The 72089-nt window shown below is 36.6% G+C and overlaps 6 protein-coding genes and 1 pseudogene across 8 annotated transcripts in view; 5 read left to right on the top strand and 2 right to left on the bottom strand.

Annotated features, from left to right (window-relative positions):
• Positions 1-2347: 2347 nt before the first annotated feature.
• Positions 2348-14229, bottom strand: scp2b (sterol carrier protein 2b). Its single transcript, XM_059527096.1, has 5 exons — positions 14083-14229; positions 12503-12602; positions 10078-10207; positions 6918-6997; positions 2348-3099 (listed from the first exon to the last, which is right to left on the bottom strand). Exons 1-5 carry the CDS (start codon positions 14103-14105, stop codon positions 3004-3006), a joined length of 429 nt encoding a protein of 142 aa, XP_059383079.1. The 5' UTR covers positions 14106-14229; the 3' UTR covers positions 2348-3003.
• Positions 14230-19648: 5419 nt separating this feature from the next.
• LOC132117789 (NLR family CARD domain-containing protein 3-like) lies at positions 19649-20827 on the top strand (annotated as a pseudogene).
• Positions 20828-20837: 10 nt separating this feature from the next.
• Positions 20838-24389, top strand: LOC132117790 (NLR family CARD domain-containing protein 3-like). The gene is made up of 2 exons (XM_059527098.1): positions 20838-21302; positions 24243-24389. The coding sequence occupies exons 1-2, from the start codon at positions 20842-20844 to the stop codon at positions 24349-24351; spliced, it is 570 nt and encodes a 189-aa protein (XP_059383081.1). The 5' UTR covers positions 20838-20841; the 3' UTR covers positions 24352-24389.
• Positions 24390-34392: 10003 nt separating this feature from the next.
• Positions 34393-35868, top strand: LOC132118533 (dolichyl-diphosphooligosaccharide--protein glycosyltransferase subunit DAD1-like). Its single transcript, XM_059528429.1, has 3 exons — positions 34393-34677; positions 35067-35222; positions 35489-35868. The coding sequence occupies exons 1-2, from the start codon at positions 34467-34469 to the stop codon at positions 35195-35197; spliced, it is 342 nt and encodes a 113-aa protein (XP_059384412.1). The 5' UTR covers positions 34393-34466; the 3' UTR covers positions 35198-35222; positions 35489-35868.
• A 3172-nt stretch (positions 35869-39040) lies between these two features.
• On the top strand, positions 39041-47782 carry gmeb2 (glucocorticoid modulatory element binding protein 2). The gene is made up of 10 exons (XM_059528428.1): positions 39041-39176; positions 39874-40045; positions 40136-40215; positions 41151-41275; positions 42144-42247; positions 42991-43148; positions 44485-44556; positions 44639-44776; positions 46213-46335; positions 46439-47782. The coding sequence occupies exons 2-10, from the start codon at positions 39909-39911 to the stop codon at positions 47023-47025; spliced, it is 1524 nt and encodes a 507-aa protein (XP_059384411.1). The 5' UTR covers positions 39041-39176; positions 39874-39908; the 3' UTR covers positions 47026-47782.
• Positions 47783-48841: 1059 nt separating this feature from the next.
• Positions 48842-50834, bottom strand: pdyn (prodynorphin). Of its 3 annotated transcripts, none has more exons than XM_059527099.1 (3): positions 50688-50834; positions 50344-50481; positions 48842-49603 (listed from the first exon to the last, which is right to left on the bottom strand). In XM_059527099.1, exons 2-3 carry the CDS (start codon positions 50467-50469, stop codon positions 48974-48976), a joined length of 756 nt encoding a protein of 251 aa, XP_059383082.1. In that variant the 5' UTR covers positions 50470-50481; positions 50688-50834; the 3' UTR covers positions 48842-48973. The 3 variants fall into 3 exon arrangements, with proteins under 3 accessions (XP_059383082.1, XP_059383083.1, XP_059383084.1); XM_059527100.1 differs by having other exon boundaries at positions 50697-50818; XM_059527101.1 differs by having other exon boundaries at positions 50701-50811.
• A 17271-nt stretch (positions 50835-68105) lies between these two features.
• Positions 68106-72089, top strand: part of stk35 (serine/threonine kinase 35) — a 13043-nt gene continuing 9059 nt past the window's right edge. The window contains exons 1-2 of the mRNA XM_059528452.1: positions 68106-68792; positions 71904-72089. The exon at positions 71904-72089 is cut by the window's right edge and continues 573 nt beyond it. Of these exons, the coding sequence (XP_059384435.1) occupies positions 68273-68792; positions 71904-72089 (706 nt within the window). The 5' untranslated portion in view covers positions 68106-68272. The remainder of the gene's footprint in view (positions 68793-71903) is intronic.

Genomic DNA, 72089 nt, shown 5'->3' on the forward strand with positions numbered 1-72089 from the left:
AGTCCAAACAGCTGATAAAAACATCACAATAATCCACACATCACTCCAGTCCATCTTCAGAAGAGAAAAACTGCATGGTTTTAATAAAAAAAATCCATCATTAAGAGATTTTTACCCTCAACCCAATGTGTCTAGCTAAAATGAGAGTCATCAATCCATAATATGGATTTTTTTTATGGAATATAGAAGTTGTTGGTCAAAATCAGGAGAGATATTTACACAGATCGAGCACCGTTTACAAGTGAAACCAGTTCTAAACTAATATGTTTGTGAACTTTTAATAAGAGAGCAACAGGAATTATGTTTGTTTTTTCACTGGAGGAAGTGTTATTAAGGATTTAGGACTCATGTTTTGGCCAGAAGCAATGGTTTTAAGCGAGAGAGAAAAAAAAAACATCTTAATGATGGATTTGTTTCTTACAAACATGCAGATTTTTGCTTCACAAGATGTTAACTGATGGACTGAAGTGGTGTGGATTATAGTGATGTTTTTATCAGCTGTTTAGACTCTCATTCTGACGGCACCCATTCACTGCAGATGAAGAAACATACTCATCTACATATTGGATGGCCTGAAAGTGAGCAATTTTTCATTTCTATGTTTTTAAACGAGGATAGAGCAGGGGTCACCACACTCAATCATGGAGGGCTAGCGTCCTGCAGAGTTTAGCTCCAACTTGTTCAAGTATACCAAGCAAGAACTTGATTAGCTGCTTCAGGTGTGTTTGATTAGGGTTGGGGCTAAACTCTGCAGGAACAAGATTGTTGACCCCTGGAACAGAGTATTTCAACACAGAAGGAAAACAACACGCTTCAGGTGGCCAACACCTGCTCAGAGCCGCAGTTTAATAAAATTCACTTTCCTTTTTATCCCTCTGCTGTGTCTGGTGGCTGTTATGTCGGACATGAGGAAACAGACAATATAATTGAAGGCCTAGAAATGTATTGCCTCAAAACTCTTCCTGGAGAAGCGCAACGCTCCGTCAGTCTGACGGCGAACACTCCCCAAGGTCAGACAACAGATGAGACCTACAGCACACGCTGGCAACCCGCTCTCAAACTCAATTTCCCTTCTTTTTAGCTTATCTCTCCTCTGAAATTTTGAAAACAGGACACGATTTAAATACCAATATGAGTTCATGAGAGGTGCTTGGAGTTCAGCTCTCAGGAGAAGTGAAGGTCGATGAGAAACATGGGATACAATACAATGCTCATAGAAAACCACAGGACTTTTAACAGTCATTTCACTCTGAAAAGCTCTAGGAGGCTTTCATGAGAACGAAAATCAACTGCTGCTTTACTAGAAAATGTTTATTTCTATACAGCATTGCTTTCTCAGTTTTCTCTGAAACCAGTGAAAAACAACATTAACTGTAAATGTAAGAATCTGAATCATGTTCTTCATTCCACTCGTTTTACTCTACTGCTCATCCACGTTTATTGTACGTTGGTTGTTGAAGTTTCAAAGCCGTGTGCAAAACTCAAGGACTTTAGCGACTTGTAATTATATCAATGCGAGAGCACTAGAAAGAGCAGCGAATTATATGAAGCTACTTAGTAAAGCAAACAACAACTCTAGTGTTTTTACCATTGTAAGAGCTGTTATAGGCATCATACAAAGAAAAACAATCTTAACCATGGTTAAGTGGAGACTCAAGACGATTACTGGAATAAATCAAAGATATGAAAATACTAAGATTATTAATCATATACAACGGTTTACTTAGTTAATATGCAACATGATATTTTGATATGAATCTCAACTGATGTGCATTATATGATAATTTCATAATAATGTGACTAATACGATAATAAGCATTGAGAACTGTAATTAATAATGCATATGACACTGAAGAAATCAAGGTTTCAAATGCAGGACAGAGAGAGAGTCTGAGCTGAGGAATGTAGGTCAGAGCTTGTTAACAATCTCAGGGATTTAGTGTTTCAGCTCAAGTTTTCAAAGGAAAAACAAAAGCGTGGCAGGCTGGACATCGGCCAGTAGCTTTGGGTGGAAACGTCTGAGCTTTCCATGAGTGCTGGAACGCACACATACACTGGAGCATCTCGTGAGAAGAGCAAGAAATCATATTCATCCAAACGAGCTTCAACACGATCTGAACACTCAGCAAAAAGAAAAGTGTTATGCTGGTTTATGTAGGAGTTGTTTCAATGTTAAAGCATTGGCCTCCACATTTGTTATTTAACAGGCCTGTATGCAAATTGACTTTATTTTGTAGGCCCATTTTTTTTCAATTGTTTTGGATTGAGGAAAGTAAGCTTGTGATTTATACACACTTTGTTTGTGATAATCAAATTAAATTGATCAATTAAAAACAGACACTTCACATTTAAATGAGAAAGATTAGGTTTATTTAGTACAAAAGTAGTTTAGCATTTGATGGGGAAACACTCAAAAAACATAGACGTGATGCTACAATTATACCTGCTCCCAATAACCTAGAATAACTATAAAGATCACAATGCTGTTGTACATTTAAACCAGACATCTGTTCATCAAAGCCCGGTGTGTAAGTTTAGAGTTCGCAGGCACTTTACCAGGCTTCACTTCCAATAAACCCCTTCAGACCAAACGATCAATCCACACACAAATACAATTTAAACCCGTTATTGGTGCTAATCAAATGGAGAAAAAAATATATTTTTAAACATTATTAATACAGTAGATTTGTAACCATCTATCAGTCTCCTGTGATTCATTTAAATAATTCACCCAAAAATGAGACTTCTGGCATTATTCACTCACAAACCCACACTCAAAGCATTTAAAGTTTACTTTCAGAAAAAGATGAAGAACAGTCAATGGTTTACATTATGAAACAATGACCAAATGTTTTATTTTTGGGTGAACTATCATGTACCTTGTTAGAAAGAGGCTCAAACTACAGCACAGAAACTCATTTGGTGTCTGACTCCTGCAGCTACTCTAACAGAGTGAACTGGGTGGGAGGGGCTACTGGAGGCTCTTATTGGAGGCTCCGCCTCTCACAGCTTGGCTTTGCCCGGCTGCAGCTGCAGGTTTTGAAGCTTCATTGCCATGCCCATGTTTCCGGTGATCTTCAGTTTGCCCTGGAAGAACGCCTGCATGAACGAGAGAGCACAAGAGAGTGATTAACATTGAGTTTTTAGAAAACATACCCCCTGAGAGGATAAGCTTTTCATTTGGGTCCCAGAAATGTATTTGTGTCTTGGCAGGAAACATTTGTTTTTGTGAAGTATTTTTCTGTGACCTTACATGCTGCACTTCAGCGTCTCAAAAACCACATGCAGCGCTATTCAGATACTAAATGGGGGTTGGGCCATGAAAACATCCTCTGCCTGGTTTTTTTAAACAAATGAACAAAAACAGTGATTGGCATTCAGATTGATTCTTGTAAAAGCCTCTCAGAAAAATTACACTTTATAAAGCAGAAAATAATTTTCTTTTTCAAATAAATAAATTCAATTTATTCATTCATTCATTCATTTATTTATTATAAATAACACTTTGGGCATCAAAATGACATCAGGAATAAGCATATAAAATAAAAATAAATAATCAAATGTTATATTAAGAGTATATTATGACATAGATTAATATAAATATTAGACTATGTATGGTTTTACTGAATGGAATAACACATTCTGTAAAGAGTAAGGAATTGAACATTATATTAAAAAAGGGTTTTTGTATGTTAAATGGAAGTAAACATTTATGTGAAAATGTGGAAAAACTAATATATATATATATATATATATATATATATATATATATATATATACAAAAAACAATCAACAAATAAATGCATAACTCTGTAAAATATTAAATATGTACATTAACATAATAAATAAAATAATCTATAAAATATTAAACATTTACATTAATGTATTTTATATATTTATATATATATATATATATATAAAAAACACAATAAGTCAAAGTAAATATTAAGCAAATATTTTGGCAATACCTTTCATAAACTAGTTCATTGCTATGTGGAAAGTTTGGTTTGTATATTAAATTGAAGTTAACATTAATGTTAAATAACACAGCTGAACATGAAAACACTAAATGACTGAATGAAGGAAGGAAGGAATGAACGAATGAATAATAAATAAATGAGTCATACATCACACGTGACTGTATATCAATATAAAAATAATCAAAACCTCAAAATCTTAGAATTAATTTATGATTTTCTGAAAGAAAAACTATTCACACTCAAGGTACAACAAACCTCGAAAATATAATTTACCTTCATTCACTGAATTCTCTCATAAACTGCTCTCTAGTTGTGACATGATTGTGCAAAATCAACAGCAGGCTTTAAAGAGTGCTTTTTAAATGGGCAGAAATGCTCCTGGCAGAAGGGATGAACCCTGAAGCCATTTCAATGAGTGCCTCATTAAAGCTTTGTTTGTAAGCGGTGCACACACGCACGCCTCCATCCCTGCTAACAGGACGCACTAAAACACAGCCACCAGCAAACGCGCTTAATGACTTCATGTCACTCTGTTCCTAAACATTACAGAATACAAAAATGATTTAAGGTCAGGTAAATATAGCCAGATTTCCGGCTGATGGACGTTACTAAGAAGTGAGTGAGGAAACCACCTCACTACTGATCCCAGCGTGTGAAACTCTCTTTTCCCACTCAGTTTATGAAGGAGTGAGAGGATCTGAATTCAATTGCATTAAGATCTGAAGAATATTGATGTAGATGAAAAAAAATGTAGATGAGTTTTTTTGCTTCATCAGATTTGGAGAAATGCAGCATTGCATCACTTGCTCACCAGTGGATGCTCTGCAGTGAATGGGTGCCGTCAGAATGAGAGTCCAAACAGCTGATAAATACATCACAATAATCCACACCAGTACATCAGTTAACATCCTGTGATGCCAAAAGTTGCATGTTTGAAAGAAATTAATCCATCATTAAAGTGTTTTAACTTTAAATTTCACATGAACTCATATTTTTATCACTTCTGGCCAAAATGTAATTCCATAATCCATTATAACGTTTCCTCTACTGAAAAGGTCCATCTCCTGTTGTCCTCTCATATTGAAATCCACTGACATATTTGTTTAGAGCTGTTTTTGTGCTTGATCTGTGCATATTTCTCTCCTGATTCAGAGAAGACAACTTTTTCAGTGGAGAAAGCAATATTATGATTAGAGGATTCATATTTTAGCCAGAAGCAATAGTCTGAAGATAAAAATGTCTTAATGATGAATTAGTTTCTTACAAACACACAGCTTTTTGCTTCACAAGATGTGAACTGATGGACTGGAGTGATGTGTGGATTATTGTGATGTTTTTATCAGATGTTTGGACTCTCATTCTGACGGCACCCATTCACTGCAAGTAATGTAATGCTACATTTCTTCAAATCTAATGATGAAACAAACTCATCTACATCTCAGATGGCCTGAGATGTAGATGACCACATGTAAAATGTGTCTCAAGCTTAAAAAATATATATATTTTTTTCCTTGGTCTCACTAGAGCTTGTTGATTAGTCAGGGGTTAAAAACATATTTTGCTCCATCGTGGCTTTTCTATTAATGGTGGTGAGGTGTAGAAATTTGAAAGAAACTCTCTCTGTTCCAGATGGGATGCCTATATTTCTCAATGTGGGCCATAAGCATTTTGTTTTTGAGCATCTGTGCAGAAACTGTTCATGGAAAACAGGACGTGGATTGAGACAATGCACAAAAAGGAGGGTGGGAGCTCCTCTACAGAGAAAGCTTGAAATAGAAAATGTCTTTGCATTTCCTTCATTCAATAGTGAATCACAGACTGATATAAAAAGGCCCTCTCCTAGCTAAAAACAATACCGCTTTGAATTCACCACCACATGCAGATCTTAATGCATCCAAAAAACTACACAGGACAGTGTAAAGGAAAGAGAAACATCTGGGTTCATGTGGGATGAGTCTCTGTGGTACGTCCAAACAGGAAAACTGAGACTAATCAGCCAAAATCATAACTATAACCATACAAACCACTTGGAAATGTCAGGGATCTGCTTTTTCAGACATTCTAGGGTTTAATGCTTTTTTTTTTTTTTTTTTTAAGTATTATGTTATGCAACCTATGTTTAAAAGTCAGCATGAAATGACATTTCAACCCATTTTAATTGTATAATTTGACACACACTATTGTTTGGGGTAGGTCAGATGTTTTTATTATTATGAAAGAAGTCTCTTCTGCTCACCATGGATTCATTTATTTGACAAAAAAAGTCAGTAAAATTGTGAAATATAATTACAACTGAAAATTACTTTTTTCTACATGAATATCTGTTAAACTGTAATTTATTCCTGTGAATAAAGCTGGACTTTCAGCATCATTCCTCCAGTCTTCAGTGTCACATGATCTTCAGAAATAATTCTAATACACTGATTTGCTGTTCTAGAAAGATTTATTATTATGCTTAATATGTTAAAAAAAAATCTTTAGAAATGTTAAAGTATTTACTGTCACTTTGATCAGCTTAATGCATGCTTTCTGAATAAAAGTAAGAATTCATGTAAAAACAAACAAAAAAAAACCTTACAGACTCCAAACTTTGACATGCTAGTGTACTTTCAAATGAAACGTTTCAGTAAAAAAGACCTTAAAAAAACATCACTTGAAATATCTAAAAAATTCCTAAAACTAAGAAACTTTCAAAGAATATGCCTTGAATTAATTACATTTTCCTTGATCCACTAGCAAGTTGTTTCTTATTTAAAAACTAAGACAATACTAGCTTGTTTTATAGATGCTATTATATTTTTAATGGGTGGAAAACAAACTATATCTGGCTGCATTCGTTCTTTGCAGTCTAGTTTGTAACTGAATAGTATTATAGATGGTTCATATTAGAAGGGAGGGATTTTTGGTGATTAGTCTGTCTGCTTCATCAGCACTTACGGTCTGTGGATTCATCTTTCCAGTCATGAGGTCCAGCAGGTCTGAGTCGGCCATGGCAATGGTGCAGTCTGCTTTCTTTTCTGAGAGAAGAAGAAGCCAAAACATTTATGAGGAATGGGAACCAGGCCGACGCAACAGCTCAAAACTCATTCGTTTGGTGTGTTTTGTTCTTGTTACAGAACGATTGAGAATCTGGCACGTGGGAGCAGCTTTGATTCTGGTCATAAGGCCACACACACACACACACACACATTCACACACACTCTCGCTTTCTCATTTCCTCTCATCCTCCACACAAATCTCCTGGACTCACACACCTGTGAATATCTGTGATGTCACATACCCACACATCATTAAGAAGGTGAGAAAGAGCACAAGAGCTTGCACTACTGGAGAAACAGCGCCAAATGTCTCCAGACACATTCTCAGATGAGGTTTCACTTCATATATCAGAGATGATTTGAGGAATCAAATCAAGTGGCTTGTTGGGAAGATGTACTGGCACAAAAAAAATTATGTATTGCCTGAATGCACTGTAATTGCTTTGGATAAAAGAGCATGCTAAATGCATAAATGTACATGTAAGGGTAAAGAGGTGTGCCGTGATTTTCTGATCTAACAGAACAGATTTATGCCAACATACTGTTTGAATTGTATACCCTCTGTGTCTTGATCTGAAAAGGACATTTATTTAAAGTAACACTTGAAAACACTCAAATGCAATGACTCACTGTGTCATTGAAAACGTCAGTCTGCTTTTACTACTTGAATTCTTGAAAGAAAATATTTCAAAAGCTGTTATTCTATAAGTACTGCTGAAGGGGTTAGTTCACCCAAAAATCTCATGAATTATTCACCTTCATGTCGTTCCAAACCAACACCTTTGTTTACAGTAAGACAGCAGCCTGCTCTCGATAATGGCTGCAGATGGTGTGCGGGAATTTAAAAAAAAAAAAGTCGTTATTTTTGTTTTCTTTGTGCACAAAAACTATTCTCATAGTTTCATAAAATTACAGTTGAACCCATAGACTGTATAAAAACATGGACGTAGTGTCCGTGACGTCACCCGTAGACTCCTGAAGAGAGTTTTTGAAGCCTAAAGTGTAAAGAGCGAGCCGTCGCCATCTTGGCAGCGCGTCACCGCGCGACTCCCCGGACAATCGAAAATGGGCAAAAGGGCGGGAGCTGGTTGCTGAAGCCACGCCCACCTAGCGCGACGGCAGTGTCAGCAGCGGCAATCCACCTGTCACTCAAGTGGCCACGCCCTTAATTATGCAGAACTTTAAGGCTTAATATAATTTAAACGAATTAGTTACAAAAAAATTCACCCCCCTCATAGTTGTCATGAAGGGCGAAATTAGCTATATAGACCAAAATAATTTTTTGAACCAGGCTGTAAACATGTTTTTTTCTGCTGTAAAGTTGGGCATTTTAACATGGGGAGTCTATGGGATTGACTCTCTTTTGCAGCCAACCTCAAGCGGCCAGTTGATGAATTGCAGTTTTAGTCACTTCCTTATTGGCCTCACAAGAGAGAGCGGGAGGTTGCCGCTCGGTTGAACCACTAATGTCACCTGAACTAATTTAGCTATGTCCTTAATATGTTTTTGGGTCAGAAAAATTTCAGCTGCATTGCTGTCTGTGGAAGGGTCAGAAAGCTCTCGGATTTCATCAAAAATATCATATTTGTGTTCCAAAGAGGAAAAACATGTCTTGCAGGTTCAGAACAGCATAAGAGTGAATAAATCTAGGACGGAATTTCCATTGTTTGGATGAAATATCCCTTTAATTACGTATCATTTGAATTGATTTAATAAAAGTTCTGTTATTTTAATAGCATTGCTAATTATGTACAATTTCTATTTAATAGTCTTTAACATTTTAAAAGTGAATTTAATAGAATTGTTAATTTGGTATAATTTGCATTCATTTAATACATTTTTCTTGGGGTTTCTATTTAAAAAAAAATAATCAACATCGTTTTTACACTATGGGGGAGCCATTATTTTATGTGCACAGTATATTCTGCGTTGATGATGTCAAATGGTTGCACTCGGCGAGCTCCTGGCGCTTTTTACCGTGACACAACTCAAAATACACAACTGAAGAAAATAAGATACTGATATGACACCGCATTGTGTGGCTTTGGTTTGTAATTTTTCATTCAGAGGTTAACAAGAGAAGCAATATAAGACTTCACTGATTTCCTAGCGATAAGAAGAGGAGAAAAGAATGGGAAGATGCATGTGGACGAATAAAACTTCATAAAGACATGCTTTTTTTTTATCTCCACTTCAGCCCTGATGCCTTTGAGATTTTTAGTGGACCACAGCTACTAAAACACCTTACAAACGGCTGAGATAAGAAACGCTATACCATCCTGTTAGGATTTAAACATGCAGAAGCTAACCATGATGCTGCGGCCGCTGGCGGAGTTTCTCAGTGGGGATTTGGTTTAAGCATTTACTTATATCCATCACCACATGTAAGCTCTTTCAGTAGCTGTAGTCATCATAGGAGTATTTTATTTTCAGAATTGTCTATTCCGAGTTGTTGCGGTAAAAACAGCAACCGGTAGCGGCAGTAGCTCACCGAGTGCAACCATTTTTCGTCATCAGAATAATGGCGGCCCCCATAGTCCAAAATATCTATAAAACTATGTGATTTTTTTAAAATAACAAATCTTTAATGGGTTTTCCACTACATACTTTAAGTTAGGACATAATTTACGTTATATAAAGCTATATAAGTCTTCATACCCAGGGATCCCTTTAATTTAAAACATTTTATTACTGTTTTAGTATTATAAATGGTCTTGAAATTATAAATAATTTATTACAAATCCCATTTATATATTTGTTTGTTACTTCATTTCAGTTTGTTTATTGATTTACACTGTGTGTGTGTGTATGTGTGTGTGTCAAAGCAGTAGTTGTTCTGATAACCATTTGCAGTTTTCAGAAGCACACAGGAAAATGTCAAACTCTGGGCACAATAACAGATCTCTCCTTCAACCCATGACCCGAAAGACAATTTGTACAGCCTTTTTCCAAGTAAAATAACTACACCTGGTCAGGATGGGTCCAGTCTGACATACTGATGAGCTGGAAAATGTCATCTGTTCAGAGATCAATACTGTCTGCATTTAGAACAGACTCACCAGCATCATTGTCAACGGAGCCTTTTCCGTTCTTAACATCAACGATCCAGATGGCTTCCTTTCCTCCCGGCCCATCCTTCACCTTGAAGGCAAACACACCTCCGATCTTCTTCACAAACTGCTCTCCTTCCTGCACACACACACACACACACACACACAAATGTCAAAGAGTACATCAGTTTCACAACCGCCATAAACTCTGTGAACCACAGCTAAACTTAAATGATGGTGAAAAGATAACTTTTGTTCCCCTCAAACAGAGGGGGTGTTTTTCATGCACACACACACTTATACATTTTATAACATAACATAACAGTGTTAATTCAGGATAATTGGGCCATTTTTCCCAGTCATCTTATTAACAAAAAGTGAACCAACTGACCTTAATTTCATCCTAATATAAAAAAACATGATACATTTATAATAAAATCTAAGGAGGAGCAGAACCAGAAAATGTTGCGAGCCTTTAGTTTTACTAACTTTTTAGTTTTTATTAGCATGCCTATCATTAACATATCGGCTGTTTATAAAGCAGATATTTCTCTATGACCATATTCTACATCCCTAATCCTGCTCATTACCTAAATTTAACTACAAATAAGCAGCAAATTAGGAGTCTATTGAGGCAAAAGTAGTAGTTTATGGTTGGTTAAGAATTGGCGCTTAAAATAAAGTGTGACTGATTTAAATGTCCAATAGCCACAAGGACACATCGGAAAATTGGTTGAAGTCAATGAAGAAGAAAAAGAAAAAGTAGCATTACACTTGACTTTAGCCTTGGAAAGAGACGATAAAATGCAACCAAACAGCGAAGGTGCACAAAAACAACATCCTAGCTTTTCACACAAAGCAGAAGCATCATAAACAGCTGCAAAACAGCACTAAAATGCAGGCCATTAACATGAAGCACCTCGCTCAGCCTTCCAGCCTGTGAGAGCGAAGCGTTAAATTTTCCTGTAAAATTATACACTGCATTTCTGAACGTAATGGAGCACAACTGACTCTGGTTTTTCCCAGAGTCCATCTGGTTGTGTAACAGGCCTTTTTTTGAGTCATTGCTTGGCAGAAGCTGAAGAAATGTGGCCAATGTTGGGAGATTATCAGCATCTCGGCCGTGTGGAGCTAAACGGAGTAAATCTCGAGAGGGTGCGAGTGTCACAGCTGAACAATAACAAACACACATCATCCAACATAACCACAACTGAACTAGAGGTTACAGATATAAACAGAGGCATGGATGTATAAATGAGGGTAAGTTCATTCTGCTGTTCATTCACCATCATGTCATCCCAAACCCTTCTGAAAGGATCCAACACAAAACAAAACATCTTGCAAATAAACTAATGGAGCTGATACTTTCCATTCGATCCAAGTGGATGGCCATTTTTATATTAATCTCCAGAAAGGACCAATAAATAAATTTAAAAAAAAAACATAAAAGTAGACAAAATGACTAATTATTCCAAAATGACAAAATATTCCAAGTCTTCTGAAGTCATATACAAAAATAGCATTATTCTATGCTGTTGACAGCAGGATTTTTAAAGAAAAAAAAAAATAATAATTGAATGAAAAAATATTAAATATAAGTAACTGTTCATTTCAATTTGCTTTATTATTTAAAAGTCAATTATTTATTTTATTTTAATTTAAAACAAAATGGAAATATTAAATAATATTACATAATAGTTTTCTCACATAGTACAAATTAAAAAGGCATAGCTGCTTTTACATTTTAGGATAACTCCTAATATTTACTCCTTGCTTTTTATAGCTCAATATATACCCACTACATTTTGGAAAATAGTCTCTTATATACGTACACCAAGACTGCATTTATTTGCTCTAAAATACATTAAAAACAAAAGAATTGTGATATATTTTTAACAGTTTAATATCATTTTTCTATGCAAATATATTGTGAAAATTTTTTGTCACATGATCCTTCAAATATCCTTCTAATATGTTGATTTGCAGCTCAAGAAACATTCCCTACTGTAATAATTGTTTTTTTTATGTTGTAGTGAAGAATTTAAACCTTACGAGTTTGGTACAAAACGAGGTGATCTATTCAATGAACCTGGATGACAAGGCTCTCTCATGGATCCATTTATAATAATAACCAGGTTATGAAAGAGCAGTTTGGGGAAGGGGACGGACACATGTCACCAAACACCTTAAAAGACAATGTGGAACATGTGACAAGCACCTAATTCTAACTCTCAGCACCTAATAACTGTAGTCTGAATAAAACCCTTTCACAGCAGCCAGCAGCCTGACAGAGGATCAATGCTGACATGATTAAAGCTGGGTAATAACACAGATTCAGACTGATCTTGCTGTAGCCTTGGGCAGAGATGTTGAGGTGCTTTAACACTGCAGCCCATGAATTGAGATAAATTAACTTAACAGGGCCCTCTCGTACCTCATGCAGCTTTTTACTGATCTCCTGGAAAACAGCGTGAGCTTTGAAGTCCTCTAGACCTGAAGATGAGCTGGTCAACACCGCCTGGATCTGCGGAGAGCTACGAAAGACAGAAATATACACACTCAGAAAACATGCTTGACAGTAGAGATCGACCGATATATCGACTTACCGATATTTTCCCCGATATTTAAGCATTTTACCATAATCGGGTATCGGTTTTGTAATTTTGGATTCACCGATAAATGCTGAATTTAATTCTCTCTCTGTTATAAATTTGCTCACCATTAGTCTTGTGAAGCCGCTTTCATATTGCCATTCACTCAGCGTGTTGATGAGGTTAATGCTCAGGAAATGCTCCAGCACGGCCACCGCATGTAACTTTTAACAAGATTAACTTGTTTAAAACACCCTAAGTTGTATTAACATTTACTATATAACCTTTTTTTTGCTAATAAACATCTAAATAAATACAACTCTATGGAAATTATTTATTTTGCCATGAGAGATCGCAGTTTGAGTATAGTTCTGTGTAACTGCGCAGTCAGCAGGCATTTCATAATCTAGAAGGACAAAAATTTATTAATAATTTTGATGTAACATTCCAGTTGAGAAATGCAATAAAATTCGACATTTTGTTATATTCCAATATTCCAGAGAATATTATTCAGTGAATTAACATTATCCAGTTAATTATTCTTGACTGTAGCTATTAAACAGCTTATAAACCTACTAAAACAGTAGTTTAAAATGAAGTTGATATGACTCCTGTCCTTTATTTATTTTCTCCATTTGAAAACATTAGACATTCTACATTTATTTTGCTTATTGTTAATATTAGTGGCGTTTCTCTTGATTCTTTTTTAAATAAAATGTTTTTTTTTATTATTGTTGTTGTGATATAAAGATTAAATTTAACATAAAAAACAATTTTTTTAACACTTCAAAAAAAGATGACTGAAAAGAGGAAAAAACTAAGTGAAGTATGTTCTTTCTTCACTCAGTCATTTATTTACTTTATAACAATTAATAAAAATCGGTTCTGCATATCGATTATCTGGCACATAAACATGCAAATAATTGGTACTGGTATCGGTAATTGGTAAAAAAAAATCGATAATGTTCGACCACTACTATAGATTAGTTCACCCAATAGTTCTTCTGTCTTTCAGGTTTGAAACCAGCAGTGTGAGTTCATACATTTAGGGTGAACTCTCCCTTTAAGTAGATCTGCACAGTGAGGAAAACGATGAAAGAATCGCAGAATCCAGTCACATTAAATTAACTTATTTATAATGCGGAATGACACGCAATTAGGCAAATATGACATTTATATCTTAAATGCTGAATTTGTCTAATTCCTGAGAATTAAGCTCCAGTAAATTAAATCCACTGCCATCATTCAAAACACAATTAAAAAGAGAAATCCTGTAATAAATGGCACACAAGCATGTAAATGACCTCCATATGCTGCTGTCACACTCTCAGTTCTCCAGAACCATTAACACATTCTTTGTGATTATTATAAGCACATGATGACTGAACTCAGGTCTGGTCATCCTCATCGTCATCTTCCTCACCTTGACACCTGTGGGACTCGCATTGTTGCTGAATATGAATTGCAGACAGACAGAAAGATGATCAGGAGGCCGCTGGCACTCGGACAATCAGCGATACATTAGTATCTGAAGGCTACTTCCGGGTTCTGTGGCCATGAGGCAGACCTGAATAATCACACACTGATAGACAGGATACAGAACCGTGACTGTTTTATTCACAAAGTATGAATATGCATTTAGAAAGGATGCTTTAAAACTCTCCAAATAAATATTCACTTTAATTCATGGGCATATACTTTAGTTATTTAAAAAAAAAAATTACATTTTATGTAATCTAAATAAATAAGAACAGAGTTAAAGATCAAATAAATAATGTAATAAAGAAAAGAAGATGACGTGTTTATAAATTTTGGCACTAACACATTCTAATCATTTATTTGTAAATATTTGTAAATGTTGTCCAAAAAGACTAGGTTACTTTTTGGGTTTACAGTTTTATCAATCTTTGTGCTGCTAAGTGTGTCTGGACACAATTGGACAGAACATCAAACAAGAAACATCCAGAATCCCATATTTAAAAGGTCAGGTCTAAGTTTTAATAGGCCTACATAACACAACATGCAGCCTCAGTAATTGGTGGCGATAAAATGTTGTACCTTGGATGTTAATCTACTTGCAGAGAAATAAATAAGAGATCAACAGAGCAATAAATAAAACGAAATAATATCAAAGTGGAAAGAATGTGCAAAAGTCAAAACAAAAGGTCAACATTTGCATTTTTATGCAAACCTATTTTTATAAATGTAAGAATATACAATGTTTACTTTGGGTTTTTTATTTTCGTATAAGTAAAATGTTCCCCTAATCTCCAAAATCACAATGCAGCCACCCGCCCCCTCCTCTTTTTTCAGGCAAATTACAAAACTAAAACTATCTGGATTTGTCATTTTCCAAACAATAGTTTCCAGTGTACATTTTATCTGTGTACTCACTAATTCAAAAGAGATTCAGGCTCCAAACACGTCAGCTTTACAAACAAATAAACAAACTAAATAAATGCATGTCTTGGACTAAAATAAGTAAATCATGTATCATGTATTACACTTAATAAACGTCTTGTTCTCATTATTATTTTCTAATAATATTTATAATATCTATTATAGGCCTATTGCAATAAAAATATTAGATAATGTATTAAATAGCATCGTCAAGTGAATGTGAACATCACTTTGATGCTTAATAATATAAAGTAGTTTTTGCAAAGCTACACTGTTGCGTGGCAAGGATATTTATGTAAATAGTTTTCTTCTTTATTTATGGTCTGTTTGGATACCTATAGGCAATACAAAATAATCTAAGCAAATTTGGATTTGTTGTGAAGCACCCCAGAATGGTCCTCTGCTGCAATCTGCTGGACAGAGCTGGTTAATCCACCTTCTATTCAAACACAGAAATCATATTACATGACGAGTTGCTACATGCACCTTCTTCATTATTAGCCTCTCATTGTTCATCGTCACCATTCATGCTTATTTTATGGACAATATTTTATTTTCTCTTTTTTTTTGAGCAAAAACTATTAAGTAGCCTAATGTTAATGCTTATCTGTTTACATTGCATTTGATTGCAAGGAATTAGGTGAAACTGTCATTCACTTAGTACAGGGTTATTATAGTTAACAAAAAACTTTTTTTTTTTATTCTTCTTACTTTTGTTATATGAAATAATATTAGCTTTAAAATAAAAGCAAAATACAAAAAAATATATGTTTTATTTATTTATTTAAACAATAATATATTTGCACATTTATTTAATATGTAAGGGCATTAAATAGCAATCACAATTTTTTTTTTATATAGTAAATTTGGTTGCACTTTATTTTACAGTACATGCACTTATACTTACAGTGTACCTACCAAAGAAAGTACTGTAACATAAGGTAACTACATGAGGTAGAGTTAGGTTTAGGGATAGGTTCAGGGTTAGTACCTGATTATTACTAGTTATTGTAATTACTATAAAAAGTACATAGTATGTACATAAGGAACAGGACTGTAAAATAAAGTACTGTAAATTTAGTAATTGGTATGAGCCACTGCAGTCATTTAAAAATATACAAAATATCACAAATTTAACATAAAGGGACCTTTTGGTGGAAACGGAAACAACAGTAACCATATAAAGTAAATACAACAAACTGTAGCTCCACTGTAGCTTCTAGACTTTGAGACTAGCTGAGGTGTTTTATTAAATCTGTAAAATAAAAAAGGACCTTCTTGCTGAACGGCTTGTGATTACTGTATCTTTGAGCTTTTTAAATTGTTTTAAATCTGAAAATTCTAAAAGTTCTGAATGCTTTAGTTTTTTGATGTAGAAAATAACCCCATGGCTATGTTTTATTTTCTAAAAATACACAAATAAATTCTACATTTATCTTCGCACTGGAATAAATGTATATGAGGTCTTTTGTTTAAGAATAAATTCATTTGTTTTGAAACTGTACACAGATCTGATGTTGGTTATCAAATGTTGTGACCAGATCAGATTTTTTCTTTTTCTTTGCTAACTGGCTTAACTGGCTTAAGGTTTTAACATACAGGTTTTATAGCCTATGCCTGAACTGATGAAACTAAGCTCACTGTTCCTTTTGTGTCCTGAACCAAGCTGTGTGTTTCATGAAAAATGCAATGGAAAGTCCATCTTGCTTTAGTTCTGAAGACCTTTGTGCTGATGTCAGGTATTTACAGTCTTTACACATTTAAAACAATAATTGCATGCATATTTACTGAATGAAACCCATTGCTTGTTTTCTTACTATCTTTGCAGTGATGATTTCATAAATGGTTTCAGTTTTTCTCTGGAATGTGACACGTTGTCACGAGATATGATTCATTTCATAGCATTTTTGCTTTCGACTACCATTTGTACGGTGAAAAGTTTCTATTCTCCCATAAACTGCCAAAAGACATGTCTTCCCTGTCATCCCTGTCTTCTTTTGACCCAGATTATGATGATTTGTGCACATGTATGAAGGATTCTCAATACATTATTTTACACCTAATCTTTAACATTCCATATCTTTTTCCACTCCTTTGCAGATTGTAGGTTAAATAATACATTCTTTTTTAATGCTCTCAGGTGCACAGTTAAAACATATACATGTATATAGTTTGACAACTCTTATATCTTATGTTAAGTCTTTACATGATGGAAAAAATTCTGGATCATCAAATTAAATACAGTAATATAATATTAATTATTTTTGCTAAACTGAATTTCTTTTTCATAGTGCAGGGCTATGTAATCTGTTGTAACAAATTTAGCGGAAACTGTAATCCGAAGCAACATAGGTATGAGGAACACTCTTAAAAATAAAGGTGCTTAAAAAGGTTCTTCACAGCGATGCCATAGAAGAACCATTTTTGTTCCACAAAGAACCATTCAGTCAAAGATTCTTTCAAAGAACCATCTCTTTCTTACCTTCTTTCACCACAAAAAACTTTTGTAAAACAGAAAGGTTCTTCAGATGTTAAAGGTTCTTTATGGAACCATTTAGAAGAAAAATATATATATTCTATGCAGTGTTGGGGGTAATGCATTACAAGTAACGCGAGTTACGTAATCAGATTACTTTTTTCAAGTAACTAGTAAAGTAACGCATTACTTTTTAATTTACAAGAAAATATCTGAGTTACTTTTTCAAAAAAGTAACGCCAGTTACTTTGTATTCCCATTTTTTGACTGACAAGCCTAAAAATGACTTTAGATAAACTAACAATTGTGCTTCATTGTTTTTTTTTTATTGCTGAAGAGTGTTGAACCTTCTTCTCCTGTGTTCTACTGTACAGACGTGAATTTACTTTTCCTTCAGCCTGAGGTTTATTCATTACACTTTTTGGTGTGAAAGGGCTTTTACATTTGCTATAAATAGAACTTCTTATATTAAAAACAATATGTAACACATATAAAAATGTAACACATTACTTTCCATAAAAAGTAACTAAGTAACGTATTTAGTTACTTTTTTAGGGAGTAACGCAATATTGTAAGGCATTACTTTTAAAAGTAACTTTCCCCAACACTGATTCTATGGCATCTTGAAGCACCTTTATTTTTAAGAGTGAATAAAATGATTCATGCTAGTATGCTAATGCCCCTGCTACAAATTCTTCATACAATGTAACACCCAAGGAACCTCTTCCGTGCCATTTGGATCATAAATTTCTGCTGTTTTTAGTCTGTCTGAGGAAGAATCTCCAGGACCCAGCTGTGTGTCCATGAAGACTGATGCATCAATGGATTGTCCATTTAAATTCAGTTCAGGAGACCCTTCTGCTAATGTGAGGTGAGGACAGTCTAAAGTTTAGGAAACCTAATTCTTACTAAATGGTATAATTCTAGTCATGTAATCATTACAAATTTTCATATGATGGTGGTTGCTGATGGTGCTGTTAAAGTGATTTATAGCCAGACTCTGATTTTGTACTTGTTTTATATGTTTAAGGGAATGCTGAATTATCTGAGTGATTTTTGTTCCTTTCTAACAAAAGATTTGACCTTTTTAAGATAATGAGAGTGCCAAATATATCTCAGATTGTTACTGTGTTTTAGGCTGACTGAGGGTGATCCTCCTGAACCCAGCTGTGTGTCCATGAAGACTGATGCATCCATGGATTGTCCATTTAAATTTAGTTCAGGAAACCCTTCTGCTAATGTGAGGTGAGGACAGTCTTGTGGTTAAAGACATAAATTGGTTAATAACTATGTGTTCTTTGAACTGGATGAGCAGTGGGAACAGTGATTTGGTATGTGCTATACTTTATGTATTTGAATTTTTTACAATAAACTAATTTACTGTACATGTACAGTATGTTAAATACTGTATGTATTTAATATCTGAATAGATATTTACCATAAATCTAAATGTTCTGACTATCCACAGTAACAAACGAGATGGGTCAGTGTCTACAATTGGAAAGAAGCAGCTGGGCTCCATTTTTAAGGTAAGGGTGTTTTTTTTAATATTGCTTTACGGACATCCACAAAGATGATAAAAAAGATGATTAAGGAAATCAAATTAATTCCAATATTTGCCTATATTTATGTTTTCTAAGAAAAAAATATTTTAAAACTTGGCTAACGCTGTGTTGTTTGGGGTGGCTGCGTTTTGTGAGGGATGCTCGTCTCAAATTGTGTAAGGAAATGTTCTTCGGAATTAATAAACTTCGGTCATTAGACCATTATCCTTTTTTTTATATAGTCTTTTACTTTTTCTGGCTAATATGGAACTTTTTTACATCTCGTCACAACTGCACCAACTGTCTCACAGTGGCTGGGTTCATATCTCTCAGACAGGCAGCAGTTCATTAGCATTGATACATTCAAATCTCATTCTGTCACTTTTTCTTGTGGAGTGCTATTTTTTTTTTTTTTTTTTTTTTGCTCAGGCTTCAAATACAAACAGCAACTTAATGTGATTCATTCTGGTGCTGACACTGCTTGTAACATTACATTAATTCAGCCTTACTGTAGATTAATTGCTCAAATATTCTCTGGTTTCAGAAGTTTGAGGACACAGTCATTCTATATTGAAGAAAGAGCTGATGAGGTTCAAGGCAATACTGAGCTCAGATTACCCAGTGTCCTCTGAGATAGAGGAAGAACATCAGCTCAAAGAGGAGTTTCTGAAGATCACACTTGACGCCCTGAGAAAGAACCAGACAGACCTCGCTAAAACACTACAGACCAGTAAGAGCTCATGTGACTATTATATCTCCTTCATTTCAAAGGAAAGACAGTAGTTGCATTACGTTTTTGTAAAGTTGTTAACACTCTTTTTTACTTCCACGTGAAAGAGAATATGCAACAAGCAAAAAAATTTACATTGAGATTTGATTTGAATAAGATTTTGCATCCCTTAATTTAGGAACAATGTAAGAAAATTAACAGAAACTGATATTTCTCTTCATCTGTTTATCAGAGCTGGCCCCTTTGTATGTGAAAAAGCACAAATCCAGACTAAAGGATGCCTTTCAACTAATAAACGAAGGAATATCAAAGCAAGGAGACTCGCTTCTGAATCTACACAGAGCTTTACATCACAGAGGGAGGGAGTGGAGAGGTCAACAATGAGCATGAAGTGAGACAGATTGAGAAAACATCAAGAAGACCAGAAATGCCAATCAAATGCAATGACATCTTCAAAACCTTACCAGAACAAGACAAACCCATCAACTGTGCTGACTAAAGGAGTGGCTGGAATTGGAAAAACCATCTCTGTGCATAAGTTTATCTTGGACTGGGCTGAAGGGAAAGAGAATCAGGATATTCACTTCATGTTTCCACTTCCATTCAGAGAGCTGAATTTGATGAAGGAAAAAATATAAGTCTGATGGGGCTTCTGTATCAGTTTTTTACAGATACAGAAGGGCTGAGATTAAAAGACTTTCATGACTATAATGTCCTATTCGTCTTTGATGGTCTTGATGAGTGTCGACTTCCTCTAAATTTCCGAAACAATCAGAGGTTGTGTGATGTAACAGAATCAGCCTCAGTGGACGTACTGCTGACCAACCTCATCATGGGGAATCTGCTTCCTTCTGCTCTCCTCTGTATCACCACTCGACCTGCCGCAGCCAGTCAGATTCCTCCTGAGTGTTTCGACCAAATCACAGAGGTTCGAGGCTTCAATGACCCTCAGAAGGATGAGTATTTCAGGAAGAAGATACATAATGACACTATGGCCAATAAAATCATCACACACATCAAATCAAGTAAAAAATGCAGGAGTTTCTAAAGATTGAAGTGGACAGGGCCTTACAGAGTGCAAATGGACACCTGGACCTTTTCCTTCGTTTCCTTCTGGGTCTATCACTGGAGTCTAATCAAACAGTCTTTCGAAGCCTTCTGAAACAGCGAGGACACCGCTTTCAAAGTGGACAGGTCATTGTTAAGTACATTAAGAGGAAGATTAGGCAAAATCCCTCTTCAGAGAAATCAATCAATCTGTTCTACTGTCTAAATGAATTAAATGATCATTCTCTGGAGCAGGAAGTACAAATATTCCTGAAGAGAGGTAGAAGTGGTATTTCCAACCTCTCTCCTGCTCAGTGGTCAGCTCTAGTTTTTATGTTGCTTAACTCAGAAAAGGAAATGAATGAGTTTAAACTGAGTGAATATTATCCATCTGAAGAATGTTTACTGAGGCTGCTGCCAGTGGTAACAGCATCCAGGATAGCCGAGTAAGTCATTTTATATTAATTCTAATTTCTCTTTCATTAGTGAAATACCAGATGTATATTGGTCTGCAGTAAGAAAATATCATGACAGCAGCCATAACACTGTAAAATCTTATTACAATTCACACATGAGGAAACTTCATCCATCACATCTTAATTAACCAACAGCAGCTTTCTCCTAACTACTTTTGAATGAATAGCTTTTGTAGTTTTAAAAATAAGCTTAATTCATTCAGTGAAGACTATGCAGAATTTTAATTTCACATTTGGTGAATTAATTCAATTCCACTAGTATTTCTTACTTGCATACTACTGTTAGATAGACCTACCTAAAAAAACATTTAAATTGTATATTTGTTTTATTGCATTTATTTGTCCTGTAATTTGCTGATTAGTTTTTTTTTTTTTACTGACTGTCTACTTGTCTTCATTCAGGTTCATTTAACCTAGTAGGCTATTAGCTTTTGCTGTGATATTTAGAATTGAGGATTGTTGAGTTCCCTTTTGATACTACACTCATACTGTGTCATAAGCCATTTAGGCTAAGTAAGTATGGGAAAAACTAATTGTTTTCAGATTTCCGAAGCCTTTTTCAATCAGGCATTGAAACTTTCCAGCCATTGGTTCGTGGAGTTGAATAAAACAAACCAATGATGGTGCGGCACAGCCACGAGAGCCTATTGTGAGCAAACTCACCCAAGCCCACCAAAAAGGGCTGGGGAACAGGCTTTAGCACAGCCAGATCAGCTCGCCGCACTGCACAGCCAAATCAGCTTGCCTCTTCTCTGCTCACCGATCTCTACAGTCGCCGCTCTCTAGCAGACCGTCGATCTCAAGCAGAGATCTAGTGTGCGCGATATCTGGAGAAATCCCACACTGAAGCCGCACTCACTGAAATTATCTGTTCTCATTGCGAGAGCATGAGTCTGGCCTCTCTGCGCTTGTGGATAGCTTTCTTTTCAGAGAGCAACTCCGCCCCTCGCGCCCTCCCATTTCTTTCCTCCTAGGAGCCTGCGAGGAAAAAAAAGTTTGTTACCACCCAATCACCTTTGAGTGGTAACAAAATGAGCTAATGGTACACAGTGTACCTTGGTCTGCTGGATTTGCATCACGAGCTCCGCCCTGCTTTGTGGGTATATAAGGAGCAGCCATAAGGGGGCCATGCCTTTGTGGAATATGCTTCTTCAGGGACCAAGGGTAACATATGCAACCTAGACATTCCCTTTCAGTCAGTCACTTTCAACGTAATGTCAGAAAGAGAATGACGAATGGAGTACCTTTCAAAACACCACATGGCTGTCTTACAGTGACCCGTGTGAGTGATAGAACCCTATCGTGAGGCCAGCACAAGTGAGGGCCTATACCTGAAACAGAATGCACTGGGTAGCATATTCCAGCTAGACATATGCTAGCAGGCTGCCTGCTCATAGGAGGACTTACAAAGGCAGGTTTCAACCGTGTGGTGGTGATACACATGAAACTCTGAGGTACCCAGCCCACAGGGTGGAAGTTTCAAAGACACAGCTGCCAAGGTGCTTGCCGAGGGAAAGACACGCTACCAAGAGACTTACTGTGGAAAGACACACATGGGATTGCCCAGAAAAAGGGGAATCACAACACATGGAGGCACTTAGTCCAACACTGGGCTGATCGATGGGGCATACACGCAAGTGCTGGACATCAACAGTGCTGGAGGAACCCAGGGTTCTGAACTAAGGAACTCACCTGAGGGGAATAGCGCATGCATCCAATCCATGGAGTGGAATGGCGCAGCAAACAGCTTGACACCAAGCAGGTCCTTACTGGCCCAAATGGTCTCAAGCCTGCTTTGTGATGTGGCGATCAACATCTGGTCTTCCTCCTGAGCCCCAAATGAGATGTCAGGAACCTAAGAGGGTCCAGCAAACTCATCCGGAAACTCAACCAGCTGTGGCGTTTGTGAGGGGGAAGTTGCCCCGAGGAGGCTGGCTCATTGGGGAAGCCCACACGGTAACCCTCAGATCACCCTGGCCACCTGCGAAAGTAGCCCTCTTACGAGAAGAGGAGCTAGACCGGGGTGTGGCAGAGGGGACTCTATACCTTTTAGGGTAATCAAGACTCGATCTTAACGCAGAGATGGTCATGTCTCTGCAATGAGAACATGAGTCATCCACGAACACAGTCTCAGCGTGCTGAAAGCCCAGACACGTGACACAGTGATCATGGCCGTCACGAGGAGCCATATATCGAGAGCACCCAGAAACACACGGGCTGAATGACATCTTTAAAAAGATGCAAACACAACCTGAAACTCTTTTAGAAGATCTTTCAGTGGTGCTGAAGTGCTCAGGGAAACGCGGGAGCTGAAGGCAGGTAGCTCTTGACAAACTGCTGAATCACGCCTTCACACCAACACCAGCAGGAGATGTGCTTGGCTCCGAAGTGAAAACTTGAATGCAAGTTGTTTGCGCTGCTCCTTATATACCCACACAGCGGGGCGGAGCTCGTGATGCAAATCCCATAGACCAAGGTACACTGTGTACCATTGGCTCATTTTGTTACCACTTGAAGGTGATTGGGCTCTCGGGCGAGACCCCATTCATCAATCTCTTTCTGACGTAACGTCGAACGTGACCGACTGAAAGGGAACCAAGGTTACGTTAGTAACTGAGTACGTTAGTAACTGTCACTGGTAAAAAAAAAAAAAAGAACTTATATTGTGATATATCATTAACTGAAAATTCAATTACTGAAATGAATGTGATTTATGATTTTTGTGATATCGCCACCACTAGCTTGTAAATATAGATTGAGATCAAGCATTTCTTGAACTGGGGTCTGGCAAAAATGAGAATCAATAGAAAATATGTGAATTGATAAAAATAATAATAATAATAATAATTTTCCCATTGATTTCCTGTTGAATAAAACACTTTAATTTCTGATATCAATTCTTTCCTATAGTCTGAGTAAATGTCATCTCAAAGATGAAAGTTGTTCAGCTCTGGCCAAAGGTCTAAGCTCATACTCCTCAAGTCTGAGAGAACTGAACCTGAGTAACAAAGTGGAGTGAGGGTGCTCAGTGCTGGACTGGGAAGTTCAACCTGTCATGTGGAGACATTAAAGTAAGATATTATAAAAACATACATATATATATTATTGTAGTACTACAGTGATATCTCTTCAGCGCACAGCGCGAGCAGGTCAAACTACAATGCAGAATATTAATAACTATGACTGGACTGTCACATCCATACCATAATAATGAGCATACCATTATAATAAAACGCTGTGAATCTTTAGAGTTTAGCTGCTGTGTTGAGAAGAACGCATCCACAAACACATCCACTTTTTGCAGATGGCCTATAAGTTTTAATATTAATGTTATGTTGTCTAAATAACAAAGCGTATTCTACATTAAATTATGAGTTTAATCCCATTGATTAAAAACGTGCCATCAAATGCTCACTCTACTGGTCATCTCCAGCGTGCGCAGCTCAAAACAGAAATGCAGAACATTAATAACTACTGTCATATAGGCTAACTTTATAATGAGAGCACTATTGTAAAAATAGTGAATTGTTAGGGTTTCGCTGACGTTTAGTGTTAACTATCTTTTAATCAAAACATAAAAACATTATTTACCCCGTTTTTGGCATTTGTTACACATTTTCCCTGTTTGTTAACATCAGTAATTATGGCTGTCGGATGTCTGACTTGACTCAATGTATTTTACCCCACCCCCAAACATATGATTCGACTATCAGTCGAATATCAGCAAGATTCGAAAATTCCGATTCAACTATGAAAATCCTTAGTCGGGGACACCCCTAATAAATATATATATATATATATATATATATATAGAGAGAGAGAGAGAGAGAGAGAGAGAGAGAGAGAGAGCTTTTCTCTGCTGTCCTCACGTGCTGTCAGAAAATTTCCTATTTCCAACTTATATGGTCATGATTATGAGCTTGTTGCCCATTATTTTGTCTGTGAATAAAAGACTTCATAATAATAAAAAACTTTGTTAGAATAACACCTAGACCTTATATATATATAGGATCTCTGATTGGTTGTTTGACATGTCGGTTAAACGGCCTCATGGGTGGGTCTTGCCCAATGAAAGCTGTCATAGATTCCAGACCCTCAGCCGTCAGTCTGCAGGTCTGGCTATGTGAGACATATATATAACTGAACCACACTCTTGCCCACCTCTTCCAACCGAGCCAGGGACTTCTAAACGGAACGATCACACTAGTCAAACGAACCAGGCATTGGGGGTCAAGCACGCTCCAGCACGGTTAAGAGTGCCTAGTGTGAGCACCCTAATTATTCTCCCGCAACCTGCACACACGAGTCTTTACCCACCCATCAAGTGTTGTCCCACGCCGCACTCTGCTGCGATGGGTCCCACGATCATGCAGGTCTATTATAGGAAGGTGCCTTTTTATAATGTTATGATTGAGGCTCTGGTCTCTGAGCGTAACTTATTTTTCTATAACAAACTATAAAATATGTCTAAATAATGTCCTGGCAGTGACAAAGGACTTGTTTCATATTTAATTTAATTATATTAATGTTATAAGTTGAGATTTTGGCTACAATAAATATGAACTATGCTACTGTTTTTTTGTTTTGTTTTGTTTTTGCTTTATTGACACACTATTTTCCTTTTTTTTAATGCTGTTCACTTGCTTTGACACAATCTATATTGTTAAAAGTGCTATATAAATAAAGGTGACTTGACTTTACTATGTAAAAGGAACACAGCTGTTAAAAGTACCTTATTTGTTTAAAGTGTTTGCAAACCAAATGTTATTACAATATTGTTCATATAGCAGTAGGCCTACTTTTAAATAAAAAAGGTGCACAATACACTACTTTTAAATGTATTATTAGTTTTGTGTCTATAACAATGTGATTAATTGCGATTAATTGCAGACAATAATGTGATTAATCACAATTTAAATTTATTTTTTGTCATGAGTCGGGTTTGAGTTTCTCCCTTTTTTTTCTTTCTCACCTATCATTACTACCACTTTAGCTCAGCTGCTCGCTATTGCAATCAGCGCTCGCACTGATCATCTACACACCTGTTCCTTCTCTACTCTAATTCTTGCTGCTATTTCCCTCTGCTTTCTGACAGATTCTGGAGAATCTTTCCGCCCAGGTCACCGACTTGAATAGTTGAGTTTATTATCTCCATCGTGGACAGCAGAGATCACCTACCGTAAGCTATCCTGTGGAGCCCAGAGTCAACAATCCCCCTTGTTATTCGGGGAACCCGCTGAGTGTCGGACCTTTTTGACTCAGTGTGAGGTGGTATTCTCCCTCCAGCCCTCCACCTACGCTGAGGACCGTGCGAAGGTGGCGTTCATTATCTCTCTGCTGTCTGGGCAGGCGCATGACTGGGCCACGGCCGTCTGGGAGTCTGAGTCTTCTCTTCAAGGAGGAGATGGCCAAGGTCTTTGATCGTTCTGTTTATGGACGGTCCTGACTTCACCTCCTATCTCCTATGAGGTTTCTCCATTTCCTGAGTCTATGCAGGTGAGCAGGATACGGATCTCCCCTGCAGAACAAATCGGCGCAAAAAAGCGGGGAACACTGGCGAGTGCCACATTCATTTCCCCCTCTGGGCAGACATGCACCACATTCCCTGTGATACTGCGCTGGCCTGGTTTATCTGTTTCCTGTTCAGCTCTCATTGACTCTGGTGCTGAAGGCAACTTTATTGAAGAGACTTGGGCGCAGGAGAGGAACTTTCCGTTAATTGATCTCAAGGACTCCTCCACTATTATGGCGCTAAATGGCAGTGATCTGTCAAGAGTTCATCGAGCCACCATTCCGGTGAGTCTCACCATCTCGGTCAATCATCAAGAAACTATTTATTTTCTTGTTTTCCACTCTCCTGTAACGCCAATTGTTTTAGGCCATCCCTGGCTTGTGCAGCATAATCCTCAGATTAATTGGGCTGTGGAAACCATTTTGTCTTGGAATTTATCTTGTCATGTTAAGTGTCTGGTCTCTGCTGTCCCTGTTGTCTCTTCTTTATCTGTGTTTCAGGAGGAACCTGGCGATTTGTCAGGAGTTCTTGAGGAGTACCACGATTTGCGGGCTGTTTTCAGTCATTCCGGGGCAGCTTCTCTCACTCCTCATTGACGTTATGACTGCAGCATTAAGCTTCTTCTCGGCCTGGTCAGAGGGGCGTTCAATTACCTTAAGAGATTATTTACCTCTGCGCCCATTCTTATCACACCGGACCCCGAGAGACAGTTTATGGTGGAGGTGGATGCCTCCGATCTGGCAGTTGGGGTGATGATTTCGCAATGTTCGCCGCTCGATCAAAAGGTGCATCTGTGCGCATTCTTCTCTCACCGCCTCTCACCGGCCAAATGTAATTATGACATAGGTAACCGTGAACTTCTAGCTATTCACTTAGCCCTTGGTGAGTGGCGTCAATGGCTGGAGGGGGCCAGTGAGCCTTTCGTTGTCTGGACCAATCATAGAAATCTCGAATTCATTCGCTCTGCTAAGAGACTAAATGCTCGTCAGGCTCGTTGGGCTCTTTTCTTCTGGCGTTTTAACTTTTCGATTTCTTTTAGACCCGGTTCTAAGAACATGAAGCCTGACGCTCTCTCTCGACAGTTTGGCTCTTCTGAGAATGCCACAACCACAGTGACAATATTGCCTAGCAACCGCATTATCGGGCCATTATCTGGAATATCGAGAGGCAAGTAAAGGCTGCGCTCTCTCTCATATCACGATACCTTGGTTATGCCCTGAGGGCTAGTTTTTCATACCTGAATCCGTGCGTCCCACTGTCCTCTGCTGGGGATATGCCTCCAAATCGGTAGCCCACCCCAGGGTGAGGGATACCCTGGCTGCTATAAGTCAAAGATTCTGGTGGTCCACGAGGGCTCGCGACATTCGCCGTTTCGCTGCATCATGTCCTATTTGCGCTCAGACCAAGTCAAGTAATTCTCCGCCCGCTGGTCTCCTCAGACCGCTGCCCATTCCGTCTCATCCTTTGTGTCATATTGCTTTGGATTTTGTAACTGGTCTCCTGATGTCTGCAGGTAACATGGTAATTCTGACTATTGTCAACCGCTTTTCTAAGGCCTCTAATTTTGTCCAGCTTCCTAAGCTCACCTCCGCCAAGGAAAAAACATGCGTAATGTTCGATTACGTTTTCAAGCTTTACCGGCTCCCCTCTAATGTCATCTCCAATGGAGGACCCCAGTTTGCCTCTCAGTTTTGGAGGGAGTTCTTCCGGCAGATTGGGGCCACCACCAGTCTGTTGTCAGGCTTCCATCCACAGACTAATGGGCAGGCTGAACACACTAACCAGATTCTCTGTCGTATGCTTCGCAAACTGGCTTTACGTAACCCCGCGTCTTGGAGCGAACGACTGCTGTGGGCGGAATACACCCATAACTCCCATAATGTCCCATCCCGTCCCACCCCTTGCCCAGTTCTTGTCGAAGGTTCCCTTGTCTACAGGGTCAGGAGACTGTCGGATGTGCGACCTCGAAGGCGTAGTCATCGGTATCTGGACGATTGGGAGGGATACGGTCCTGAGGAGAGAAGATGGATTCCAGCCCGGGACGTCCTGGACCGCTCGCTCATCGAGGAATTCCTTCTCTCACGCCAGTCCTCTACCTCAGGAGTGCCAGGAGGCGCTCGTCGGGAGAGGCGTACTGTCATGAGTCAGGTTTGAGTTTCTCCCTTTTTCTCTCTGTCTCCTGTCATTACTTCCACTGCTTGCTATTGCAATCAGCGCTTGTGCTGATCATCTACACACCTGTTCTTTCTCTACTCTAATTCTTGCTGCTATTTCCCCTCTGCCGTTCCCTCTGCTTTCTGCCAGATTATTGCAAACTTATGGGTTACTCAGGGTCTCATCCTGAATGTTCCTTTCATATTTATCGTTAGATTCGTCTCGGGTAAAGTCTCGTTTGTAGTATATTGTCCGTGCTCTTCTTACCTGTTCTCTGTCTAGTCCACTTAATGCCAGAGCTCGCCTGGTTACCTGCCATCTGTGGTGCTGAGTCTGCTGGTGTGGATCTGGGCCACCTGCTTGCCGTAAGCCCTCTGACAAGCCCTGGACTCATTCTCCCTTTGTGATCTACCAGCTGCTACACCCTCAATAGCCAGTGCTCGGTAGTCTGCCTTTGTTCATTACGTTTTCTGCAGCTCTAATAAACTGTGTGTTTTTCGGTTATTCGCCTCTGGGTCCTCTGTCTCACCCCTGAAAAATGTTGCCCAGCACTTCTAAATTGTGCATTTTTACATATGATTTCTTGGCAAATATACATCATTCTTAGTTGTGCATGGTAGACTGTAACTAAAGAAGGTGAGATTTCATAAAAAATGTTGTTTAAACTTTGCGAGTTATTCTAGGTGTAAACTAAAATCTCTGCTCTGGGTCCAATTTGCATTTTGTACATCTTTTTCTATCTCTAAATAATTTATATGTTAATTTCATTTTCAGGTTATCTAATTGCTCTATTGGAGATGTAGGTTGTGCTGCTCTGGCTACAGCTCTGAGATCAAACCCCTCACACCTGAGAGAACTTAATCTGAACAGAAACACACTGGGAGATTCTGGAGCAAAGTTGCTTTCTGCTCTACTTGAGGATCCACAGTGTAAACTGGAGAAACTACAGTGAGTGATAATGGTTTTATGTATTATTATTATTATTATTATTATTATTATCATAAAAGTTACTTTTATTATATTTCATTCTCTGCTTCATGTGGTTGCATCACATGCTGAACATACAGTACACAAACACACACACACACACACACACACACACACACACACACACACAAAAACCAGATCCAAATGTGTGCAAATATCATAAAGAAAGAAGTCATAAACAACTCTGTTTATTGCATTTGCATTTAAACTATGCAACTCAGGTTGCTGTTTGTGAACTATAAACTTTCCACAAATAAAATAAATAAAATGCCTAATACAGAACCATATCTCTTAACAAACTTTCTTTATATGTTTCGCAGGTTATCTAATTGCTATGTTAGAGATGGAGGTTGTGCTGCTCTGGCTTCAGCCCTGAAATCAAACCCTGCACACCTGAGAGAACTCCATCTCAATAATAATGAATTAGGAGATTCAGGACTGAAACTACTCTCTGGTCTACTGGAGGATCCACAATATAAACTAGAGGAGCTACAGTGAGTTATTGATTTCCTTAGGAATTATACAGCCTATGTGAACATATGAACATTAAACTGTGTGCTTGTTTGTGCGCGCGTGTGTGTGTGCGTGTGTGTGTGCGTGTGTGTGTGTGTGTGTGTGTGTGTGTGTGTGATTTTTCCCTTTTGATAATGATTATGATACAGGCTGTATTAAAGTTTGTCCTTTTTCTTCAATGTTTTACAGTATCTGTCCTGTACTGTAAATGCAAAACAAACAACTGTCTTCTGTCATGAAGAACAAACAGCTGATTGCTGCCACTTGGACAAACACTTTGTCTGTAAAGGTTATGAACTCACATGTAGTACTAACTGAAATATTTCTTTAAATACATTTACAAACAAGCAGTGATAAAAGATTTGATTCAGCATAACTCTCTTTCTTTTTGGCTATGAAAAGATCTGTTGATGTTGTACTACTTGCAGCAATACAGTAAAGCCAGAGACATATTTTCTATGCATTCCACAAAATGTTTGATAAACTGCTGTTGTGCATTTTTGTTCTTTAATGTGTACTTCTTTAAGTGTCCAGAATGCTAGAGATATGATGATTCAGACTCATTAACATTTAAAATAATGAATAGGTGTGATCAAATCCTGCAGGAGTGAAGTTGTCAGTGTGTTACATGTATATAATTTGGTGGTAAAGAAACTGATATTTGATCAAGCTTTGGCCATGCACACGTCCTTTTGAATGAAATATTGAATTAGTACTAACAGTTTTTCTTTTTTATCTACTTAAACTTTTTTTATTCTTTTATTGCAGTTTTATAACTAAGAACATATAAATAACATAAAAACAAATACCTAATAAAAGAAATTAAAGAAAATGAAGAAAGCTATAAGAAAATCAAAATTGTACAATTATTCATAGAGTAGATTTAAGGCTTTAAAATAATTTACAGGATTGTTTTTTTGTGCTTTGTTCTAAAAAAAAAAGGGGGGAAACGTATTCAGTTTTGGAAAGACATAAAGGTGATTAACATTTTATAGCCTTTATATATATATATATATAATGCTATTCTGACTCATGCTTGTCACGTGATGTTACTTCTCATTGCTTGAACATTGTCATTTCTAATTATTGGATGCTGCATTTAAAAATGGTCAAATAGCAAGCCTTTGCATATTAAAGGGGTCATACAATGTTGCTAAAAAGAACATTACTTGGTGTAATGAAATGGGTTTATGTTTAAAAAAAGCACATGATTTTCTACATACTGTACAATATAGTTTCTCCTCTAAGCACCGGCTTTCTGAAACACATTGATTTTTACAAAGCTCATCGTTCTGAAAAGCGAGGTGTGCTCTGATTGGCCAGCTATCCAGTGTGTTGTAATTGGCCGAATACCTCAAGCATGTGATAAAAATGTTACTCCCCTTACTATACTGTGATGTAGTGTGTCCCAAAGCGCCGAGACTAAAACGTTAAACCCCATAAAAAAGACATTTGTTGCATCCAGTGGGGAAATAATTACAAATTATAATGACAATACCAACGGTCCTCAATTCCAGTCCTCGCACCCCCCAGCTCTGCATATTTTGCATCTCTCTCTTTGTTTATAAACCAGATTCAGATAATCAGCTCGTTAGAAGTTAGCTCCGTGCATGAACTGTGTTCCCATTGATATGGTGTTCATTGCTTCCTATTCCCTGAGCAAGGGGAATTCTGTTGAAGTTTACTTCACTTCAGAACATTCATTCATGGATTGTCGCTGCGCAACCTATGTAAATAATTACAATTTAAACTCACGTCTCGCACACTTCAATGCAATTTGAATGGAACATATACATTTGATTTGAACTGGAATCATGGCAGAATTACACTTAGCAGGGCACTTGCATTTGAAAAAAAGACACAAAAAAAAACATCTGAAGCCATTAGAGAAACATACAAAATGTGCAGAGTGTAACGGGGTTGGCGAGTCATGAGATGTGCCGATCCATGTGCGAGATTTTATTAGACAGAGATGTGGTCATAACAGGCATGGGTCCAACACTGGAAAACAGGTGTATATAGGGCAAGACAAAGAATATTCATAGGGCAAGCGTGGGTCTTTGATGAGCGAACAATATCCAGAGGGCTAAGCAAGAGGGGTAATCCATTATCCAGAGCAAAAGGGTCAAAACACGAGTAACACTGCAATGCAAGAAAAACTAGAAACAGAGACGAGACTATGAAAACAAGTAACTGAAACAAGACTATAAAAACTAGAAACTAACACGGAAAGGCCTACGTATCGCCGCTATCGCTAGGAGAGGAATATGTGCAGAACAATACTCGGCAGTTTAAAAATTATCTAAATTAGTGTTATATAGTGAATGTGTGATGGGTTACAGCTTTGTGCAATCAGTGCATTCAGCTGTGTGTGTGTAATTAGTGCAATGGATGATGGGAACTGTAGTCCGGGGTAATCTGCAACAGTTAGTTTGGTGCAAGAGTCCATGTAGTGAACGGGTGACCTCTGGTTGTGAGTGAATGAAATTTCATAGACCAGATAATGACAAAGAGCAGGGGGAAGCGAGGACTGGAATTGAGAAATGCTGACTTACACTGTCATTTTGTGCATTGTGTTGCATCGTGCCACATAATCATAAAACCATGTCTGCATTTGTGATTGGAGAACTGACAAACAACAAGCACTACTCTACACTGTTAAAATCTTGTGTTTGAATCTTCAGTGGCAAATCCTTTAAATATTAAACGTGCTTACAGACTGTGAGTCAGAACAGCTGGCGTTGTAGTCTATCCTCTCAGGATCAGGAAGCAGTCCTCCATAAAATGCACTGCACAATTCTGAATATTTGGGTTGTAAATACAACTTGTAAATATAACTTAACCACTGATTTATGGTTGTGTTCTCTTTTGGAAGGCCAAACAAAGTAGTTCCGCTTTCACAACGAAACACACAGCGTCACACATGGCAGGCTTGAGAACAGCTCGGCCAGAGGGCTTGTGGCAACCACATGTGACGACCCAGGGCTCAACTCTGCTTCGTTCACAGTGAAAGCCGATCCAGCGATCCACAGCGCAAAGTTGATGTATTTCCTCAGTGACCAGCACGGATCAGCTCTAAGCATGACGAAGCAGATCATCCTCTTTTGGAAGGCCAAAAAAAGTACAGCGGACATTTGGGCGATGTAATGTATTGATGTAGGCATGTGGGAGGTGTGTTTAAACTAGGCGTTTTAGGAGGACATGGACATGTCTTAACTTTTATAAAGAATATCTCTTTAAATTTGAGACTTTAGTCTTTGTGCTACACATAGGTGAGTTGGTCTGTACAAACCACCTGTAGTAACACACTCTCCTCTATGCGAACTAGATACTTTTCACACACACTGCTGTGTGCACATAATCCCACAAAAGACTCAGTAATATGTATTTACATGCTCATGCACTACAAATCATCTTGCACTGTACTCCCAGCCAGCTGCTTGACTTACGATGTTTTTTTTTTTGCACATGTACAGTATTATATGAAGCATTTGTATAGTTTGTATTTTTTAAGTTTATGTACAGGTAAACATTTATATATAGTATATTTATAGTCAAATTCTGTCATTAGGTTAGTTGTGTACAGGTTTGTACTGTTTTACTTCATTGTTGTATGAATGTATTTACGTAGCACAGTGGGCTTGTGAGACACACATTTCGTTCCACTATGTCCACACATGTAGCAGAATGACAATAAAACTCAACTTGACTTGAACTTGAACTTTGAAACTTTACAGATGTTCTTTATGCAACAAGAGCTTGTAACATTCCAAAGAGAAAGGAAAAACTGAAATCGCATCATACGACCCCTTTAAATTCTTTTCAAAGGAGAGTTCGGAATTTTGAGCCATCTAGCGCCCCCTGGAGGAAGAACCCCTCTGTGCCTCACTGGAAACCGTTATTTACACAAACGTTATTTATGCACACGTCAGCATTCGGTGTTGTCTGGTTTTAAATCGATATTGAGAATGTCTAATTCAGTGATTTCTGTATTTTCCAGGTTTTTGGAGGAATATGCGTCCAGCACGCCAAACAAACTGAAAGTGATAGATGCATATCTCCTGTATATTATGATGACTGGAGCTTTGCAGTTTCTCTATTGTTTATTAGTCGGCTCGTTTCCGTTCAACAGCTTTCTGTCTGGTTTCATATCATGTGTTGGGTCGTTTATTCTTGCAGGTAACTGATTTACTGTTGTTTATTTATTTTATTTTATTTCTCTCGTTATTTATGTGCAGAATAAATAGCTATCCAGTGATGCTTTAACGTTTATTTATGTGTTGTTACCATTATTTAGAAATTATTACCATGCATTTTACTTATTTATCCTTCTATTTTATTCCACTTTATTTATTTTCAATGACATGACTCCATCTACACTGTAGGTAATTAACTCATTCTTGTGCGTTGTTGATGTGCAAAATAATTATTCAGCGTTGACGTTGATTATATTATTGTGTTTTGTTGGTATTACTTAAAATATTCATATAGCCTACAAGTAAGTACTTTTATTTTTATCTTATTAATTTTTTTGATTGCATTTAATAATATCTCCATATCTTCTTCAGTGTGTCTGAGAATCCAGATTAATCCTCAGAATAAAGGCGAGTTCTTGTCCATCTCACCAGAAAGAGCCTTTGCTGACTTTCTGTTCGGCCACACTGTGCTTCATTCGGTTGTTATTAATTTCATCGGTTAAAGTGTCCACATGTGCTGATAAAAAGGTAAAATAAACTGACTTTAATCTATAGCAAAACCCCAACCCCTAATGGTCTTACAGCCTATAAATAAATTTGTCTAATTTGTAACTTAAGTATTTAAGAGTAAAGTTATGTCTTCTGTGTCAATGCTTTGATATGGCAATAAAACAATTAAAATATAGACATGAAGATTAATGTTTAACAGGTAAGCTGTAACTTTAAACTGTATGCTCATTCACACATGCTCATTAATGTAGGCCTATTTCTTTACCTTTTTTTTTTTTTTGCAGCCTGACTGTCAAGAAATGTCCAAACCAAGCACACCCAGCTACTAGAAGCAGAGAATAAACATCATGTTCATGATTGCTATTTTCTCCAAACACTGACAGCACCTGCACACCTTATCAAGATTCCCAAATCCTCAGACTTCCCTACACTAATAGACAAATAAATCACATTTCTTGAGATGGGATCTATTTTGGGTCCATTTCTGTTGCTTCTCAATATTCAGTGATTATTGAAGAGAATTCAGTCTAGGCTAATATGCTCAACTGGAGTGTATCTTCATATTTTCTTCTTTTAATTTCAAACATGCTTGTACATGTTTCATTATCAGGATTATATAGATATATATTGTTTGCTTTATTCAGAAATAAAACATAATAAACCATGTTGATTTTTCTTGTCTGTGACCAGAACATATGAACAACATACTCATAACTGTTATTTTGAATACACATCATTATTGTGTGTGTGTGTGTGTGTGTGTGTGTGTGTGTGTGTGTGTGTGTGTGTGTGTGATTTAAAGCGCTTTGCATGAAAGCACCTGTGAACTGCATAAATGAGAAAATCTAAGAGTACAATAAATCAATCCTGAATGCATTAAAACAATAAGACAAATATGCAAATTAGAATTTAGTACAACTTTTTCAATGTGAATTTTATTTTATTTCGTCGTATGCTTTGTGTTAACTTACTGTTTAACTATGAAACCAACGTCTTGTGAACTTTCCACAAAAGGGGTGCACGGAGGCTCAGAAACAGTGGGTGCTTCTCAATTCATATTTGTGCATCCTCGTTTCCTTTCCTCGCTTCCTTTCCTCGTGTCTTAGCTCCACCTTTTCAGGATGCGAGGGAAGGACGCAAGGAAAAGACGTGAGGATGGAGGACTTGAATCAAGTGAAATGATTTATCCTCGCTCCCTTCAGCGTTACTTCAAAGTGTCATCAGCTGTAATTAAAGGGATCTGCCCTTATGTTGTTAAAGTTTGTTAATTAAGACATTCATAATAAATATTAATAAAGCAAGATGCCCTGTTTGAAATATATGACATGCATGGTTTATTTGAAGTGAAAAGGTAAAATATAAATAAAAATTGTTACAACAGATGTGAAGGGGGAGGAGAATTTATACGTGCGTCACGTTAAGTCGATAAAATACTTCCGCATAGGATACACCTGTGTATCCTCGCTCATCCTTCCTCATGAAGCCTCCTCCCTCCTCGATCCTCGTCTCCTCGTGGTGCAATTAGAGAATTGAGATGTCCTTCAAGATGGCTGTGTTCGATCGGTTTCCGGGTCATAGGATGGAGGACGGAGGAGCGAGGAGACGAGTAGGGATATTGAGGGTGCTTCTCAATTCTTATTTGTGCATCCTCGTTTCCTCTCCTCGCTTCCTTTCCTCGCGTCTCAGCTCCGCCCCCTGTAGGATGCGAGGGAAGGCTGCAAGGAAAAGACGCGAGGACGGAGGGATCGAATGAAAGCTTTTTTTACACATTGGAATCCTTGATCACTCGAGCGTCACTTCGTTGCGTCATCAGCAGCGCTCAGAGGATCTGCCCTCATGTTGTTGAAATTTGTTTATTTAAGAAATTCATAATAAATAATAATAAAGAAAGATACCCTGTTGAAATATGTGAGGTGTGTGGTTTATATAAACTGCAAAAGTAAAGTAGAAATCAAAATTATTGTGACCGATGTGAAGGGGGAGGAGAATTTATACGTGCGTCACGTTTTAGTCGATAAAACTCTTCCGCATAGGATGCACCTGTGTATCCTCGCTCATGACTCCTCTGGAAGCCTCCTCACTCCTCGATCCTCGACTCCTCGCGGTGCAATTAGAGAATTGAGATGTCCTTCAAGATGGCTGAGCTCGATCGGTTTCCGGGTCATAGGATAGAGGACGGAGGAGAGAGGAGACGAGGAGGGATATTGAGAAGCACCCTGAGAAGCACCCAGTGCCGTCGCTCCCTACACGCAGAGTACGCAGTCTGCGTAGGGCACCAACTCCCAGAGGGGGCACCATCCCAGTTGCTCAAAAAAAAAAAAAGCTTCCGCCATTCTCCCATCCGTTCTCGCGACCGCTTGCACCTCATGTTTTCGGCTGAATGTTCATAATTGATGGATGAACATATATGTCCGGGGTAAAGGACATCAGCAATCCGGCGCAGAGAAAAGAAAACTAAAGAAAGTAAAACAATAAAAAAGTTGGCTTGACGTTAGATGTTCCAGAGTCTCAAATTTAGGGACCGTCTCTAAAGTTACATGCGATATTGGTATACACTTTTCTAACGTCAGTAGCATTTGAGGAGAATGACTTACATTCATAAAAACAACTGTAATGGTTCATCTAGGTGACAGCTATAAAGCACAATTGAATTGAATATTGGATATTTATTAAAATAAACTGTAAATCATATGCAAATTATGCTACTTTTTCACATGGGCTCAAACGCAAATTTGAAACTCAATAGCATTTGAGGAGAAAAACTTGCAGTCATAAAACAATTGTAATGTGTTCATTTAGCTGTCAGCTACAATGCACACCTTATACATTTTTCATATATATTAAAATAAATTATAAATAATTTTTTGTACGAAAATTACCCATGGTTTTAACAATAAAACCGCAAATCATCGTTTTTGTTGCCATGGTAACTGCAAATTAACCGTGGTTTTGTTACTTCAAATAATAATTTACAAAGTATTAATATACTGTAATATTTTTTGATGTTGTTGTTGCTAAAAAAAAGAACTAAGCCATCAATAGCCTTTAAAATGACTTAAAATGCATTATATAAAAAGACAATGTGGCAATAATGATTGGTTAATAATAAAACTGTTAAAATACATAATGTAGGCAAATACAAAATAAACAATTTATGTACGTTATTACAAATGCCTACAAAGGGAGCCAGATGCCATGTAATTGCTGCTGTTAAACTTACAGGAGAATCAAATCCTTGTTTATGCTACTGTACTGACCAAACATTTAATTCAAATAGTCACTTAATCTTTCATTTTTGGCCACCTTTTTGTTATAGATGACACAGCCTTTATAATTTCTTCAACAAAAAACATGCATATCACAACCCTTACAAAAATAAACCATGGTTTTATCATAGTAAAACTGCTTAATTTCCTTTTGCATGGTTTCTTAATGCTTGAGACTATAAAATAAATTAGAGTCATAATAAAGTTATAGCCATAGGTAAATGTCGAGAGCTACAATTGTAATTTGAAAATAATACAATTTATTCATTTAGTTTTTTATTTGATTAAAGTTATTTTTTCACCCCTATAGTAGGTGTTTTTTTCATCATCATATTTGAGGAAGGGGGCACAACAATACAATCCTGCTTAGGGCACCCATTTGGCCAGCAGCGGCTCTGCTCAGAAAGCCCAAATCCTCTATTATGCGACAATGAAATCTCAGAAAAGTAACTGTGCTTCTTCAGCGCTGGAATTTTTTTTAAGTATAATAGCTTTAAAATAACATAAAATACAATAGAGATATTAACAAAACAAAAACAAATAAAAAATTTGGTCCGCCCATTTTATCATTGCCTTTTGCACCTTTTACGCATCTACCCACTTCGTTTTCTAATGTCTGACGCGCCCGTGACGTCATGACGCAAGCGCATGCGCGGTAGAGTCTGTCTGCACAGCGCTTCCTAAACACGGATTCAAACCCTTGCGGGTAAAGATTCGATTTAAACTCTATTTTTCTGCCTGTTATTTAAATTGTGTTTTTTTTCTTCCACGAACACACATATCTTCCACCACTTTTTTTGTATTTAATTCGGTCGATTTGGGCAAGGCGCAAATATTCAGCGATTAAGCTCAAAACATTGATAATCTGTGGGTTGAAGACTATGAATACGCTTACTATGATTAAACATTATTAATCAATGCAATTATTCTACTAACAAAATATGTAATGCTATTGGACGACATTTACCAATACAGTAGTTAACATTTAATACACGATATATATATATATCTCATCCGATTCATATTTTTACCGTGTTACCAATACAAATATCTTCCAGTGGGGTATGAAAACTTGTTTTCTCTTTGAATTTAGTTGTTTTTCTTGGCACATTGGCAGATATTTGTTCTTGTTTTAATCAAAAACTAATTAAACTTTGACCAATTTCTCAGAAACAAATCCTTGTAAGTGTATCGATTTGCTTCTCGAGTAAATGCATCTGTATTTAAGAATCTGTAGACGTTTGGACTGGAAAATAAGACAGTAGAGTAATAGATTAGAAAATAAGTCATTTCCATATTTGTGTGGTTGGAAGCGGAGTTATTCAAGGCAAGCATTAAGCTGTTCATATGGTCATTGTTTCATAACTTTGGTTCCAATACATCTTCCTTTCTCCACCCATCAGATGCTGATTGACACCTGTCAGGTGCTGATGACTTCATGGCATCATCCTCTGAGGTGAACGTCCACATGGAGGAGGTGGTGGTGGTAACGACCCCTGACACAGCGGGTCAGACCTCATCAGCTGAGGAGGAGGAGAAGAATATACTGGTGGCGACGGATCTGGAACAGTCTGGGTGAGCACTTCTCCCTTTCCTGACTCCATCATTAGCTCCCATCATGCACCTCTTCCAGACTCAAAGCGGCTTTTGTCTTTTCCTGCACAGGGAAAACATTATGGAGCATAGCATGGAGTCCGAGGCGGAGTCTAGTGCTACTATCTCCCTGCCCAAGGACACTGTTTTTGGTAGGTATTGCAATTCACAAATTAAAGACACTTTAACAGAGCAATAATCCACTCAAACAGGTTTATCAGAGTGATTTTACCAGTTTATGCAGGTCCTAAAAAGGTCTTAAGCTGGAGCACAAAGACTTGGATTCAAGAAGTCATGTCATTAACTGTTGCATAAACTGCAAAAACAAACACACACCAAGACTTTCTTCCAGTGTTGAATTAAAATACATTTACTTGAGATGCAAATTGCACATAAGAAGTCTTGTTTCTGAGAGACTGAATAATATTAAATGAGTTTGTTTTCTGTTTGTTATCTGCCAGTGGGTTATGAAAAATTGTTTTACCTTTGAATTAAGTTTCTTTTTCTTGGCTTTCATTTAATTTTGACCAGTGTCTCAGAAGCCAAAACTTCTTATTTTATGTCTTTTTTTTTCTTTTTGAGTAAATATATCTTGATTTAAGAATCTCTAGATGTTTGGACTGGAGAAACAAGACAAAAATACTGAAGAAGTGCATGACTTTTTGCATTGTGTGATCAGAAGCTATAGTAATTTCCATATTTGTGTGGTTGGAAGCGGAGTCATTCAAGCATTAAGCTGTTCATATGGTCATTGTTTCATAAAATCAGTTTTGTTTTAGTATCATTGGTTTACTACTGTTTGTTTAAAACAATTTAATTGCATTTTTATTTTAAATTAAATTTTACATTTTATGTAAGTCAGTAGATTTATTTTTTATGATTTTAATATTTCAACTTTTAAAAATGTAAAATTCCTTTTTTTTTATTTAAAGTTTAAGTAATTAATTTTCTTTATGGTTATAGTTAATAGTATTATAACCTTGTATAACATTTTAATCTTAAATTTTATCAAATCCTAATTTTGCTAATGGAGATGATAAAGTTTTTATTATTCTTATTTGTGCATGCCATGTTCATATTTACACAGTGAAAATATCTGAAGATGCAGATGTAGAGGGTGATATTCTCTACCCAATAACGTGTGGGGACACCAAAGCCAACCTCGTCTGGAAGAAGTTTGTGTGTCCGGGGATCAACATCAAATGTGTGCAGGTAAATATGTGATAGAATCTGTTTTAAAACACTACAACATTGTTGAGACACACTTCAGATCATATATTTGTTTGTTTTTTTCCTTTTGTTTGTAAATTCGGACGGTCAAGTCAATTCAGATAATCGCTATTTATTTTAAATTTTCAGTTTTTAGTAAATGCATTAATTTCCTTTAGATATTTAAAAAGTAAATAATGCTATTATTATGCTTATGTTATTAAATGACATAAAAACAACAGATTCCTCAAACTGCATACATGTTTTTATGCAAATATGCAATTTGAAAAAAAATTGTACATATTATTATTTGCAAACAGCACTGATTAACCATTTTACGTAAAATCAACAGATTATGTATTTCTAAGACAGCATCAGAATTCTCCAATAATACATACAAACAGCACTGATTAGCCATTTTACATAAAAACAACAGTTTTTGTATTTCTAAAATTCTGCAATAATGCATATATGTTAAAAAAATGTTTTATTAAGCCTGTTGTAGTCAATGCATAATATAATACATACATATTTCATAGTTTAGATGACATTTCAGTTTTTCTAAAATGTGGTAAACAGTAATAATAAAGACTAAGCATATGTGAATGATAAAGTTTACTATCATATCTTGCCCCTATATCTCTATAAACATTAAGAAAATAGTTCAGTCATCATGAATAATTTCAGAAAAGATCTGTAAGTAAAGACTGTGAAGCTCCTGGATTGTTTTGCTATAAATGTGCTGTTCTGAGTAACGGAGTGTCTGCATAGACAGTTTTATCTGTTCCTGAATGAATATAACTGCTTTCCATTTCCGGCGCTGATGCTGTGCTCGTCATAATGCTTCGTATTCATCACTGCTGTGTTCCAGCTGAACGAGCATCTCATCAGTCCCAAGGAGTTTGTCTATATAGCGGGAAAGTCCACGCTGAAGGACTGGAAGAGAGCCATTCGCCTTAATGGGACCATGTTGAGGTTTGAGGCAGAAAAGAATATAAACTAGAAATGCATCCCAGCACTGGCAGTTTTATAATAGTTTGAGATTTCATTGTTTATCAAACTCAAAATTAAAACACTGAAGGTGCTGATCTTATTTTCTGACCTTAATCATATTATTACTTTTTGTGCAGTTCATTTTTTTTGTACAGTGTATGTTTGTGTGTGTGTGTGTGTGTGTGTGTGTGTGTGTGTGTGTGTGTGTGTGTGTGTGTGTGTGTGTGTGTGTGAGACAAGGCACAAGTGTTTTCAACATTGCTAATAATCAGAAATGTTTTTTAAGCTGCACATCAGCATATTAGAATGATTTCTGTGTGACACTGAAGACTGCAGTAATGATGCTGAAAATTCAGCTTTTCATCACATAAATAAATGTAATTTTATCATATATTCACATGGTTGAGTTGAAGTAATATTTAACTTTTTTTATATATATATATATATTTTTTTTGATCACATAAATACAGCCTTAGTGAGCAGACAAGTCGTCTTTAAAAAAAAAAAAAAAGTTTTAAAAAGTCTCCAAATTTAAACAATAGTGTTTGTATGTTCTATAAATGCAAAGTAATTTCCAAGTGGAAAATATGAAAACATTGTATGTTTTCTTTGAAATATAGAGGACTGAGGAGTTGTTTATAATAAGATATGTAAACGGTGCTATTTGTATATCATGTTTACTGTAGTTTATGCAAGATGAATGCACTGTTTGGTTGTTTCTACAGGAAGATCATGGATTCAGGTGAGCTGGACTTCTATCAGCACTCCAGACTGTGTTCAAACACCTGCCGCAGTACCAAGATTGACCTGGTGGGGTCACGAGTGTCTCTCAGCAGCCAGCAGTCCACAGAAACGGCTCCTGCGACCCCCGCCTCTGTGGACAGTATGAATCTTGACAGTTTATTCATAGTGTTTCACATTTGTATTTGAATTTTTTTTTGATTGCACTTGCCAATGTTTTTCACAATACGTCCATTGGTTTGAGCTAGGGTTGTGCGCGACGACTAATTTGACTGTCGTTTAAACAGAAGTTTTGTATCAGACTAGTCTAAAAGCAAGAAAACCCCAAAAGATTTTAAGAAAAAAAAAAAACCTTGTGCATGCATGTATATAATAGCCAACATTTGAAAGACTTAATCTATGAATCACACTGACAAATCCCTCAATGAATTCCGCTAGAAATATGTCGCAATTATGCCGTACTCTTGCCTCGTGTTATCATCATTTAATTTTAGGCGGTCATTAAAAAGAAAAAAAGATATTAAAAGAGCAAACACTCAACATCAGCCAATGCTTATTTATGCAGAACAATATTTCTTCATCTTCTTATAACGTTAGCCAACATATTAAAACACATGACAAAAACAATAGGGAATTTAATCAAGGAATAGCATTAAAACGGCTTTTAAAAATATACTTCGTCATGTAGCCTATATCATCTAAAAACAAAACGAACAAAAAGAAAGACAGTACCTGAGGCAATTAGGGTTTCCATCCAAAGTTGCGAATTTAATTTAATGCGCAAAATTGGAATATTACATAAAACATTTGTGAGCAAGCACTGTTTCCATCTAACGCATCAAAGAGAACAAAATAGTCACTTCCTGTTAAACTGGCACTAAATATCAATTTGAACACTAGGAAAACTGAATATAATAATTTTCATGATCAATAACTTGCGCCTCAGAGCGAGCAGACGAAACACAATAAATTATGTCATTGCTTGTGGAGGCGGATGCATGCTGCTGTTTGGGAACGCAGTCGTGTAAGACATCATACAGAAATACTTTGATGACAGACATTGCTCTGGCATTTCAGAAAAACCATTACAACATTTCAGATGCTGTGGAACGAGATCATGGAGTCCGCTGCTAGTCAAGATATCCCGCCTCATAGCGCAGTCAAAAAAATGTTTTATATGCGCTGGAATTAATGCATTTATTCGCAAAATGCATTTCCAACTCCAATTATTCACAATAATCCTTTTTCGCACAAGTCAAAAACCACCTCAAGCAAGCGTAAAAACTAAGGATTTTTATTCGAAATTTGGTGTTTCCATCACTCGTTTCTCATTCGATACTTCAAAAAGGGCATAAAACAGGGTGTTGGAAACACTTGAAAAAACGTGGTCTGCAGGAACTGAAGTCATGCTCGCATAGATAACGAAAAGCTAGCCAAACTTTGAGCAAGTGATGAATTATTTTGTATATATGTTTCAGTGAATGGATCCTCAGCTTCGATTTCGGCAGATGCTGGTGATGACAGCACAGAATGGGTGACGGCTATCGGAGGTAAGAGACTTATGTTTTGTATGTAGTCTGTGTAGTCGTTAATGGGTTTAACACTGTTACCGGCCGTTCTGCTCCATGTCAGAGGACACCATGACGTTCTGGAGAGGACTGAAGGACGCTGGGCTACTGGAGGAGGTGATGGAGGACATGCAGGGAGAGATCCAGGAGATTCTCAAGGGCCTGGAGGAGCGAATCCACGACCCGCCGCTTCAGGTTAAAGGTCAGTGTTAAGGCCTTTCCACACTGAGCGCGAAAAAATTCAACAAATAACTAGGGATGTAACAATTAACTGTGAGCCGGTTGAAAATTTATTCAAAATGTTACGATTCAAATCTGTTGAGATGCAAAACAAATAGAGTTGAAATGAATGTTATTTGAGGGGAACTTACTGTCTTTAGAAAAGTGTAGATGGTATTTTTTCTCTTCATCTTGCCTCTGTGTAATGCATATTAAAGTTCATAAATGCAGCACTGCATTGTTTACAGCGGTAACCAAGAAAATTATGTAAGCGCCACCTTCTGGCAGATAGTGAATCTGCATCTCGTTCAGACATTTTTTATATATAGTTTTACAAAACCATTCTGTTTTTGCTTCAAATTTCTAAATTGTACAATCTAATTTAGATTAAACTGTTCATGTTGCATGATTAAAATGCAATGTTAAATGCAAAGAGCACACAAAGCCTAATTTTGTTTATATGAAGAGATCTATTTATTTGAGATATTTATTTGTTTTGAGGCTTGTTTTAAAATTTCAATTTAGTTTTGATGTTTACATTTACATTATATTTACATTTAGTCATTTAGCAGATGCTTTTATCCAAAGCGACTTACAAATGAGAACAATAGAAGCAATCAAAACCAACAAAAGAGCAATAATATTCAAGTGCTATATTAGTATAGTGTTATATTACATTTTCACAAAGGGATGTGCAACATTTTGTCCAAACAATAATAAAAGGGACACATTTTATGTATAATTTGTCTTAAATCTCATTTCATAAACAACCTGATGCTACAATCAGTTTGAACCCACTTGATATTTATTTGGACACTAAACTCAATTTGTTTCTCAAAATCTTAAAACAGTTTTGCTCCTCAGGCTTTAATGCTTCAGTGCTTAAAATGAGTTGTATAGAATTATAGTCAAATTGTGCATATATATGTATTTAATATTAATAATGAATATATTCATTATTCATTTAACAATATAAAATATAGTATTTTCATCTATTTTTATATTTTAGAATATATTACATAGATTATATTATTCTTGTTGTTTAATGTTCAGTTTGTGAATGTATATAATAATTATATATGTATATATTAATAACTATATACTAGTGATACAATAATAGCCTTTTATATAATATAAGTGATTATTAATCTAATATATAAAACTTTATATATAATATTTTGATGTATTTCCAATATTTTAGCATATTAAATTATGTATCTATCTATCTATCTATCTATCTCTATATATATATATATATATATATATATATATATACACCTTTTTTTTTTAAATATAATTCAGGTAAGAAATTTGTGTAATTATATTCTATGTCTGTTTTAATTTGCTGCAAATGTACACAAATATTGTATTAAACGTCAGACTGATTTGGTATTGTTCATTACTTGAATCTGTCAACAGATGCTGCTCTGCTCAACAATATAGTCCAGAACTTCGGGATGTTGGACCTGGTGAAGAAAGTTCTTGCCAGTCACAAAAGCCAGATGGATCGCTGTAGGGAGCAGTACACGCGCAGCTTAGTGGGTCTGTACCTGTTTTTGTCTTTGTCTCCTCATCCAGCAACAGACTTTTTGTGCATATTGTGTTTTTGAACGAGAAAGTGAGATTTAACTTTGTGCATTTATAGCCCTAGAGCAACAGTGTGACGAGCATCGCAAACGCGCCAAAGAACTAAAGAGCAAATCCCAGCACCTCAACAACGTCCTGATGACCTTGACCCCCCAGACCTCGCCTCCCACCACGAAGCGCCCCCGTCTGACCCGTGCTGTCTCGGGTCCAGCCACTGTGGCCTCCACGGCCGCCCAGCCCGCACACTTCACCCTGCCCATCACGCAGCTCACCGGCATCCCGCTGGACAAAGTGCTGTCGGTTCCAACCCAGTCGCCCCTGATCGGTGGATACACGGTGCTGACATCACCCGGAGGCACCGAACTCCAGTCTGAAGGCTCTAATTTAACCGTGTTGAGCACCGCCGCGGTTACACAGGGATCCACGGCACCCACTTTCGTCAAAGTGGTCAGTCCGTTCCAGCTGGTCACACTGCCCACAGTAGGAGCTGGAGCTACGGTGCAGAATCTGGCAGCACCAGTAGGGGGCGCAGTGGGCGGCACTGTAGTGGCGTTACCCATCAGCAGCGTAAACACTGCCAGTGTGGAGACCGTCGGGCCACAGGCGGAAGCGGCTACAGAACAGAAAGACGACCAGAAGGAGTGAAATTCTCCTGAAACCGTGTTCAGTTCAGTTTTTGATGTTAATGCATATGTTATATCCTCTATATTTGTAGATAGAGGATGAACTTTTTGCTTTTTTAGAGTTCATTTGCAACTTTTTTTGCAACAACAGCCATGGTATGGTAATGATTTTTTTTTTTTTTTTGCATTGCATTGCATTGCATTTGATTTAATTGTAATCTAATTACAATGTGGTAAAATATAGCCTGAATTGTTTAAAGCGAAAGTTCTCCCAAATATTAACCATTTTTTTATTCACTCTCCAGTTGTTCCAAACCTTTGTGAGTTTTCTCATGTGGCACATGAAAGAATATATTTTGGTAACCAAAGAGTTGTTCCTAGCCATTAACAATTCTTCTTTCGTATTCAATCGAAGAAAGAAATTCATAGATTCGTAACAACTTGAGGGTGAGTTAATGATGACATAATTTAAATTTTTGGGTGAACTGTCCCTTTAAGGATGTTTTTTATTAAATGTAAGGCACATTTTGTCTTTAAAATTTCATGGTTGACCAGTGTATGCATAATTTGTAGTTTTTTTTTCTCACTCCATTATTTATCCTGTTCACATAACATTTTCTCTTATAACTTTTTCTCTATCGATGTTTCATCTTAGTATTTCTGAAAATACTTGTTACAGTGAAATCTTTACTTGACGTAGTTGATTATTTAAAATGCATTTACCTGGACCATGAAAATCTTGTCTTTTAAAATAAATACAAATTGTACAATACAGCAAATTGGCCTCCTAAACAACATCATATCCAAGATTAGGGGATCAAATGTCCAATTTTAAGAAGAGATGGTCATTGAAAAAACTGATTCAGAACTGAGTCCTTGTAGTTCAACATTTTTTCTAACACTCTTACCATAGTAAAACCAGGTGTTTTAGTTGTTTCACAGAAGTGGTCTGAGGTGCTTTCTGTATATCCTCAAGTCTTTCTTTAGCACAATACTTCAGGAAAAAATACTTTTCAAGTGGTAAATTTAATTTGTAAGTCTTTTTTAACCAACAGGTGGCGCTAATTACTTAAATATTTTTGTGCAACGTGAGTTCTGACTTTCAGATGGACATGTCCATATAGAGTAAAGAAGAGTTTAAGCTTAGTAAGTAAAATAGCAGTAAGTCGTGTAGTAACATTTCATCTTTAATTTAACAATCGAACATGAATATGGCAAAAAAAATTTTTTTGAAAAATCTGAAAAAAAACATTTACCAAACAAATTTAGCAGGTAAAGTTCTTGCCCTTTATTGGTCATCTTAAACAAGCATTATCTGCAGGATGTACTGATTGCTTACATGGAGGTATAGTTAATGGGAAACAACAAGTGGTCAGTCACTGAAACGTCCCGAGCGCATGATTGACAGGTGACAGGTGATTGATGGCGTCCAGAGGTCAGCAGCCATTTGGGATAGTAAAACACCTCAGCACGTGTAAGGTCATGACATCTGTGACCCTGAACCACAAAACCAGCCATAAGGGTAAATTTTATTAAAAACCGAGATGTAAACATCATCTGAAAGCTGAACGAATAAACTTTCCATTGATGTATGGTTTGTTAGGATATGACCATATTTGGCCGAGATGCAACCATCTGAAATCTGAGGCTGCCAAAAAAAAAATTAAATATTGTGAAAATCGCCTTTAAAGTTGTCCAAATTAAGTTCTTAGCCATGAATAGGCTATTACCAATCAACTTTTTCGAAATTTACAAAATATCATGGAGCATTACTTTCCTAAGGATTTTTGGCGTAAAGGAAATATATATATATATATATTTTTTACCCATACCGTGTAGGTTTATGGCTATTGCTATAAATATACCCTTGCTACTCATGACTGGTTTAATGCTCCAGGGTCACATTAGTGGGGGAAACTGAAATGCGTTGGCTCAATGAGTTCTGGTTGGGTTATCTATGATACAATAGCCTATAAAGCATAGTCCTCGTACGATGAGGGCTGTTCGTCAGAGCGCACGGAGATTTTAAAATGACGCCGTAAAAACCCGCCATATCGCTTTTGGTTGTCCCACCTCAACTTCGGGCGAATTCTTCGCATAAACCCTCCGTATCTCTTCTGCACCTGCGGGCTGGTGTTTTCCACAAAGTTGCTTCTTTTTGGCCCGAATTTGCGGAGAAACCCGCCGTAGCGTTTGACTTCGTTTAAAGGAACGTCGTTATCGTAAACTCCCGTTTCGTTTTCCGCGGTCACGTCTTCGCCCTCGTCGTCTTCCGTGATCGACGGGACGTCTCGCTCGCCCAGTTTCGAGAGCGATTCTCCGTATTTCTTCGTGAACAATCCTTTTAGAATGGCGTTCTCCTTCCAGGGTGAAGCGAAAAACTTCTGTTTGTTCTTCTCGATCCTCTTGATGAAGCCCCCGTATCGTTTGACCAGGTTGGACGCCTTCTCTTGGAGATCCTCCGCGTTCAGCGCGCTTCGCTCTCCGTCGGCGTCGGGGTTGAGTTCAGCGAATTCATCTGAAAGCTCCTGTAAAGCTTTCTCGCATCTGTCTAATGTACTTGTAGATGACACGGCTCCTTCACATTCTAAAGTGCAAGTCTGCAGAAAGAAAAGTAGGTTAAGACTGACTCCATGCACTACTGGAGATGTTACATTCTGAGACCCGACGTTCCAAAAAAAAAGGTTTTATTTTTTTATTTTTTATAGTAAAAGCGTCACATAGAGAACTTAGAAGCCTACGTTCTGCAGAACCTAAACTTGAACGCATGGGGCTTTTTAATCTCAAAAGAATCTAATACGAGAACTCCACAGAGCCAAAATATCTATTGATTAGAAGATGGTTGTTTGAAGAAACTTTTATTTTTTTTAAGTTTGCTCTTAATGAACATTAATATAACAACCAATTCGAGGGTCTTATTGTCTGATGCCATAAAGTTTTCAAGTTCCACAGGTGGCATTTTATCTATAAAAACATCTAAATCTTGATTGTAGCAATAGGCATATCTAACATGTACTATTTTTTCAGTATAGGTTTTTCCAGTATGATAATCTAAAAACGAGCGCGCTATTGTCGCGCTCTCCATGGTGCTGAATGCGCGCTCCATACGGGATGCGCCCAGTGTATTTGTTAATGACAAAGGAAGCGACCATTTCTCAAGTTTAAAATCTTTCTATTGCAGAGAGACCTTTCTATTTTTCATATATATATATATATATATATATATATATATATATATATATATATATATGTGTGTGTGTGTGTGTGTGTGTGTGTGTGTGTGTGTGTGTTTATGTATATATATAATTGTTTGAGAGAGTGAAAAAAGGCGTAATCTCACCAAGCGGTTCACTGCAGAGTCCAGGTCGGAGATCTGTTGCGCGCATCTCATGCATTGCGCTGAACAATCTGCCTGACTCAAGCTTGGCAAGCTCAGCATCAACACCAAAACATACCACTCCATCATCTACAGCGATTCCTGCGGTACGAGAGAAGAAAACAGGCTTTAAGTGCACTATCTTCCTCATATAATCTACACTGCTGGGAGGTGTTTGAGGTTTTTCAACAATTCATCTACAGTGTTTGACGTCTTTCTTTTTCTAGGTTGCTTATGTCTTTGTCTTACCAGTTTAACATCCAAAACCTTTTGAGGCACGTGTGCCAACACAAAATCTCCTCTGTTACCTTGAGTACCTACAGAGCTTCTTGTTCTCCAAGCGTCAAGGCGATCACTTGGTGAAGCTGGCTGAAACTTCTTTGTTCTCGTGTCCTTTGATAGAGTCACTCTTTATCCATCTACGGTTTGCTCTTACTTGGACTCAGTCTCCATACTTTTATTCACACAGCCACCTGAATGAACCAATGAGAACGACGAGCCATTTGACTGACTGGCCCCACCCACGCGATGTTGCAGCGTTTCGGGAATAATAATAATATAAACAATAACGAAATGAGCTATAGCCTAACGAAAAAGGGTTAGGCATGGTTTCAAAAAAAAAAAAAAAAATCATGATATGGATAGGCTGTAAGGTGCGCCAGGGGTAACTTGTAGCCTATTACTGAGTTGCAGTATTAGCTCAAGGCTGCAGGCTTGTCTCTTTTCAACGACCTTTTTAGATTTCATTCCAATTCAACAATATTTGCAGTGCCATAAATCACGGTTATTTAAAATACGCAATATCCAGACGAGAGCAAGGCCCTCGTTTCCAGAGTTGTCGTCCTCCGTTAACCTCCCGGATTTAATGGATGTTCCGGTCGACTCTGCGTTCCGGTCATTCTGCATAACAATCAGTATCCGGAACTCCAACATTCAGCGTGTATTGGGAGAGTCAAGGAAAGACGGCTGCAGATCTAAGAGTGCCGTGGAAATATTTTTGATTATGATGTCTCGTTTCTAATGAATCGGCTACGTTGAATCGTTTTTGCACTCAAACATTCTTAAACAGAAGACTAAGGTTGTTGTTGTTGTTTTTGTTGTTGTTTTTTTATGCATGGTATAGCCCAGTGGTTTCAAACCTGTCCTGGAGTACCCCCAGCACTGCACATTTTGTATGTCTCCCTCATCTATCCCACCTGATTGAACTCATCAGCTCATTAGTGGAGACTGCAATACCTAAAGTGGGTGTGTCTGATACTGGGATACATACAACATGTGCAGTGCTAGGGGTACTCCAGGACAGGTTTGAGAACCACTGGTATAGCCTATGCAAATCTATAATTAAGTGTTAAATTTGATGTTTTTATGTTTTGTTTTAGCCTATCGTTTTGCTGTTATGTGGATTTGTATTTTATTTTACACAATACAAGTGCTAGCTAACAATCAGCAAATTATACAATTATTAGCCTATACAATGAAAAGGGACGATTTCTTTTTTCTATCTTTTTTAAACTAATGGAGTCTCAATTTTGGGTGGTTCAAGCTAAATAAATTTGTGTACATTTTGTGTTCAACACTACAAGTTTTAGTTACCAGCTCATATCTGAACACCTCAGCCCCAACTCTTCACCTCTGTGAGAACTGGAGCTATGTGATGAGATGTGGTGAGAGTCACGTGCTGTCAGTCTTCATCTTCAATGAATAAATGGCAGTTTCTAAGCAACCTCACCTAACGGTATGTGTGTAAGTCTCCTGAGCTCGTTTGGACATGTTGATCTTCCTGCTTGTTGCCAAAAAAACAAAAAAAAAAGAAAAGAAAAGAAAATGGAGGATGCACAAATTAATCTTCTCTCCTCCCAGAAGAAGTTCAAGTGTATGAGCCAAAAATTAAATGTTAGTTCTATACGCGTCTTCACAAACTCTATACACGTGAGGATTTCACAGTAATACAAGGATAACAATATGGTTATAATTATATGAGAACAGGGAAGCCCACACAGCAACTAGATAATGGCACAGAGAATATAGCCAGGATTACTTTCAGAACGATTTTTTCCAGCTGATAAATTATTAAATGTGTCATGAACTGATCTTTGACAAATAAGAAGTCGTACTATAAAAACTCCCTAAAGGTTTCAGAACTCAGAACTTTGCCGATAGCTAGCCTACTCTAAAAACAGCTAATAGCCTACTGAAGTGGACTAGTCTGCCAAATCTACCCGAAAGTACATAGCAATAGCACGAGTTTATGTTTCGATTTAGTGTTTTTAAACACAGAAATTGACTTTGGCGTGCATATGATACGCAATTAGTTAATAAGATTATGGTTGTGGTATGTGTATCAGATGCACGCAAGAGCTACATATTATCAAAGGGTGCGAAAGGGCACTGATCAGGAAATCAGTCATTTTAAGGGCTGTCTCAATCGCTAAATCCTTCCTATGCACTGAAATGTACGCACCCTGAAAAATCCCACAATGCACCGCAAAAACGTAAACCTGAAATAACCGAATGACCGAATTCATGTACACAATATACTGATTCATGAGCTCGGGAGCTGATTGAGACACACCCAAAGTCCCTTTAAAGGTATTCCATTGTCTTTGATATTATATGCACGCCAAAGTCCATTTCTGCATATCAATAGCACAATTTTCTGTTTGTTTTTGGCATACTGTTTATACACATTTTCATGAGACTGGGCAGACAGCATGTGGAATGTGACACTCTATGATGTAATAGTGTAGATAAGCACCGCCCCCGCAGGAGAAGATGAAGTCACTGCCTGTTTAGCCCCGCCCACTGATTTGCGCATGTAACTTAGGAGAGAGGCAGTGCGCAGGTCTACGCCGAAATCAATTGATAAAAGAAGGCTCTGAAGACAAGACGTTGTTCAATGCCAAACTGTAGAAATACAGTGTTTGCGTTGTCTTCCTTCTGATGAGGAAAAAGCGAATTAACTTTATTTTCAACAAAGATCCAGACCACTTCAGTGTAAGCACGAGGTCCTTTGTTCACTTCATTTGACTGTGGATTCGTTTACAAACAAAGCACAGTTTGATGCAGGATTTTCAAAAAGATTGAAACTAAAAGACAATGTTGTGCCGACTATATTGGATCTGATTCATGTTGCAACACAAGTGTGAGTAAAGGCCATTGCACACGGAGTCCGAAATTTTTGCACGTTGAAAAAGAAATTAAACAATTTCCATCTATTAAATTCAGTTCAATTCAAGTTTATTTGTATAGCGAAATAACTTTACAGAAAATTAAGTTTCTACAAAATTTAGTAGTAGCCTATTAGTGGTGACTGTCAGTCTATGGGGAAGTCGTGGCCTAGTGGTTAGAGAGTTTGATTCCTAACCCTAGGGTTGTGGGTTCGAGTTTTGAGCCTGCAATACCATGACTGAGGTGTCCTTGAGCAAGGCACCGAACACCCAGCTGCTCCCCGGGCGCCACAGCATAAATGGCTGCCCACTGCTCCTGGTGTGTGTTCACGGTGTGTGTGTGTGTGTGTGTGTGTGTGTGTGTGAACTTTGGATGGGTTAAATGCAGAGCATGAATTCTGAGTATGGGTCACCATACTTGACTGTATGTCACGTCACTCATGTGCATATGGCAGCCATTTTCAGAAATATTAATAAAAGATGTAGTCAATCAGACGATGAACACTATTAACAGCAATATGATGCAATCACGCTTTTAGCAATTATTTATGAGGAATGTATGCACACTGTCAAAAGTACACAAATGTTAGAAAATCATAGCAGTGGGCTTTAAAAAACAGGACAGAAAATAGCTAATTGCTTCTTAATTAGGTTTTCTGATGTAAAAAAAAAACTCTTTATAAATGAAACTCACAAAACAGTACAAAATAAAAAAAACATGACCCCTTTAAAAAAAACAGCCAATCAGAATCCATCATGCTTCAACAAACGCGATTATTTAAAACCTCCGATGACAAAACTGCAGTGCATTAATGCCTGAATCTGAAAGTTGGTACATTCTTCCACACAATCCTGGAGGACAGAAGTGTGTCGTGTACCAGCTCTGTCCTGAATAAATCATTAATCTAATGCTGGGACTTGTTCAAACACAATACTCAATTATCTATGCGGGCCCATCAGTGAACACTGTTTTATATACTCTACCTTTCTACTGTCAGTGTTTATCCTTCCCAGTAACCTGGAAACGAAAGCATGTAAATCCTGAGTCATTACAAATGGAAACACGCTGTTTTACATTTCAAATCGTCCTATGACAATGATTTTAACTGTTGTGCACATGAGATGTGAACAGTGCCTGCAATTAGCCTCAATAGGAAATATATTATAACAAATAGTGTGTTAATGGCACTCACTATCCTAGTGATAGTTTAAATGCATTGCTTGTGGATTTCAGGTAGCTGCCTATGTTGACAGCAGACAACAGGGAAGACCACTAGGTCTTGGAACAGAGCCATTATGTTGCATTTATAATTATTAATTAGGAAGATGCATGGTCACTAAACACAGCTAAATTATAGGCATGTGGTGCTTCTGAAAAAGTCATTAGCTGTACTTTTGTATACTTAAGCAAGGCAACGAAGTACACTGAAGCTTCTCAAGTGGGCAATAACTTTTAAAATATACATCAGTTAGATCATATCACAAAAATTAGGATCTCCATTAGAATGAACATATTTTGCTACAAATTTAAAACAATAAGGTGCCTCAAAGAACTTCAAATGAATCATTCTATCAAAAGTATATTGTAGCTTCTAAAATGTGTTAGATCATATTACAAAAAATGAGGGTCTACATTGAGACAAGCGTTTTTCAACAAAATTAAAAGCATATACTGCCTTAAAAAGAGCTTCAAATGAATCTCTAAACCATATTAGTCAATCAGTTTGTTCGGATGGTTCATTGAATTCAAAGGAATCTGATTCAACTGAATTTAAATTGTTTTTAATTTGAATACAATTGAATCAGATTCTTTGAATTCAACGAACCATCCAAACAAACTGATTCCCTCTTCTTTAATCTGATACAAAAACATCTGATTCCACAGAATTCAAATGAATCATTCTCATCTGAATCCAAACGAACTGATTCAAAGTCAGTTATTTTATTTACTACAATCTGTATCTTCTTCAGCCATTCAAATGACATGTATTTAAGTAACTAATTATTCTTTTGAATTAAGTTCAATCAGATTCAACTGAATTCAAAAGAATCAGATTCAAAAGAGTCAAACTCACTGATTCATTTAAGTACTACAAACTTTCTTCTTAAAGTGTTTAAACAATAATTTCTTAAATATATAACTACTGGATGATATAATTTATTCGTCACAAAATAATTAATGTAAAAGCATTGACATTTTAAAACATACTTCTACACTAAGCAAACCTGTTATCTGTTTACTGATTACATGCAACCTGTTGCTACTGTCCTTCTCACACGATTAACTAGTGAGTCTTTAATGAGTTTTGAAAGCAGCAAATCCATGACGTAAAGCCAACGTGGGGGAAACATTTATCTCTTTTAGAATGAATTGCACCTGAACTTTCTCCTGCATGGTGTGATCGTAACCATAGCAGCAGGGATAATTGTGTTGTTGCCATAAATAATTACTGTGGGAGTTGCAACTTTTAACTTGTAATTACATCCCATAACCCCCGACTCATTCTCAAGGCCTGACAGGCCTGGAGCAGCATTAACAGGTGAAACGAGAAGACGCAAGCTTATTTATTTCACAGCTTGGTAAATAGATCCTCGATACCATGTGACTTACTGCATTAGGCAAATTCAGTGTTTTTCAAGAGCTCAGAGAGACATTATGACAATGTTTGCAGTGATTCATTTTGATAAAAATACATCTCAGAAAAGGACTTGAAACATATGAAACGTTGCAAAGACCTGATCACATGCTGCTTTTGAATAAGCAGATGAATGGAGCTATTTTAGTCCTTTTTCATAATGTTCTAAAGTGCTTAATATGCTTTTTTTTTTTGTACACCCATGTCCAGTTACACAAATACAATAGAGATGTAAAGTATTTACACCATATATGACCGCATGACTTGCAAAACATCAATGCAAGGAACATGGTTTAGACCTGTGTACCAGATTTCCTAAGCACCAATTCCTGGAAATAATGAATGCATGCTTTATCAGGAACAGTTTGTGAAATGAAAATGTGTTCATAAAATGTGCTTATTGGGATCACATAAAAAATGCAGGGGGAAAATATACACAGATTCATCACAGTTTTACCTTTTCTTATTCAGTATAGCAAAATATTAATTAAAACCTGTTACATAAGTTTGCTTTAAAGATAAATGCATTAGCTTGTTTTGTAGGTATAGCTTTTTGACAGTAGTTAAACTTCTTTAAATTAAAAGTAGATGCACTAATAAAACATTACACGATAAAAGGCATTTCTTGTTAATAAAAAATGTTACACACCAATAAAATAGTTATATATAACAGTTAACTTCTTTGGTTTGAGTGGTACTACTCTATTCATTCAGTCCTAATCATCCACCCATGCAGTTTGAGTTAATGCAGCAAAAATGATTCATGTAGTCTCAAAACAAATTAAGTGAACTTCAATTTGACAAGTCATTTAACTTAGCACATTAAATAAGGAGCAAATTAGCTACTTTTAAAGTATCTTCTCCAGCACTGAATGCTATTGAGTGAGATCAGCTGAAGATCAGGCAGAAGCGGAGTCTCTGTTTTAAGTTCTGATTTGATGACTCGGAAGTCAATCTGTCTTAGTTACTTATACGCTGGATTTTTTCTGCCGTATCTTTGGAGACCAAGGTCATTTTCTACTGTACTAATTCCTTATGTGAAAATAAGAGCTATTCATACACAGAAACACGTCATTCGTCTTTATACCTGTGATTTTTTCAGTGTCACTGCACAGACAGGCACATTGAAGGATAAGTTTAAGGACGAAAGGACAGGCAGATAAGCTGTCAGAACGTTTTTCAGGAGCTCGTTGCGTCAAAGAAGTCACACTTTGCTTCTTTTACTTCCTTCCCAGCTAACAGGGAATGTTCTCATAACATTGACTAATATCCTGGTAAGGGTCTCTCACATTATGAACAAGCATTCTTTGAGTAACATTCATAAAATGTTTGTTCAGAGCTGTCTGGGCTGATGTTCTCAAAACATCTCACAAAACATCATTGATGGAACGTTTTGTTTTTTTTCTAAAATGTTTTGGTTCGATGTGCTTTTAACATTTTGTACTTGTTGTGTTGAAATTCAAGAGTAACATTTCATATTGCTTCATACGGTTCCATACTGAAATATATCTTTGACATTTTTTTTAATTATTTCATTGCTTAATGAATGTTTTGAATGTTCAAAGAACATTCTGAAATAACATTTTCATAATTTAATGAATATCAGAAAAATATTTTTACTGCATTACACACCCAATCTGAGCTGTAGGCCTAATAATGGTGAATGTTTTATTTTGCGAATAACCAATAGCATAATGCTGTTGCCTCCCTTCATATTTATTTAAACATAAACAGTAACTCCTTCCTTTCAGTTTGTCTGTATGCTGAGAAATAATTCAGATCAGAATCTGCCACAGACCTGATCTGAGATCAGCTTTGAGATTGTCGTTGACATGCTACACATATCGGTTGTAATCTCAGATCAGCGTTTATAACAGGTAGAGCTCTGTGGGTCTCGTAAGCAGCATGGAGTCATTGTATATATGCGTGGAGGCTAAAAGCTTTCCGGCGTTTCCGGAAGGAGGACAAAAGCGTTCTGCTCCAACACAGCAGGACTGGGTGCCCACGGTTCAAGGAGAACATGATGGGGACAGTGACTGGAGCACATCTTCTGGTTCATATTTCTGAAGAAAATTAGCTGTGTGTAAAGCCAACCCTATAAGGCAGTAAAACACAAATGACACTGATTGGACTTGATTGCATTTCACAAGTGTCCTTGTATGATTGTGTCCTGTATCCGCACCTTTTACAGAAATGCAAAGAAAATGGTTCCATGTAGAATTTTTGTCCCTGTGAATCACTAAAGGAGAAAATTATATATATAAACAATATCACACGAGTAGCAGTGTAATATCGCTGTGATCACACCGTGCTGATATACAGCCATATCATATGGCTACGAGTGTGATGTTGCATTTATACAACAGTTTGAAGGCACAAATGTGTAAATACATAAGAAACAGCAATGAAGTGTCTTTCAAAAAAACCTCTGCAGAACTACTTCCTTCCACCACATATTCAAATCTAAAGTTGTCAGTTTAACAGCTGAGCTCAAGATCGTTGCTAATTTGAAAACCTTCACAACGAAGGAACTTTGAGTTGTTTCATTGAAAGCTTATTGTATTTCTGTACTAAAAGCTCAATGTATTAAAGTATTATAAAAGAGAGATTGAATGAGGAAGTGTGATTACCTGCATCTGATACAACATTCGTTCTTCAACTCAGTCTCATATTCACAATAAAACATTAGTTTGAATGTCCGCTGAGGAAAGCGATATCTTTGTCATACTATCCTTTCTCTGTTAAGGGTGATTTCAGTGTGTTTGTTGGCTGTGTCTTTCAAGGTGTCGCTGAAAATAAAATAACTTTCTTTTTTACAACCCTTTTTCAGTCTCTTTCAGTATAAAAGTGTTCACTGTTGACTCATAAAAAATCTATTGTCGCCCTCTAATGGCGGAATAATGTAACTAAACACCATCACGAACACACACCATTTTCCAATACTAAATACTATTATTAAATACTACTTTTATTTATTTGAAAAGTATTTATTGAATAAAAATATTTAATAAACAACAACAACCATCATAAAAGTTGCAATTCAGTCGAAAGAACAAGGCAGTTCTCTGATATAGAGCATTCAAGTTAAAATATAGCATGATGAGATGCTGCCTTCAGCCAAAACTATTTGCTCTGGAACAAATAATTGATTGCATTCGTTGTTCATATCACAGATGTTCGTTGGAATAGGATGCATTTATCATTTATATATTTTAAAGATGCAGTAAGCTATTTCTGACAAATACTTGATATTTAAAATGACCAAAACAAACATGCCCCATACACACACTTTACTTTTGATTGGATAAGTGTGTCCTGGTTCTTGGTTAACAGTTTTTCTCAGAATTCACTTACTGCACCTTTAAAGGTTTTTAAAAACAGACATTTCAAATTTGCACAGTTTCTCCAAAATCTTGCCCTCTAAAGGGTGACATTGATTTCACTAAGTACATCATGTTCCTGTTGATCCTGGAACAACATTCCAATTAACCAATCGGAATTGAGGGATAACATTTTAGGCTTACTATCAGGGTTAGGTGCTTCTACACTCTTGTTAATCAGTTACCATTTGCTTCTGATTTTAGGCATAAATCATGTGTAAGGTTAGGTTTAGGGGTAGGGATTGGGATAAGTTTTGGACAGTAATGTTGATCCAGGATCATCAAAAGATGTTCTTACTAGGAAACATCTGTTGTGATATGAAAAAGAAAAAATTGAAAATGTTTTTTTTTTTTTTACATTTTTTTTTTCAGTAGATTTTTATTTGTACACGAGTTACACATCACTTCTGTCTGAATCTCATATTCGTGACAGACTCACAAAGTGCAGTTCTGTGTTCAGACAGAAGGAGGCGCCAGGCACCGGTCACCGTTAATCACAGGGCAACAGACAATACCCAAGACAATACCGAGCAGCACCGCCCACAGTCACACAATCACACAATCATATGAATATGTAAATGAGCCTGGAATTTAATCTGGCGTTATATTAAGTGAGTTATCGTGAAGCCTAGCCTGATAGTTGTTTTATTGCTTTATTAATACTCAGAGTCAGTTTGAAACCATAAAGAGTTTTTTTTACATTCTAGATCTAGATTTACAAGCATTTTTGTACATTTTAGTACACTTGCTCCCTACACTCTTCTCTTTTTATCTAATTGTAGTGCTGTTTACAAGAAGGTCTGTTAAATAGTTAAAAAAAATCATGAAATATAAATTATTATACAGTATATTCTTTTTAAAAATAATAATAATAATCATGCATTTCTTGCAACAGCAAACATGTTTTTTATTTATTTATATTGACATGCAACACCATAATTGGCTAATTGATGTGATTTGGGCTAATTAGTTTTAAATTATAATTATAATTAGCAGGTGTCACAAGTTAATGAGAATCTTGGAAAAGCTTTCTTTAGTAAAGGAGAAATTACTTATATTATGTGAAAGCACAACATGAGCACGTTTTTATAATTATCTTAATCTATTGGTAAATGTGTATGGTTACTGAGAGTGGGATTCTGGGTAAAAATTATCTTTTGTTTGATTCTCCCTTTTGAATCTAGTCAGAGCTTGAAGAAGAGCTGTCTCTTTATCAGTGTTCATTTGAAGGTCACTGAGCTTTCCATTTTATATCTTCAGTGCTCTCATGCTTCCCTGCATAAGGCTCAGCTGCTATATCAATCCATTGCAATACCCAAACTACATGTACTGTATATACGTCATACGTTCATGAGTCTGTCCAGCTCCAGCTGAGTGGGCTGTAAAAGTAACCAATGAATAATATCTTGTTTTTCCCTCCCTTATGTTAAATAGGAAATGTGGTTCACTACATGATACAAATGTTTGCAGCTGATAAAAAAAAAATCTTAAAAATCATTATTTATTCATGGTGACTTATATTAGTCACTATATAAGTTATATTAATATATTAGTCATTAGACTATATAGTTGTTGTACAGCTTGATTATCTGCAAACATTTGTATCATGCATTAAACCACATTTTCTATTTAACAAAATGGGATATGAGGGGATATATACACACTGTAAAAATGATGTACATAAAATAAAGTTTAATTGAGTATATTTTAAAAGAAAAAAGTTTTAAAGAAACAATTCATTGTTCCATTTAAAATTTTTAAATGTAACATAAAATTTTCAAAATTTTAATTGTACATTTAAAAATTTCTAAGTGAAAATACTTTCTACACCTGGGTCCTGTTCTCTGTACATCAGTTAGCTGGATTTGATTGTTGATGATATGGCATGATCTTGGATTGGTTGGTTCTTCGAAGCTCATCCCAGAGTTGTTGTCCTAGCAACAGGTCCATAATTTTAATCCTTCTCAGGAACAGACTTATTTAATGTAAACAGGATTAGTTTTTGGATCTTTTTAAACAGAATTGAGACTTAAAATCTGTCCTGGCCACCATTACTTTATTACAAGAGTATTCTGCTGATCCAGGAACAATAATTTAAAAATAATCATATAAAATTTCTATATTGAAATACATTTTTTAAACCTATACAAATATTAGAAATCGTAAATATATCTAATTTTGAATCATGTTAAAAATGTAATTAAAATGTGCACATTTAATTTAGCCTATGGGGGTGTCGCTCAGCAGGTACATGCTCATTTAATGGAGAATAACTTGTTTAAGCAATTTCAGTCTGCCAATCGTTCATATCATAGCACAGAAACAGCACTTATTAAAGTCACAAATGACTTGTTACTGGCTGCGGATTCTGGACTTTTATCAATACTCATTCTTCTTGATTTAACTCCAGCTTTTAACACTATCTCACATAGTATTTTGTTGGAGAGGTTGAATTCTATCCGAATCACTAGTATCCCCCTTGATTGGTTTAAATCATATTAATCTGGTCGGACTCAGTTCGTTCAGATAAAAAATGTTAAATCGCATATATTTCAGATAACCAGTGGTGTGCCTCAAGGCTCGATTTTGGGCCTTCTTCTGTTCATTATTTATTTATTGCCTCTAGGACAGATTTTCCATAAATTTAATATAAACTTTCTCTGTTAAGTAGATGACACCCAGCTCAACTGTATATGTCTTTGAAGCCCAATTCAGTATTACCATATTCCTCCCTTTTACTATGTCTTTCTGAAATGAAATCATATTTTACATGCAATTTTCTCAAAGTTAACGATGAGAAGACTGAATTCTTAAGTACTTAATCAAAACTGCATAACCGTGGAGTTTTTACACTTACTGTTGATGATTCTATTATCTCTCCTTCTCAGGTTAAGAGTCTGGGTGTCATCCTTGTCATCCTGGGTGTCATCCTTGAGGCACATGTAAATAATATTACACGGTCAGCACATTACTATCTGTGAAATATCAGTCGTCTTCTAGCACCACTTTTGCTAATGGTACTACTGTCCTTGTGCATGCATTAGTTACGTATTGAATTGATTACTGAAATTCTCTTTTCAGTGGTGTTTCACAGAAACGTATTCATAAACTTCAGATGGTTCAGAATTCAGCGGCTCGTATCATTACACGAACACAGATGAAAGAGCATATTACTCCAGTTTTAAGGCACCTTCATTGGTTTCCAATTAGATATCGAATTCAAATTAAGATTTTACTTTTCACTTATACGGTTCTTCACAATCTAGCTCCTTTATATCTGAGTGAACTTCTTCATGTGTATTCACCTACCCGATCTCTCAGGTCTTCTGCTTCTGTGACTCTTGTATCATCTTTACGTGTGACTATCATGGGAGGCAGAGCCTTTAGTTGTATTGCTCCAACGATTTGGCATACTCTACCTCAGGACATACATAATAGTTTTAGTCTCCCAATTTTTAAATCACGTCTAAAAATTCATTTTTTAGATTAGTCTATCCTGAGTGATTTAGTTATGTTATTGGGTATTGCTTTTTCTTTGTATTATTGTTTATTGTGTTGTATTGTATTGTTTGTTTGTTTTTCTTCTGTTTTAATTATGTATTTTATAATTGTAAGGTGTCCTTGAGTGTCTTGAAAGGCGCCCATAAATAAAATGAATTATTATTACACCAAATTTAGTCTTTCCAGTAAATTTTTCTTTGTTACCTATATATATATATATATATATATATATATATATATATATATATATATATATATATATATATATATATATATATATATATATATATGCACAACATATATACTGTGTGTGTAATATATGTATGTGTGTGTGTATATATATATATATATATATATATATATATATATATATATATATATATATATTAGTGGGTAATTCATATATCAGATCTGCTTTTTACGTTTCCAAAGATGAACACAAGCATGTTGTTGTGAAGCTGCTTGCGTGTTTTTCATTTATATTTGTGGGAAAAAAAAACTATGCTGTCCTTCATGTTGCCGTGGCAACTTGAGGCGACATAATGCATTGTGTGGTGTGTACAAGAGAATGATGGAGAAAGAGGAGAAAGAGAGGCATGTGAGTCATAAAATACTGTGACCCTGAAACTTGAGCAGAAAAAAAAAAATCTGCCTACAGTAAGAACGAACGAAGGCTTTGGAGGGTCAAGAGCAAGCTGAAGTCAAAATGACCTAAAAAACAAACAATGGCCATTGATGGTGTTCTGTTAACAAGCTGGTGAGTCACAGAGAAATGTAATCAAATTGCTGAAATGCCTGAAGTGTTTCAGTGTAATTTCTAAACGTGAGGAGGAGAGGCAGAATTTAATGATGTGAGAGCGGCGCGCTTGTGATTTGATCTTCAGCCGTCTTGTTTCAGCCTGAAACTATCACTGGCATTGAGTGGGCAGCAATTAAAGCTGTAAACTCTTGAGCTCGGCCCCCTGGTGTTTGAATTCAATTACATAGCTATTTATTGAAAGACATTATATTTTTTCTGTCCATTCTCCAGCTTTGTGCTTTGGAGAAATCAATGGAATTGATTTAATTCTTCTGTCTCACATAAGACACAGTTATTTTACTTAAATAATGGTGCTATTTGACTTTTCACAATAAATTACAGAGAAAATAAACTCTTGTCTTTGTAGAAGCTAAAAATCATATTTCAGTCTTTCTTAAGCTAATCACCGCTTGAGTCTTTTCTAATCTAGATATTTATTTGTTCAAGGATATGCATTTTAGCAACCCTGTCACCAAATATCAAACTTTGAATGAGAAACATCATAAAATTTACTGCATTCACATATGAGACAAAATAAAACACAACCCGAATTCCGGAAAAGTTGGGACGTTTTTTAAATTTTAATAAAATGAAAACTAAAAGACTTTCAAATCACATGAGCCAATATTTTATTCACAATAGAACATAGATAACATAGCAAATGTTTAAACTGAGAAAGTTTACAATTTTATGCACAAAATGAGCTCATTTCAATTTTGATTTCTGCTACAGGTCTCAAAATAGTTGGGACGGGGCATGTTTACCATGGTGTAGCATCTCCTTTTCTTTTCAAAACAGTTTGAAGACGTCTGGGCATTGAAGCTATGAGTTGCTGGAGTTTTGCTGTTGGAATTTTGTCCCATTCTTGCCTTATATAGATTTCCAGCTGCTGAAGAGTTCGTGGTCGTCTTTGACGTATTTTTCGTTTAATGATGCACCAAATGTTCTCTATAGGTGAAAGATCTGGACTGCAGGCAGGCCAGGTTAGCACCCGGACTCTTCTACGACGAAGCCATGCTGTTGTTATAGCTGCAGTATGTGGTTTTGCATTGTCCTGCTGAAATAAACAAGGCCTTCCCTGAAATAGACGTTGTTTGGAGGGAAGCATATGTTGCTCTAAAACCTTTATATACCTTTCAGCATTCACAGAGCCTTCCAAAACATGCAAGCTTCCCATACCGTATGCACTTATGCACCCCCATACCATCAGAGATGCTGGCTTTTGAACTGAACGCTGATAACATGCTGGAAGGTCTCCCTCCTCTTTAGCCTGGAGGACACGGCGTCCGTGATTTCCAACAAGAATGTCAAATTTGGACTCGTCTGACCATAAAACACTATTCCACTTTGAAATAGTCCATTTTAAATGAGCCTTGGCCCACAGGACACGACGGCGCTTCTGGACCATGTTCACATATGGCTTCCTTTTTGCATGATAGAGCTTTAGTTGGCATCTGCTGATGGCACAGCGGATTGTGTTTACCGACAGTGGTTTCTGAAAGTATTCCTGGGCCCATTTAGTAATGTCATTGACACAATCATGCCGATGAGTGATGCAGTGTCGTCTGAGAGCCCGAAGACCACGGGCATCCAATAAAGGTCTCCGGCCTTGTCCCTTACGCACAGAGATTTCTCCAGTTTCTCTGAATCTTTTGATGATGTTATGCACTGTAGATGATGAGATTTGCAAAGCCTTTGCAATTTGACGTTGAGGAGCATTGTTTTTAAAGTTTTCCACAATTTTTTTACGCAGTCTTTCACAGATTGGAGAGCCTCTGCCCATCTTTACTTCTGAGAGACTCTGCTTCTCTAAGACAAAGCTTTTATAGCTAATCATGTTACAGACCTGATATCAATTAACTTAATTAATCACTAGATGTTCTCCCAGCTGAATCTTTTCAAAACTGCTTGCTTTTTTAGCCATTTGTTGCCCCTGTGCCAACTTTTTTGAGACCTGTAGCAGGCATTAAATTTTAAATGAGCTAATTAAGTGGATAAAAGTGTAAAATTTCTCAGTTTAAACATTTGCTACGTTATCTATGTTCTATTGTGAATAAAATATTGGCTCATGTGATTTGAAATTCCTTTAGTTTTCATTTTATTAAAATTTAAAAAACGTCCCAACTTTTCCGGAATTCGGGTTGTATAATAATAATAAAAAAATCCACTGACCATTTTTTTTTAAGATTTTTATTAATGATTTTGAATTTATTAAATAAACTAAAAACTGAATGACGTTTTTAGAAATAATAACTAAATAAATAAAATAAATAGCATCAGATTTATAGAACATATATATAAAATTAATGGTTTATTTTATACACTTTTTTTATTTTATGTAATTCTACAACTCCCATCTATCCAAATATGGATGATGACGACAACGATGATGGCTTTATGACTGATATGCAAAAGACAATTACCATGTTTATTTGTGAACATTTTTGAATATGAAGTAATTAATTAACATTTAATTAACTATAACATTCAAAGAACATTTGTTGTAACGTATTGTGATGGAACAACTATAACAAAAACGAAGAAGCATATACTGAAGGACAAAGCATACTGGCATAAAGAAGCAGCCCTCTGATGACGTCAGGGTCTGTCCGTGCGTGCGGGAACATGCTGTACCGCACGTGCCACCTTTCCTCTCACGTGCAGACCCACGCAGCAGAGGACGGAGCACCGCGAACAACTCACACCGACCGACACGCTGTCTTTACATAGGCTTAAAAAATGTATCAGTTCATGTTTGCTGAATTTAACCCGCATAAATGTTTAATTCAACGCAAATATGCCACTCATTCCCCCGCCCATTTGGAGGAGTGCATGGGATCTCCCTAATTTGCATATTAACTACAGAATGATGCTGGGTGTGTTTATATTAACGTTTGCATTTAATGTACAGAAATGTAAATATAGGGGAAATAAGCCTTTAATTTTAAAGGCAGAATTCCCAAACTCTATTCAACCACTATCCCAAACTTAAACCACATATTAAAGGCATTTTTCTTAACAAATGAACAACATATAGTATAGTAGCATAAATCGAATTTAATTATATTTAAAAAAATAAAACAAAAAAACTTTTACTAATAAATATTTACAGTTTTTTTTCTTAACACATCAAAAAACTATAGTAACTTTCATTTACCCCCCCCCCCCTATAAAAAAATATGTTTTTGATCCCCATATTTATAGGCTATAATAGCTTTATCTGACAAAATTGTATTTTATTTTTTCCAAATATCAGCCCATTTACAATCACACCTGATCTCCTCATTAAAATGCTGTACAATTAGGCTATATAAATACTTATTTTGTCAGAAAACTTATATGTGACCCTGGACCCCAAAACCAGCGTCATTTTTTTTTTAAACTAAGGTTTATACATCATCTGAAAGCTTTAAGGAGTTTGTTAGGACAATAGTTGAGATACAACTATTTGAAAATCTAAAATAAAAGTTACAAATATTGAGAAAATCGCCTTTAAAGTTGTCCAAAAGTTGTCCTTTAAAGTTCTTAGCAATGCATATTACTTATCAAAAAGTAAGCTTTCATATATTAATGATAGAAAATTTACATAATAGCATCATGGAACATGATCGTATACCTAATATCCTAATGATTTTTGCCACAAAAGACAAATGGATAATTATGACCCATATAATGAATTATTGGTTACTCCTACAAACATACATGTGCTACTTACAGGTGCTGGTCATATAATTAGAATATCATCAAAAAGTGGATTTATTTCACTAATTCCATTCAACCAGTGAAACTTGTAGGCTATATTATATTCATTCATTCATTACACACAGACTGATATATTTCAAATGTTTATCTCTTTTAATTTTGATGATTATAAAGAACAACTAAGGAAAATCCCAAATTCTTAATGGAATTAGTTAAATAAATAAACTTTTTGATGAAATTCTAATTATTTGACCTGCACCGGTATGCCTGCTTTTGGGGTCAAGGGTCACACATAGGCTTGTGCATGACGGAACGATTAACTTCTAACGAAATGTATACATTTTGGGGAAAGAATATGAAGAACAAAACACCTTAAATAGTATTGCATTTGGTATTCGTAGAGTTTTAAACACATTGTGCGAATAAATCGTTTAAATGGTGTTTAAACTAGGAAAATTGTTCGCATTTGTGACACGCCTCCCCCGTCTTATGAATGAAATGGAACAGGCCGCTGATGCCACGCCCCCTCCCCGCTCGAGTTCATGTTGTTTATGTCAGTCAGAGACGTTTGATGGAGGAAGTGACAAAAGACACAAACAAACCTGTCGAGTTTGCCCAAAAGTGACAACTCCCGTAGCTTTTCAGAGACGTTATGAAAAATAGGATTATTGTCCCGACACATATGTTAACACAGGGGGTAATAAACTCATGGAGCTGCGCAACGGCACACAGGGGAGACTAGCGCGCCTCCGGCGGAGCTGCAAGCGAGCCAAGCCGCCCAGCGCACACATGAGGCGGGATGAAGGTAAAGTCCTGCGTCCGCTGCCTGTGCAGACCAACGAGGACGACGAGGAGCTCATGGAGGAGGAGGACTGTTTCTCCACGGGCTTCCTCAAGCGTGACAGTCTCCATCCCGCCGTGTTCCTGAAGACGCCCAGGTATAGCTTGATCCGGGAGGTGGGTCGCGGGAGCTACGGTGTGGTGTACGAGGCCGTCGCCCGCAGGTCCGGAGCCCGCGTGGCCGTGAAGAAGCTCCGCTGCGACGCGCCCGAGAAAGTGGAGCTGGCGCTGGCCGAGTTCTGGGCCCTGGCGAGCCTGGAGAAGAAGCACGAGAACGTGGTGCAGCTGGAGGAGTGCGTGCTGCAGAGAAACGGGATGGCACAGAAAATGAGCCACGGGAACAAACGAAACAAACAGTATTTGAGATTAGTTGAAACTTCACTCAAAGGTAAAGAACTGTAGAGTTGTTGCATGTTGTTGTCGTCATAATATAAACTGATATATTGATTGATATCTGATTTTATTTTTATTTTTTTGAGTGCCAACACAAGAAGTGGATTGTTTAGTGTTGTAGCACATATGCATTTTGAGGTGCATAAAAGCAATGCAACTTTGCAAGCATGACAAATTGCACTATTTTAATGTAATGCATGTCTATACTGGGCATCTTTAATGCATGTCATCATACGTAGGAAGAGAAGGCATTCTTTGCGTGAGGGAACATCATGTTCTAGCACCCATCATGCATTAACCCCTTCTCTCCCATATAGGCCAATAGGACTTCTGCTAATATGCTTTAGTCTTTGTGTGCAGTTTTCAAAGTTTGAGTCTCTTTTTCCAGTAGATTAAATAATATTGTCATCTATGGGCATGCTGTCAAAATCAGATTAAAGTCTACTGTCATTGAGCAGAATGCAAGTAGTTTTTGAAGAAATTTACTAGATAAAGATAAATTCTTAAGTAATTGCATTCTCAAAAGTTCAGTTTGAGCTCATAGGTGTTTTAGTGCATAAGTTAAAAAATTTATTTGGAAATATACATTTTTACTAGTTGTTAAAATTGTATTATTTTGTGTTGTAGTAGGCCTGGAAATCATATTATTTTTTTTGTTCTGATATTTCCATGCACGTGAACCCTGAATATAGTTTTGACATGAATTATTTACACATCCTGCAGTCTGACATGCTGTACTCCATCAAAAATGGTTTTAAATGGGATTTGTGAATATATTCACACAAAAGAAAATGACACACATAATGTGTATAATTCTTCAAATGGGACGTTGGCGTTTTGTGATTTGGTGTGTTGAGGTTGCGTGTTTGTGGTGTCGTGCGAGTGCTATATTTGTGGTTGGCCTCAGCAGTAGCAGGATCTATTTTGTGCTGACTGCTGTTATGTAAGTGTCACCATTTACTGGCCTCGTACACAATGGAAAAACTAATCCAGACGCCACAGGCTTGTTTAGGAATTATTTGAATGTTTTTTTTTTTGGGTTTTTTTTTTGCTGATGTATTGTAGGTCATTTAATGTTGTTCTACAAATGTATGAGTTTGGGAATTATTGACATTTCTTTCAGTCTAGGCTAGTTTTTTTTTAGTCTGTGAGTTGTGATCAGTAAGCTCATTTGGCTAATAAACACATTTATGGATCACAATTTAATTTATCACAAGAATTCATTTTTTTTATTGCCAGTCAAAGCTCTTTGACCTTAAGTATTTCTAGTAGATTTATTAATAAACTGTCATTGTGCAGTTGATACAGACCACAGATTACAGGATCAAGATTTATTTTAAATCATTGCACCATAACAAAATCTGAGTCATTGAATGTACTAGATTGGTGCATTAACTCAGCAATATAAATTCCCAAATTTTTTCATGAATTTTAAAGTTTTTATGGGTATTACAGAGCAGTCATTCGACATTTGTGACCTGTAATCATAGGTCAGTTTTGCCAGTAAACATATTTACAGCTCAGAACTGTGCCATTGACCTAAAATATTTACTGAATAGCCTACACCTCAGAAAGATTATAATAGTTTATGTTTTGCAACACATTCACATGTTCATAGTTCAATAAAGATTCATTTTTAAGTCATTGCAATCATTTAAAAAAGAAAAAAATTGTTAGAGTGGTGCCTAACTTAAAAAAAAATAGAAATTGGAAATAGAAAGTTCAGTTTTTTGTTTTTTGATGATTTTTAAAAAATATTTTATTACATGATATAATTTTCTGAGACTTGGAAATTGTCATTTTTAAAATTCCCCAAGTGTTTATAAGTTCTTGCAGCATTTGTATGGGTCAGAGTCCACCTGTTCTCCATGCATTTTCCTAACCCTTGTTAACTGAAGCTAAGCGATGTTGGTTATCACCGAACACAGACAGATTATCAGGGTTTACTCTCATACGGTGCTCTTTGGAAAGCCTCCAAACATGCAGCTCAGCTAAAGTCTGATTGGTGTTTTGCTAGCCTGTCTGAGTTAGCTAAACCAACAATTTAGTTCTAAGGCTCGGAGTATGAACCGTAAAGCTGCTGTAGTTTGAACAGGACTGGGATTAATCAAACACAACCATGTCAGTTTGTTAACGAGCCAGAAACAGCAGCTTATCAGTTAGAAACCAGCGACATTCAATGAAGAGCCATTTCATCTGACTCAGCACAAATAACTCCGTGAACCACATGAGGAGATTTTGGAGTGGGTTTGATCTGCCATCAGTGGTTTACACTAACCTCAAACAAATGGTCATTTTAACCGGGGTTATTAAAGTTGAATAATAAAGCCATACAAAAAAAAATAAAATAATAATAATTACTTGAAAGAAACTACAGTTAAAATATATAAATGTATATATAAAAAAATAACTAACCTACTTGCCAAGGCAACATTTCTCACTTGATATACTAAAATAACTAAAGCTGAAATAAAAAGGAATAAAAAATTACACAGACATATAACAAATAAAACGAATAAAGATATAAACAAAACACACAATATAATTACTAAATCTTTAATCAAAATTAAATAGGAATAGGAAGAATATAAAAAATTTATCAAAATTTCATAATAAAATAGTTAAATAAATCATAAATATACTTAATAAAAACTATAGTACCTCAGTGATATTAAAATATAAAAAAGATCTGTTAAGAAAAATGTATCAATTGGAAAATATTATAGCAATCCAATATTTTTATATATATATATATATATATATATATATATATAAACTTGTCTTTGTAATATTTGCTCCATTTTGACTAACATAATACATAATTTGACTGATTGATAATAATCTAAAATGTTTCTTGAGCAACAAATCAGAATATTAGAATGATTTCTGAAGGATCATGTGACACTGAAGACTGGAGTAATGAAGCTGAAAATACAGCTGCACATCACAGGAATAAATAAAATTTTACAATATATTGAAATGGAACAAAGTTATTTTAAATTGTAATAATATTTCACAATATTACTGATTTAACTGCATTTTTAATCAAATAAATGCAGCCTTGGTGAGCAGAAGAGTCGCTAACCGCATTCTACTGTCTTTCCAGGTGAGCGTATCTTGGGTTACCCAGAGGAACCGTGTTATCTTTGGTTTGTTATGGAGTTCTGCGATGGCGGTGACCTCAACCAGTACATCCTCTCGCGGCGGCCTGATCCACGGACCAACCGTAGTTTCATGAAGCAGATGACCAGTGCTGTGGCCTTCCTCCATAAGAACAACATTGTTCACCGGG

Source organism: Carassius carassius, chromosome 37 (assembly GCF_963082965.1).
Source record: "Carassius carassius chromosome 37, fCarCar2.1, whole genome shotgun sequence".
NCBI classification, from domain to species: Eukaryota; Metazoa; Chordata; class Actinopteri; order Cypriniformes; family Cyprinidae; genus Carassius; species Carassius carassius.

Bases quoted from the DNA above. Each gene is read 5' to 3' on its own strand.
- scp2b (XM_059527096.1), bottom strand. From the start codon at position 14,105: ATGCGAGTCCCACAGGTGTCAAG. The intron at 6,998-10,077 runs GTGAGTCTGTTC...TTCTTCTCTCAG, and splicing joins CTCCGTTGACAATGATGCTG to AAAAGAAAGCAGACTGCACC. The intron at 3,100-6,917 runs GTAAGTGCTGAT...TCGTTCATGCAG, and splicing joins GAAAGATGAATCCACAGACC to GCGTTCTTCCAGGGCAAACT.
- LOC132117790 (XM_059527098.1), top strand. From the start codon at position 20,842: ATGCAGGAGTTTCTAAAGATTGAAGTGGACAGGGCCTTACAGAGTGCA. The intron at 21,303-24,242 runs GTAAGTCATTTT...TCTTTCCTATAG, and splicing joins ACAGCATCCAGGATAGCCGA to TCTGAGTAAATGTCATCTCA.
- LOC132118533 (XM_059528429.1), top strand. From the start codon at position 34,467: ATGTCTAATTCAGTGATTTCTGTATTTTCCAGGTTTTTGGAGGAATAT. The intron at 34,678-35,066 runs GTAACTGATTTA...TATCTTCTTCAG, and splicing joins TGGGTCGTTTATTCTTGCAG to TGTGTCTGAGAATCCAGATT.
- gmeb2 (XM_059528428.1), top strand. From the start codon at position 39,909: ATGGCATCATCCTCTGAGGTGAACGTCCACATGGAGGAGGTGGTGGTG. The intron at 40,046-40,135 runs GTGAGCACTTCT...TTTCCTGCACAG, and splicing joins ACGGATCTGGAACAGTCTGG to GGAAAACATTATGGAGCATA. The intron at 44,557-44,638 runs GTAAGAGACTTA...GCTCCATGTCAG, and splicing joins ATGGGTGACGGCTATCGGAG to AGGACACCATGACGTTCTGG.
- pdyn (XM_059527099.1), bottom strand. From the start codon at position 50,469: ATGATGGAGTGGTATGTTTTGGTGTTGATGCTGAGCTTGCCAAGCTTG. The intron at 49,604-50,343 runs GTGAGATTACGC...TTCTTTCTGCAG, and splicing joins ACTCTGCAGTGAACCGCTTG to ACTTGCACTTTAGAATGTGA.